We start from the raw sequence: 72089 nt of genomic DNA, 5'->3' as shown, positions 1-72089 counted from the left end.
ACGTACTCTCCAAACCCACCTTAACCAGTTCACCACTTGGTGTAACCAGTGGTTCCTCCGTCTCAACCCCTCCAAAACCCAGGCAATCATCGTAGGCCACACCATTTGCTCCTTTCGCCTCCATGATTTCTACCTCACCGTTTCTGGTCGTCCTATCCAGCTCACCGCCACCCTGAAATACCTTGGCCTCACCCTCGATCGACACCTCACCTGGACCCCTCATCTCCAGACCATCCTGCAGAAAGCCCATTCCCACCTCCGCCTTCTGAAACTCCTGTCTGGCCGGACATGGGGATTGCATCCTTCTACCATCCTCCACACCTACAAATCCCTCATCCATCCTATCCTCTGTTATGCCAGCGTTGCCTGGATCTCTGCCCCCACCTGCTTTTACAAGGCCCTCCAAATCCTTGAACGCCATGCGCTCCGCCTTGCCTTCCGTATCCGCCTTCCTTCCCCCACACGGCTCCTGTATGAACTGATCCCCTTCCCCCACCTCCTCCTGTTCCTCCAACATCTCTGCATCCTTTACATTGTTCACAGGCTTGATCCCCCCACCCTCTGGTTTCCTCCTTCCTCTCCACCCCCCGCCCGTTGCCGCGCCTCTATTGCTGTATCCCTCCCTCTCTCCACCTCCACACCCTCCATCTCCTTCATCAGGACAATTTCCAACGCCTCCCCCTCCCGGATGACGAACTTCGCCGTGACATCTACCCTTCCTTCCAACTGTGACCTGGCCTTGTTCCCCCACCCCTCCCCAGGGCCCCCTTTTTCCTCTTCCCTCCTTCTCCCAGAGCGGATTTTCCTCCATCCCCCCCTCCCCTGAGACCCTGCACCCCATACTTGCCTCTTTCCTTCCCACATCCCTCCCTACCTGGCCCTGTTCAGCGTGCCCCCTCTCATCTCCCCCATCTCTTCCCCTCCCTCCCTTCTTCAGGTCTCCCTCATCTCCTAGAGCCTGGCAGATCCTCTGTATTGATCATCATCAGTGTGCCACATCAGTGTTGTGCTTAGTGCTGTTTCTCCTGTGCGTCAGGAGGTGTGATTTTAGTTGTGTACTGCCTTGAGGTTCGCCGTCAGTGTTACGTTATGTGCTACGCCATCCGTCGATACCTTCATGCTCCAGTCATACTGTGCCTTGTGTTCTTTTAATCATCGCAGTGTGTGGCTTTTTGTGTGTGCTACTTTTAAACAGTTTTTTATCTCCATTTTACAGTCACCCCGTTTTTTGTCTATTGCCTTACATGATGTTCCCCCTTTTTTTATACCTATGTTCACCTTATTCTCTCCTTTGCTGTTTTTAAATATCTTCTATTGTTTTGTTCTATGTCTTTCGGCTGAAGAGCAGCGCATATGCTGCTGCCAGCCGGCCCCGATGGGGAATTGAAATACAGTAAAGAAGAAAAAAAACTCGCCAGGGTCAGTCTGGGTCTGTCTCTCGTCCGCATTTGTTAGGCATAAGAGTGGTGGTGGTGTGTTGGGGCTTATGGGCGCTCAACATCGAGGTCATCAGAGCCCTGACACACATTAAAAGGAACGAATGTGGACAGACCTAAGAAAACTAAAGCACACACTCAAAGAAAGCAGGAAAAGAAGGAAAATGCTACATAAAAAAGTAAAACCTAAGGAAAGGGGAAACATAGCAACAAGAATGTCACAGGAAATTGTTATTGGCTGGCCACTTACATAAAATATGGGCGAGCTTGTCACACAGTGAGCAAATTAAAATCCTCTCCCTAAAATCTTTGTAAAGACATTTGACAGGGCACAGAACTTTAAAACTTTAACCACATTCGTCCGAGTGTTGCCTAAAAGAGATGGCAGGTCCGCTGGCAAGTCAGCCGCGACCCGCTGGTCAGAAAATAAAACGCAATCCAATAAAACGTGGCGCACAGTGACCCGGACGCCGCAAGCACCACACATTGGAGGTTCCTCTTGCCGGAGCAGGAAGCCATGCGTCATAGGGCTGTGGCCTATTCGAAGCCGAGTGAGAACCTCATCCCGTCGATGGGGCTGAAGGGAAGTACACCACACACGCGTTGTGGGCTGGACTATACGGAGCTTATTGTCAGTCACTTCCAGCCACTCATCCTCCCACAGACGCATGACCTGTGAGCTCAACAGCGAGGTGAGTGCGTGCAAGGGGATAGCACACTGATATACTTGTGGGGCGAGACACGCCTCCTTGGCTGCGAGATCTGCCCTTTCATTCCCAGCAATGCCAACATGCCCCGGAACCCAGCAAAAAGCTACAACCTTCCCCAGTCGCTGTAGTCGGAGGAGGGCATCCTGGATGGTCTGGACGATTTTGTCTGCCGGATACAAACGTTGCAATGAGTAAAGGGCACTGAGTGAATCGGAACAGACAAGAAACTTAGGAGAGGAATAATGTCTCATGTGCTCCAGTGCCCGCAAGATCGCAAACAATTCTGCATCAAAGACAGTAAAAGTCTGAGGCAGTCGGACATTGAGGACACGATATGGAAAAACAACTGAGCAACCAACAGAATCCTCCTGTTTCGACCCATCCGTAAAAACAGCTACATAGTCGTGGTGCTCAGATAAAATGGCAGAAAATGCTGCATTAAAAACGGTGGCAGGAGTGCAATCTCTCTTGTACTGCAACAAATCTAAAATCACTCCAGGCCTCTTCTGTAACCACGGTGGCAGGCAGTTAAAACCCAGGATTTGGGGTTGTACAGACTCCACACCGAGGGACTCTAGTACACGTTGCACACGGATCCCAAACGGCAACGTAGACAGGTGACGGCGGGAAAAAAGGCGGTCCAGAGGTGGATGGGCAACAAGACGGTGAGCGGGCGAGCTGGGAGCTGCAAGAAACTTACAAGCCTGGCGCACCAGCAGGAGCTGCCGCCGGATGGTAAGTGGCGGTTCGCCGGACTCAGCGCAGAGGCTGGGTACGGGACTGGTCCGGTAAGCACCTGTGGCCAGTCGGATCCCAGCATGGTGAACAGCGTCAAGGATCCGCAAATAAGATGGCCTCGCTGACCCATATACTGTGCACCCATAGTTCAGCCGTGAACGCACAAAAGCTCCATAAAACTGAAGGAGACGCGCCCTGTCCGCGCCCCAAGACCTGTGGCTGAGGCACTTGAGGATGTTCAGTGCCTTCAGCGTTCTGGCTTTCAAGTCACGTAGGTGTGGCAGCCATGACAACCTGGAGTCAAAAATTAGGTCCAGAAACCGCACTGTGTCTCTAAAATGTAGGACAATATCCCCCATATGCAAGGCAGGCAAAGTAAAAGATGACGATAACGATTAAAATGAACACACTTATCGGTAGAAAACCGAAAACCCGTCTTTGCAGCCCACTCCTCTAACCGCCGCACTGTTAGCTGCAACTGACGGCTCACGGTTGCAACACTGGAGGAGGAACAGAAAACAGCAAAGTCGTCCACAAATAAGGAGCACTGTACTGGACTCCTCACTGTAGACGTTATACTGTTGATGGCTATGGCAAAGAGGGTAACGCTTAAAACACTGCCCTGGGGGACACCGTTCTCTTGCTCAAAGCGATCAGACAGTGTGTTACCAACGCGGGTCCGAAAACACCGCTGAGACAGGAAAGACCGAATGAAAATCGGCCATTGATGCATTTGTGCAAGAATACAGCGTCTCCAAGTAGTATCATATGCCTTACTGATATCAAAGTAGATACCGATACAGTGATGCTGACGGAGAAAAGCCTGCTGAATAGCCGCCTCTAGGAGGGTCAGGTTGTCGACCGTGGACCGAAATTTTCGGAGTCCACACTGAAAGCGGCTAAGGAGCTGTCTGGTCTCTAACAGCCAGACCAGACGCCGGTTAACCATCCGTTCCAGGGTCTTTCCGACACAGCTTGTCAAGGCGATACTACGATAACTACCGGGACATGTGCGGTCCTTTCCTGGTTTGAGGAGAGGGATGAGGATTGCCTCCCTCCACGAGTTGGGGAACACTCCTGTCTACCATATGAGATTAAAACATTCGAGGAGGATTTCGTTTGACGCCGCTGGCAGATGTCGAAGCATGGAGTACCGGATGCGGTCGTAACCTGGTGCAGTGTCAGAAGTCTCAGCAAGTGCCGATTCAAGTTCCCACATGGAGAAAGGGGAATTGTAGGCCTCAGAACTGTTCGACCGAAAGTCCAAGGTCGCTATTTCGACAGTCGCACGGTAGCGACGAAACGCTGGATCCTGATTTGCAGTGGCAGTACTTTGTGCAAAATGCTCTGCCAGCGTCTGAGCATGGCTCTGGGTGTCGTTTGGAGGCATCCCTGGTTCAGGACAGCAACTATTGGTAAACGGCTATGTTTACCGGAAATCCTCCGGATGTCTTCCCATACTCTTGTGGAACAAGTGGAACGGTTGATGTAGTCCAGGAACTCCTGCCATGACCTTTTCTTGTTCTTTTTAATGACACGGCGTGCCCTGGCTCTCGCGATTCGAAAGGCGGTAAGATTGACCGCTGTTGGGCGGCATTTAAATCGGCGAAGAGCCGCACGCCTGTCCCGGATGGCTGAACGACATTCTTCTGTCCACCAAGGCACAAGGCGCCGCTCAAGTGTGCCAGAAGACTGTGGTATGGACAGGTCAGCAGCATGATGGACCACAAGCGTGATGTGATCCACCCATTCCTGTACGTTATTGTGGCGGTCAAAGACAGCCAACCGAATGAACAGTGGCCAGCTAGCCCTGCCAATCATCCACGATGGTGGCCGCTGCTCCAGCAATACACCATCCAGGAGATGAATGCGGATAGGGAAGTGATCGCTGGAATGAAGGTCGTCAATGACCTCCCAGTGAACAGAGTCGGTGAGGGTTGGAGAGCAGAAAGATAGGTCAATGGCTGAGAATGACCCTGTAGCAGTAGAGAAATGAGTCGGAGTACCTGTGTTGAGGATGCACAACAGTTGAGATGTTAAGAGGCTCTCCAAAATTCGACCTCGAGCACAAAGAGAAGTGGAGCCCCACAGGACATGATGGGCATTGAAGTCTCCCAGGAGGATAAATGGGCGGGGGAGTTGGTCGATAAGATCTGTGAGAGCGTCTAAGGTCATTGCATCCAGAGGGGGTAAATAAAGGGAGCAAACGGTAAGCCTCCGAGGTGAATGAATTTCAACTGCAACTGCTTGCAGGTCAGTATCCAGGGGGAGAGCAGAGGAGTGGTGGTCATTATTGACAAACACAGCGACTCCGCCTTTGGCCCTTTCTCCAGTCAGGTCATCTTTGCGATATGACGTGTAGCCCCTTAGTACAGGAGCATCAGATGGTTTTAAATGCGTTTCCTGTAAACACAAGCACAGGGGGCGTTGCCGTGCTAGGAGGTTCAGTTCCTCCACATGCGCCCGGAATCCATTCATGTTCCACTGTATAATGAGAGACATCTATCAGGGTGGGAGTACCTTCATTCTCACTTTCTGTCGGGGAGGAGAGCCGACAACAGGTGGAGGCTCAATTTTGGGGCGAGATGATTGCCCTAGTCTGACATCAACCTCCATCACCTCAGAAGAGGAGTCGAGAGAGACGTCAGAGAGAGTGATAAGAGAACTCAGCGAGTGGTCGCCCGGTCGGGGCTTACTTCCTCCACCTGAGTCTGCGCGTTAGGCCGCCAGTCTGCTCGAGTTTGCTCAGGCAATGGTCATTGGCGGTTGATCGATCGGTTGGTCGGTCGCGCACTGAGACACGACTTGTCCGTCTTGAGCGTCGGCGCATGTGAAGTCGCCACGTGAGGCCCGTGGGCCGCGGCGTATAGCGAGGGGTAGTGGCTTCGCGGTCGACAGGAGAGCAACAGGAGTCAACCCACGACATCAGTCTGGCCGGTGCGAGCTGCGACGCTGTGAGAAGGCAGATCGGCGCGCCTTCCTGCGACCGTTGAAGCGGTTGGCAGCGGACGGTTCGGGAGAGCGATTTGGTGGGTGCTGCGCCAGGTCTTCTCGAGGAATCGCAGTTTATTACAAGTGATTGGTGATATGTTGTTTGATTAACTCTTGAATTCTACTAGTTTTCTTGGTGAGGTCACCAGCCGTTTTGCTTTGGGGTCGTCCCACCATTCTTTTCCGTTTGCCCATCCGCGGGAAGGTGGTTGTTTATAAATTGGGTGGTCTGTTTTTCCCTTGTGGAGTAGGGGCGGGTTAGAGCAACCTGCGGTTCGGGTTGTTCGGTAATCTCCCTATCAATCTACCGTACGCCAGTAGCTGCCTCTGTCATTTTTGTCGGATTTGGTGTGTTAACGAAGTTATTGCTTGTAGTGTAACGGCCTAATACATGAAATATGTTTTGATCTTTGGAAACTTTAATATTATTGCCTATGATCTTGAGAGGCGGTATCTGTGTACTGTAGAGCATCTTAACTATTGTTTGGCAAACCTTGTAGAATTTTATATAAGATTGCATTTCATGGGCTTTTATTTAAATGATCATTTTAGTATACAGGGTGTTACAAAAAGGTACGGCCAAATTTTCAGGAAACATTCCTCACACACAAATAAAGAAAAGATATTATGTGGACATGTGTCCGGAAACGCTTGATTTCCATGTTAGAGCTCATTTTAGTTTCGTCAGTATGTACTGTACTTCCTCGATTCACCGCCAGTTGGCCCAATTGAAAGAAGGTAATGTTGACTTCGGTGCTTATGTTGACATGCGACTCATTGCTCTACAATGCTAGCATCAAGCACATCAGTACGTAGCATCAAGAGGTTAGTGTTCATCACGAACGTGGTTTTGCAGTCAGTGCAATGTTTGCAAATGCGGAGTTGGCAGATGCCCATTTGATGTATGGATTAGCACGGGGCAACAGCCGTGGCGCGGTACGTTTGTAAGGAGACAGATTTCCAGAAAGAAGGTGTCCCGACAGGAAGACGTTCGAAGCAATTGATCGGCGTCTTAGGGAGCACGGAACATTCCAGCCTATGACTCACGACTGGGGAAGACCTAGAACGACGAGGACACCTGCAATGGACGAGGCCATTCTTCGTGCAGTTGACGATAACCCTAATGTCAGCGTCAGAGAAATTGCTGCTGTACAAGGTAACGTTGACCACGTCACTGTATGGAGAGTGCTACGGGTGAACCAGTTGTTTTCGTACCATGTACAGCGTGTGCAGGCACTATCAGCAGCTGAGTGACCTCCACGGGTACACTTCTGCGAATGGTTGATCCAACAATGTGTCAATCCTCATTTCAGTGCTAATGTTCTCTTTACAGATGAGGCTTCATTCCAACGTGATCAAATTGTAAATTTTCACTATCAGCATGTGTGGGCTGACGAGAATCCGCACGCATTTGTGCAATCACGTCATGAACACAGATTTTCTGGGGACGTTTGGGCAGGCATTGTTGGTGATATCTTGATTGGGCCCCATGTTCTTCCACCTACGCTCAATGGAGCACGTTATCATGATTTCATACGGGATACTCTACCTGTGCTGCTAGAATATGTGCCTTTGCAAGTACGACACAACATGTGGTTCATGCACGATGGAGCTCCTGCACATTTCAGTCGAAGTGTTCGTACGCTTCTCAACAACAGATTCGGTGACCGATGGATTGGCAGAGGCGGACCAATTCCATGGCCTCCACGCTCTCCTGACCTCAACCCTCTTGACTTTTATTTATGGGGGCTTTTGAAATCTCTTGTCTATGCAACCCCAGTACCAAATATAGAGACTCTTCGTGCTCGTATTGTGGACGGCTGTGATACAATACGCCATTATCCAGGGCTGCGTCAGCGCATCAGAGATTCCATGGGACGGAGGGTGGATGCATGTATCCTCGCTAACGGAGGACATTTTGAACATTTCCTGTAACAAAGTGTTTGAAGTCACGCTGGTACGTTCTGTTGCTGTGTGTTTCCATTCCATGATTAATGTGATTTGAAGAGAAGTAATAAAATGAGCCGTAACATGGAAAGTAAGCGTTTCTGGATACATGTCCACATAACATATTTTCTTTCTTTGTGTGTGAGGAATGTTTCCTGAAAGTTTGGCCGTACCTTTTTGTAACAGCCTGTATAAAGTAGCCACCCTTTCACCGTAAGACTTTTCTTAGAAGTTAAAATCAAGTTGCACCTTCGCTGGCAATGTTAATATTTCAATTGTTAATGTTTTGCACCATTTCCATCCCTCCTATACGGAGGTACATAGTTTGTGTGCTTGTGTAAATTGTTAAAACTCTTAGTTTAAAGTTTTCTGGTGTGTTGCAGATTTGCACCAGTGTAGTCTTTCAGACGTTGTTGTGAGCGGTCGTAACTAAGGCCGTGTCAAAAGGGAGTGGCTAGGTTCTCTGTCCGAGAGCTCATACAGCCAAAACTTGTTTCTTTCTGCCTCTGAATAAATTGTAACTTTGATATTTAGAGGCTGCTTTCTGATTATAATTTTGAATCTGTTTCTTTAAAAAATGCTTTAGGCACTATTAAAGTGAATAAAATTCCCATTTGTTAAAAGGAATTTGGTTATGATTTCATCAGTTACTCCCTGGCAACTACTTCCATGATTATGTAGTGAGATTAAATGTGTTAATGTTCTTGATGAGTCGCCAGTAAATTAAATAAATTCTTTAGAATATTCTTTCAAAATAAATCACGGTTTAGAAGACTAGCGCTAAGATGGAAAAAATACGTAGTAATGAATCGAAATCTAGAGCGGGATGACTGGAACGGTAGAGGCCTGTAGCGGTTGTGAACAGCTCTTAGGGGGAAACACCGAAGAAGAAGAAGAAAAAGAAGAAGAAAAGAAGTTAGTGGACAAAGTAGGCAAACCTGTGATACAGAGGAACAGAAGGAATGCTGCTCTTGCTTCCTGTACTACACGCAGCTATCATCGTGTGAGATACAGGGGCGAGCGCGTCGCAGCTGCGTGGTAACCTTGGCGTCGGGAGGCAACGCCTGCTATCGGGGCCGCCTCATTAAGGCAATCAGAAGAGGAAGTGCTAATCGGCCGTGACGCAAACGAAAACACTGGCCGCCGGCGACGATCCCGCCGGGCGACGCACGCGCCTAACGGGTCTCGTCGTTAGAGCCGATGACACGCGTGGGCGGTGGCCAGCGGGGGCGGGCGGCGCATCGCCTCGCCAGCGGCCACTGTGCCCATACCGGATGGCGTCATTCCAAGCACAGTGAGGGAACCTGGCAGGCCACTTGCAGCCTCTCCTCGTAGCACACATTGATTCAGGTTACATAGCTATTGCTGCAGCTGTTGAACCGGTTGTCTTGTCTAAAACAAGCTGAAGTCTAAACATCCACCTCGTTTACATTAGGCCTCCAACAGTGGATTTCGTTAACCTATTTTCGAATACCAATTCTGGATGGTCGTGTAAACACTCCAGTCTCGTTTCTGGAAATCCGGTTGTAGGTTCCGGATTTCCTCTTCCAAAGCTGATTTCCTCTCTCATAAACTCAACACCCGTTTTAGAAAGTGTTTAATTTGCCAGTTTACGTCTTGTAAGGTAACAGGGGATAATATGGAGTTCTTTCAAGTAATTCGTAATTTAAATTTAAAGCACAGCAGTAGAGATAATATGCTGGACAAAATAGACCGGAAAATACTTGTTTTGTGTTTTGATTGGCGTTGTAATTCCGTTGCATAGTGTTTGGTTTTCTTTTAATTGCAACGAATTATAAACGTGTGGTGATAAATGTGTAAAATTATATAATGTATTTAGAATTAAGTATTTAAATATTACAAAATATTGTAAATGAATTGTGGCCATGTTTAGGGTGAAACGTCCCCTTAGAAAAATTATACATGACTGTGTGTAAACCGACACACACTATTTTAAGCGCAACGGAATCTGACTTTCAATAACCCCTACAAAAGAATGGCCCTGACTAATATTAACCTATACCTTTCACGAATCACATACCTCACAAAAATCTTCGTTACTCAAGCTACTGCAATACAGCGAGCGCTACTACTGCCAGCTAAATAAAGGAATCTAACTACTGAAGGCACTAACTACTGATAGGCATAGTGATCAAATGAAAGATTTTGATAGAGAACAAACAATGTATTTACCTTACTAGTGTGAAATTTTATTTGTATCAAACTGTAACTGAAGCGGAAACTTCTGTTGTAAATTTCGATAAGAAAGCTAAGTGACCTCGACGTAATGCGTCGTTGACGCCCAGCTGTGCGTCGCCTGGAGAAAAAGCCATTAGGTGGAAAAAAAAGTGGCAATTAACCTCGATATTGACAGTTCTTTGTAGAAAGCATCGCAAATACGACACGCTCAAACTTGAAAACATGATTACACTGTAGAGTACTTAATTTATGATATTTACTGAAATGAAATTATGAGAAACATTTCACGTCTATTGTCTTGCTAGTTGAAAGATTGTTTACTGCATTATGAAATGCTATATGGCTAGTGAATGGCGTTTCACGTCTTGATTTGCCTGTTTTGTTTAATATCTAGTTTCTAGCTGCACTACAGCATTGGTTAAAATAAAATTTTATAGATGTACTAATATAAATATTTTATGCCTACAGATCCAGTAAATAATAACTTTATGATGTACTTAAAAAAAACGAGGGAGCACAAAAAGACATTTTCCACTTCACAGGAATTGCATACATAATTTTTGTCAATGACTTGGCAACTTGTCTGCTAGAGTAAGTTATAGTGATGCATCACTCTAGTGTTAAGATCTGACATAGTTATTAGACATTTCCTATCTTTACTGTGATATTTTTTCTGCTTGAGCTTTGTCATGTTTAGATATAAGTTACTGCATTTGCTGCTGCTGTTTGCCAGGCATAGTGCTACTAAACTTCACTTTGTATCACTCCGTTAAGCCAGTTTTACTACTGATTTATTTTTCTTGTTGCTGCACATTGGCTCATATTAGTTGAAATGTTGCATTTGCTCTGCTAATTTAGATTTACTGCTCCTTGCTTTGCCAATTTGCATTTTTTTGTCATTGCTGTTTGTGTTAATTTGTTATGTGCTGCTGCATTGCCTCGTCCCTTAGGTTAGCATCTGAGCTCAGTGGATTTAAGCTAGCTTAAGACGGGGTAGGCTATATGAGAGAACGAGTTGTGATGAACTGGAAGAAATGCATTGCGAAACTATAAGAAAATGGTGTGGCCAAAAAAAAAGTATTTTGAAAGAGTATATGAACAAAAAAGTAGATTTAGGGACAACAGGTTTAGGTAGAATTTTCTTGGAAATAAATGATGAGGTAAGATAATGGAAAATAAATAATGAGGTAAGACATATGTGAACATATAAATAGAGAAAGCATGCTTGGATTGGATTTTTTTGGTGGAAACAAATGTTGAAATGAAACGATAGATCTGTGGAATGAAGTTTTGGGTTGGACTGCAGTGCCAAATGTTACACTGAAAACAAACCCAGCCCTTTCCTCTTGTGTTATTCTGCTATGTGTTTGTGTACCCTTGCGTATTTGTGTTTTTCCTGTCTTTATGTGTTTAGCCGATGAGAGTTATGTTGTAGAATTTTTCTAATACCATGTTATTTACTTTGTAAAGATGTTTAGACATTATTTATCTGTTCTGTTTTGCTGCTCGTGTGTGAAGTTGATGTTTCAAAAGTTATTCTGATCTTTTATGTATGTACTTATGTCATAATTCCTGTAACACTGATGTGTATGTTATTTCGATTCTTTTGTAAAACCCATATTACTACAAATGTTATCTATATTGTTATGTTCTTTAATGATGTATTTTGTACCTTTGTTATTGTATTCTTATGTTATAAAATTGTAATTGACACCAGTTCATCAAATTATTAACTTGTAAATTACATTTCACTGCACACGTTTTTGTTGGTCATAGTATATGGACAATATAATATGTGAGTAGTAGAGACTGATAGTGTTTGGACATGTGTTAATAATTCAGCAAGGAACTGATTGACAGCATTGCTGATTCTAAGGACAATTCCAAAAACTTTGTGAGTGCACAAGTGGTGGTTTATGGACTTGCTATATTATCCGCAAGACTCTTCGATGGTGATTGTGCAACTGCACAGTCGCAACAGATGGCTGCTGGCCGTCTCTGCAAGGACTGAAGTGGGTTTGCACCTTTGATGACGTACCAATACCATTACTTCTACAAGGAATGCAGCGGGTCTGCATCTCTGGTGGCCCACCACTACCATAATTTCTACCAGGACTACAGTGGGTCTGCTATGTGACGACCTACCTACCAATATTCTTCAAAACTTCGACTGACTCTGCAGTGGGTTTGCTCTGTTATAGCCCATTACCTGTCTGCATGTCAAGAGTCAGCAATGTCTTTCCATTGGAAGGACAGCAATACTTCTTCAAGATTGCATGAAAATCCACTACTCCCGTTTGCATTTTCTTTTACTGCTCAGACTTTGTGCATAAAATTGTAATTAATACTGTGATCAGTGATCAGGACTGTCTTTTTGGACTGTGCGAAAATCTTTGCTTTTGACCAACATTGTATCAATAAGGGTGTGCATTTGATTTCTTTGTTATTGTAATTGTGAAAAAATTTTAACAAATGTGTATGGGCCAGTGCCCAAAACAATTTGTAAAAATTTTTGTGGGGAGTATGGGGGCTATGTATGCTGTTTAGGTTTTTATATTGGTAACGCCATGTAACGCTCCGTATGAAAGTCACTGACTGTGCTGTGTGCAGTCTGTGGCTAGTTTGCATTGTTGTCTGCCATTGAAGTTTTGGGCATTTGGCTGTTAACAGCGCACAGCGTTGCGCAGTTGGAAGTGAGCCGCCAGCAGTGGTGGATGAGGGGAGTGAGATGGCGGAGCTTTGAGAGCGGTTGATCTGGACAGAGACAGTAAATTTGTAGTATTGGATATCATGGACTTATATAGATATTATGACTTTTGAACACTATTAAGGTAAATACATTGTTTGTTCTCTATCAAAATCTTTCATCTGCTAACTATGCCTATCAGTAGTTAGTGCCTTCAGTAGTTTGAATCTTTTATTTAGCTGGCAGTAGGGGCGCTAGCTGTATTGTAGTAGCTTGAGTAACGAAGATTTTTGTGAGGTAAGTGATTTGCGAAAGGTATAGGTTAATGTTAGTCAGGGCCATTCTTTTGTAGAGATTATTGAAAGTCAGATTCCGTTGCGTTAAAAATATTGTGTGTCAGTTTAAACACAGTCGTGTATAATTTTTCTAAGGGGACTTTTCAAGGGATTATTTTGACTAATGTGGTGTCATGTGACCCGACTTACGACTGTGGGTATGAGCGGGTTTTTGGTTGTTGTCCGTTGTGGTGGCAATTTGGGAGCGGCAAAGTGCCACGAGTGCAAGTATGAACGCCAGTGTATGCGAAGGAAGAACATGAAAGGGTGTGGGTGTGAGACAAACAGTGTACAAATCGCACCGCTTATTATTTGTACAGATCGAATTTATTTGTGAACTAAAAAATGCATGGCCACAAAGTTAAAGTGTTTCCTTTTAATAAATAAGTTTCAGTCTGAACGTGTATAGTTCATTTCACTGCTGTTCAAAAGCTAGCCAATATCTGACTTAATAATAGGGGCGCAAATGCAACCGTTTACTACCAACTCCCTTTGCAGATGAGCCACGTGAAAAATAGGTAGTGAACGAGCCCGAGTCAAGTCGCAGTCTTGTCTTTAAAAATTTTTGGCTAGACTGAACGGAGTGACTTTTTGTTCAGAGAAGAGAAGTAATATTAGAATGAGCATGAAGGTGCCTACGTCCGATACTTAACTGAGGGAGAAACAGCCACTATGCTGGCCAAATGAGATATTGGACTGCTGTTCCAGTAGCATCTGTTCACAGAACTGTGAAGAAACTCAAACGGAAAACTTGAAAGTTGGATGTCTATCATTCTGCTGTGTGCATGCACAAACTCTGAGTCTGAGGTAATATTATCGCGAGCAGTAGCGACTGAGCAGTTGCGACGAGAGTCGGAAGAGGTCGGACGCAAGGTGCGGTGGAGAGAAACCGCGCAACATGAGAGGTCGCAGACTGCCGTGATCGTGCTAGTACTGCCGGAGGAGACTTTGGTATTAATTTAGGATTTTTTTTGGTAATTTGCCTTTTTTCTGTACGTAGTTGTTGGTTCCTTGGGCAGTGGAGGGATTTTGTCAGATTTATGCACGGATACACTCAGAGTAATGAAGGAAGCTTTTGAAATAAAAATTACCGCAAATACCCTGAATAGACACGGTGGCTTGCAGCTCAGCGCTGCGTGGGATCCAGCGATCGCGCTGTTGAAGAGGGCACATCGGACGCCGACTCAAAACATGCCCATATACGGCAATTTCACGGCACCAGTGCCGTCACAGCCGGCAGCTAGCGTATATAAAGGCGCAGCAACAGCCCACTGGCACTCATACCACTTGACAATGGCCAAGGAGTGCTTGGCCCAAAGCTCGTGTAGTTTTAAGCAATTGACGCGGTTGGAAACCCGACAACATTTTATTCAATGTTATCACCGCGAGACTCTGCATTTATACACTTATATTCGTATCTTTATTGCGGCCAGAAACGAATTTATTGAGTATAGACACTGTGGAATAGTTAAAAGTCTGCACAAAGTTTGTCAGCACTTATATCGTCAATTTTCTCAATATAGAAAATTAAAATTTTTTATTGGTTTCTTCCATTTTTCTTTACATCGTTTAAGATTAGTTGACCAAACCCTCCTTCGATTTGTATGTATAAAAGTATAGCAGTAATTGTTGAAATTAGTCCATGCATTGCACTCTGCATCGATCGCAATAATGCTTTTTTAAATATTTTAGTATGTTGCTGATCATGCAGCTGCAGCTGCAAGACGAGTTAAGTTGTCTGTTGCGTGCAGGAGCATTGCAGAACAGTTGTTAGAAGTCAGATGGTTGAGAATTGATTTCTTTACTACTTGTGTGATAAATAATTATTTTTTTGTCCAAGTTTCTGTTTTTATTTGCTCTCATTCAGAATTCTTTTACTGCCAGAGATGCAACGTCACATATTTCCGTAAATCTTTCAAAACTAAAAATTAATTTATCCAAAAAAGAGTTTCAACCTTACCAATTCGAACGACCAGGAAGGTCGATTCTATGATGAAATATCACCTCGCAATACTGTCGTAGACGCAATGACGATTTGTGCTCTTGCACTGCCTTTTCATTAGTTGTTAGTTCTACGAGGGCTACCCACCAAGTACGTTACGTTTTCGTTTGTGTCCGTTAGGGGCGGGGCTAGCGCGGCCATCTTGGTGTCATGGCATTCCGCCGCTCAGTCGGCATCCTGCCGTGCTAGTGAGAGGTTCGTGCTGTACTCCGTTGAGTTACTGTGACAGTTTGAAATGTCAGTGTTAAATGAAAATGCCGTGAAGTGTGAAGTGCATGCTGTAATAAGGTTTCTGACTGCAAAAAACTGTACACCGATAGAAATCTATCGGCAGCTTTGTGAAGTGTAGGGGGACAACATAATCACTGAAGGTGGAGTGCGTCAATGGGTCATAAAATTTCAAAATGGCCGAACTAACGTTCACGACGAAGAGCGAAGTGGAAGACCCAGCATAGTGACTGCCGAACTTGTCGAAAAAGCCGATGCCGCGGTCCGTGAAAACCGTAATTTCACAATAACGGAACTCTCTATGAGTTTTCCTTAAATTTCACGAAGTTTGTTCCACGAAATCATTACCGAAAATCTTGGTTACTACAAGTTTTGTGCAAGATGGATACCAAAAATCTTGACAGAGATTCACAAAAATCAGCGAATGGCTGCAGCGTTAACGTTTTTGGACGCTTACGAGAAAGATGGCGACTCATTACTCGATCGCATCGTTACTGGTGACGAAACATGGGTTAATCATGTGAACTTCGAGACAAAATTGCAGTCAATGCAGTGGGGGCACACAAATTCCCCCCAAAAACCCAAGAAATGCATGCAGATAATGTCGGCAAGGAAGATGATGGCGACCGACTTTTGGGACAGAAAAGATGTGATTTTTGTGGATTTTCTGGAAAGATGCACTACAATAAACTCTCAAAGGTATTGCCAAACTCTGCACAACCTCAGAAGAGCAATACAAAACAAGCGCAGGGGAAAGTTGGGCTCAAAGATCTTGCTGATTCACGACAATGCCCGGGCCCACACGGCAAATGCCACTCGTGAAGTTCTCGAATCTTTTAAGTGGGAGTTGTTTCCTCATCCGCCGTACAGTCCCGACCTGGCACCGAGTGACTTCCACTTATTCCCAGCAATGAGGAAGTGGTTGGTTATGCAGCGTTTTGATGACGACGCACAGCTTCAAGAAGAGGTAACCACGTGGTTGAAGGCGCCGAATTTTACGACGAAGGAATTTCCAAGCTCGTCCATCGCTACGATAAGTGCCTTAATTTAAATGACAACTATGTAGAAAAGTAGTATTTAAGTGTGGCTTTCATCTCTAAATAATTAAAAAATTTCCAATACTTTATTTATTTTTAATTCCAAAACTTAATGTACTTTGTGGATAGCCCTCGTACAATAAAAGCACTAATTTTGTTTCCACACACTTTACATAAGTTGTGGTTTGGTGTAAAAATATAGCTTCAGTAATTGCTATAGCATTTATTGCATTCCATATTGCCGTTTTATCATAATGGAGAACGTGTTGATGTTAGTCATGAAGGTGTTTCAAAACTCCAACGTCCATTTTTCTGCGAGTTCACATATCCAAATACACGTAGCCATGCTGTATCTGTGCCATCAACAGTAGCTGAACTGGTAAGTCCAGCCATCTGTTACTTTGATAACGATCAGTTTTGTCATCAGATGCGAATGGCATGTGTTAAAATGGCAAAGCAGTTTTCTCGGACATCATTCCACACCTCGAAATCAATGGGGATAAGCTGCCTATGTTACACTACTTCTGAAATTTTATTTTTTGTAGCCTACACAGAAAGGTAAGTTTCAGAATTCTGTCTGATTTAAAGAATAGAAATGCTTAGAGAAATAAATACACTACACCCGAGTTTCTAAAGATCTGTAAGTGGTACATGTTAAGAACCAGGTTTCCTGATTTGTGCCAGTGAATTTACAAATTGTATCACCATTATAAACTATTTCACAGAGATTAAAGATATGTGCTAGTCTGAATTTAAGGAAATGTTCTGTATTTCAGTTCTTGCTATTTGTAGACATACAATGTTACTGTTTCCCTCCTCCGCTCACCCTGCTCCTACCCCTACGCACTTTGAATAAACCAAAATTCTGTATTTCATTCAGCTGATCATTTCTTAATTCTATCTTTCCCAGACAATTCGCTACACCATACTTCCCTTATACGAATAGGTTTATGTGTTGGTTCCCCACTGATTAAGAACACTTCCTTTTCACCAATAGAGCTGCAGTTTTAGACATCTAGATTTCTTCTCGTTTGCTTTGTTAGTATTTTTTCTTGGATTTCCATCTTTTCCCTCAGATTCGACGATATTTCTTGGATGGACAACCTTATCTTACTTTCTGCCTACCATTGGTTCTCCTCCATTGAAATTATGGGGCAATCAGTTTCTTTCAGCAATGTCAAACGTAATACATCTGATATTAGCTCTTCAAATCTGTTCTCCCAACTCATTTTCAACTTTGTTGGAAAAAACTTGACTGCAGCCAAAAATATTCGTATTACCTCTCGCATTTTTTGTTTTCAGTATGCCTCTTATACTAGCTTAGGCACATTTTATATGAGTGCACATTAATTTAATCTATGGTCTCCATTTAGATATACTGTTACAGCTAAATGCAATTCATTTGTGCTCTTTTTTGCGTAACGCCTTTCGTTGCCCCACTGTAATACAAAATAATTATTTAATGAATAACTAATGAAAAAGAACACATTAGAGTGTTTTCCACATCATTTCTAAGCATTATGTTGTACCAATAATACTAAACACAATTTTCAAATGGGACAATAATGACTAAAGCTAGATACCCTAGACATCTTACTGAATTTATAAAATGCTTATACTTATGCACAAAAATAATAATACAAGTTGGTAATAATAAAATCTGAAGAATTCAATGCCAACAATGCTTTAGCCCATCACCAACCTTATTTAATGTACAGTCGACTAAAAACTGCAGACAGATATTAAATCCGAGTATCCTGATTAATGGAAATAAGTATGTTAATATCCTTATATGCGTAGATGATGCTACCATTTTGAAAGGAAGAGAATATGATTTAAAAAATCAGTATAGAAATTACATCCACTACAGAAAAGAGAATATAGCCTCAAGAACAAACAAATCTGAAAGCATGTAATCATGGGAAATACCGCAGACACTCAAAATTAATAATAAATAATACATCACATGAGCAAGTCTCCTACTTTAATGTTTTATGCTGTGATGTAGTCTATGACATGGACAAGGACTTACAAAGGAAGATTAACAGATATCAATCAATTTGCAGAATGATAAACTAAACATTCCAGAACAAAATACAGAAGGAGACATAGCTAAAATTTTGATTAAACCATGGCTACAATTGTACTACTGTATGGAAGCGAGTCACGGATCCTTCAAAGACGCGACAAAAGCAAACTACTAGCAAGAGAAATACGAAAGTGAGAAATGTTACTAGGAAAGACCGTGCGAGATATGAAGATATCAGCAATGAACTACATGTTTATAGTATTAATAAAAATACTGAACAAAATAAAACGTTATCGAGACATCATTTATCAAGCATGGGTGCAGAAAGAGAATCCCATTCCTGGCCATGTTGTACCGGCGTAGAGGAAGATGGGGTCTAGGAAGGCCAGAATAAGATAGCAGTGAAAAGTGAAGACGGAAAAGACACAAGTGCCTATGCCTTGAAGTGCAGAAGAAGAAGGCACATTGTTTAACTCTCTCAATACAGGCAAGTTTCTTAAACTGTGGGTACAATATGGGAAACTTATAGCGGTACATTACAGGCGACGTCGCAACTTTCACTTTGATCAGTTTCCTACAAACGAACCACATCGAATACAGATTCATAACTGCCTGAAAACTAACGTTATTTTAATCTTCGATGATCCATTATGGAAAGTGGGACAACGGCTGACATGTACTTCTTGATACAATAATTTATCAACAGCCGTATGTATTGTAGAAATTTATTTTATGAACCTCTTATATGCAACCACTTTCGGCATTACATTGATGCCATCTTCGCTATACACAGAAGGAGCCATATAACTGGATCCGTGAATAAAATCGCTATGCAACATCTCTTGGTGGCCAGGCGACACTAACACGTTAATTTAGATTTGTTCACCGATAAATAAAATATTATCTGCCACTTGATTTTTTAACAGAAACTCTATTTTCGATGTACACAAAAAATTGGATAAAGCAGTTACTACGCTGCCTTCAGACTATCTGTTCCTCAACATACAGAACTCATTGGTGTCAATGTGACTTCACTAAATGACCTATCGCATGTCACGCAGTAAAAGAGTTACGAATTTTATAACAGTGGTACAAATTAGGAGCCGCTACAGTAGGGGTAACTCTCCCATATATTTTGCTCAAACAGATATGACACTTTCCACAGCCCTATGAACGGGCCAGAGCACATTCCGCCAGCGGAGATTGCTTCTCCTACATTGTTTACCACGCACCATTCGATACAGATATTACTATTATTACATTCAGAACTCAAACAGTCATAAGTTTCACGAAGGAGAGTTATGAAACAACTTTTAGTTGAGAAAACAGGCTGTGAACAGTTACCTCTATTCTTTTTGGCAAAACGATTCTGCACAAGGACAATATATTACTAAGGAAGTAAATTATTTGTAGCTCTGTGTGAAGTGGCGTAGGAGCGTGCAACATCTGAGAGATACGTGCTTCAGGTTTTTGTGAGTTACGTACACACACACAGAGACTTTTCTTTTTATTCTGTCCCTCTACATGTCACGGGACGAGGGACACGTGCGCCGGGACTGGACGTCGCCTCGCATCTGCGCCGTGACCCAGCAGCCGGGAATTATTTCAGAACTGCAGTAATTAATCACAATACATCACTGCCGTTATGCGCTCTGGTTTTTCTGCGCTTGTTTGATAACATTTGTCAGCGACCGCAATAAATCGCTCCGCGCTTGTCATACGAACGAGCTTTTTCTATATTTTCTGGTATTTACGAGTACAGCTCAGGAGAGCAACACAGCAGAGGCCAGAGACACACCGCTTTTGCTACGTGCCCGCTAATCGAGTAGTATGCGGAAACTGCCATGATACTCTGGTTGGCACACTGCTTTCAAGACCACATTTTGCCTTCGTACAATAAACTTTAAAGCAGAACTAATTACCCTTTCTTAAAGTATGAGGTAGTCTCCAAGAGTTCAAGAAATACACTCCGAGAAAAAAAAGTTTCACCACGGAGGAATTACCCAAATGAGAAGGAAATCGGTAGATGTGATCCACATGTACAGATGAAAGATTAAAATTTCAGAAAAAAATGGATGATTTATTCAACTGAAAGAGCTTCACAAAATGGGCAAGTGAGTAATGTGTTGGTCCACCTCTGCTCCTATGAAAGCTGTTGTTAGGCTTGGCATTGATTGATGTATTTGTTGGATGTCCTCCTGAGGGACATCGTGCAAAATTCTGTCCGATTGGTGCGTTAGATCGTCAAAATGCCTAACTAGTTGGAGGGCCCTGCCCATAATGGTAAGAATGTTCTCAGTTGGGGAGAGATCCGGCTATCTTTTTGGCCAAGGTACTGTTTGACTAGCACCAAAAAAAAAACAAAAAAAAAGCAGTAGAGAATCTCACCGTCTACTTGTGAGGAAGGGGGGGGGGGGAGCATTATCTTGCTGAAACTTAAGGTAAAAAAAAATGTCGTGTGACTAGGGCCTCCCGTCGCGTAGACCGTTCGCCGGGTGCAAGCCTTTCCATTTGACGTCACTTCGGCGTCATGCGCGTCCATTGGGATGAAATGATGATGATTAGTACAACACGACATCCAGTCCCTGAGCGGAGAAAATCTCCGACCCAGCCGTGAATCGAACCCAGGCCCTTAGGATTGACTTCCGGTTGCGCTGAACACTCAGCTACCGGGGGCGGGTGAAGTACAAGGTGAACTGTCACGAAAGGCAAGAAAATAGAGCTTAGAATATCATCGAAGTGCTGTGCTGTGCTTTAAGGGGACCGCGGATGAAAACCAAAGAGTTCCTGCCATGAAAAGAAATGGTACCTCGGATCATTACTACTGGCTATCGGGTTGTGTCACGGGTAACAGTCAGATTTGTATCCCACTGTTGTCGGTTAATCTCCAGACGCATCTTCGCTGTCATTGTAGCTCAGTTCGAAGCGGGACTCATCACTGGGGACAGCTGCACAGCAGCCAGTGAGATATGAGATTCCAGGGTGGAGAAATGTCTGGAGACAGTGGGATGCCAACCGACCCGACAACCAGGAGTAATGGTGTGAGTTGCTATTTCTTTTCGTAGCACGAACCCTTTGGTTGTCAGCCGCAGTACCCTTACAGAACAGCGGCACGTCGTCGATATTCTACTCCCTGTTCTGTTGCCCTTCACGGCAAGCCATCCTGGGCTTACATTTCAGCAAGATAATGCCTGCCCGCACACGGTGAGGGCTTCTACTGCTTTTCTTCGTGCTTATCAAACCTTACCTTCGCCAGGAAGGTTGCTGTATTTCTCCCCAGCTGAGAACGTTTGGAGCATTACGGTAAGGGCCCTCCAGCCAGCTCGGGATTTTGATGATCTAACGTGCCGATTGGGCAGAATTTGGCATGGTTTCCTCTAGAGTATATGCAATAACTCTACAATCAGTGCCAAGCCGAATAATCGCTTGCATAAAGGCCAGTGGTGCACTACACATTACTGACTTGCTCAATTTGTGAAGCACGTTCGTTTGAATAAGTCATGCAATTTTTTTAAAAAAATGTAATAATTTGTTTATCTGTACGTACATGTATACCATGACCGTTTTCTGTGCCGTTCAGATTATTTCTTCGTGGTACGTTAGCCCTTTTTTCAGAGTGTATATTATTTATAATTATTACTTCCTTACCTCATTTTAGTCCTCACCGTCACTTTCAAAGCAGTCCTTATGGCAGTGAATACGCCGATCCCCACGTTTCTGACACTTTTGAAATGCATCCAGGGATTTATTCCTTGTTAAGGTGTTTATTACTCTTCTGTTCGGCTTCAATCTACTCTACTGTATCAAATCATCCCTTGCCACTTGATTTAATGTTGGGGAAGACGTAGCCATTTGTTGGATGCATCGGATGCGGAAGAACTGTCGTCTTGAAACTTCCTGGTAGATAATAACAGTACACCAGACAGGGATTCAAACCTGGGACTTTTGCTTTTCACGGGCGAGTGCTCACACACTATTTTATCCAAGCACGACTCACGATCCGCCATCATAGAGTTATTTGCGCCAGTACTTCTCTCCTGCATTCCAAACTTTACAGTTCTCCAGCGAGACTAGCACTCCTGGCAGAAATGATACTGCTGATAAATGGATAGCCATAACCTGGGAGACTGTTTCCAAATGGATTTTCAACATATATCTGAGTTTGCTCTGATCTGAACCTTCCTGGCAGATGGAACGGTGAGCCGAACTCGGAATCGATGCTGGGACAATTGCCTGCTGAAGGCAAAAGTCACAAGTTCGAGTGCACACGGTTTGCCGCGATGGTTCGTCAGTACACACTCAGCTGCAGAGTGAATATGTTACCTACATTTTAGTCAAAATTTCATGAATAATATAAGCAGTACACTTTAAAGCACTCTCATGTTGGACTACCTAGTACTTCGTAGGCTATGTCTGTGGAAGCTTTCTCGTAAATCCTGTTTGCAACTTGGCCAGCAGGACGAACTTTCTACCAGAAACTGCGGCTCTACAACCAGGACTGAACGTTACTCTTGATTTGTCGAAAGTCTTTTGGCCGGGAAGAAGAAGGACACTTCCATTGTTACAAAAAGCTGCTTAGTTTCAGGATCAGCAGTGACAACCTTTGAAATAAAGTATGGATAGTTTTGAAGCTACTGTTTGCGTTCCCTGCAACTTGCATGCGATGCTGCTTGTTATCAGTCGAGTCTCAAATGTCGTCGCAGTCTTTTCAATGTCCTGTTCTCGACACACACACTCACATGTACCATATAGTCTTCCCAAGGTGTTGGGGGGGGGGGGGGGGGGATCTTGGCTGATCCCTCCACGATCTTACAGACACAAACCTCTCACTTTCTTGATTGTTTTCTTACGTGATGTTAGTTGACGATCGGCCGGAACAGTCGTCCATATTTGCAGTGCCTATACCAGTCATTAGTGTCTGACCTAAGTCGTTGTCTAGAAAATCTGCATTCAACATCGTGTGCGTTTCTGTAACGATTTCCCAAGTTTAGAATAAAACGTTATACAGACACGCTTTGCTTTCCGATCAGCTATCGCAAAACAGCAGTGCAAAGGTTCACTGTAATAAAAAAATATTCTCCAGCAATTAACCAGACTTATCAATTGAAGACATAAAGTTTGAAAATGAGTCCGTGATCATATTTATGGCACTTCACTTTACAGGTCCGTCTTGATGACATAAATTTTTTTTACATTTCACTATGACCGGTTTCGGCTACTGCCATCTTCATATCATAAAATATTCTGATTTAGTATCAATGTCAAACTAAACCTGTAGGTACATAGTAAGTGCTTACTGTGTACCTACATGTCTAGTTTGACGGTGATACTACATCAGAATATTTTATGATCTGAAGATGGCAATACCTGAAACCGGTCATAGTGAAACGTATATATGTATATATATACACTATCAGACCACTATACTACCCAGACCACTCAGCTCGCTGTCACTTAGGTGCACTGATTCAAGAAGGACGTATGGGGAGACACCTAGCTCTATTTTAGTGTACTCGAAACCATTTCCGGACAAAATACAAATTTTGGAAGCTTTCGGATATACATCTTGTAATTTACTAAACAGTAGTATACGACACAATGCAGGAAGTATTTCACAAAAAACTCAATACTAAATGTACATACGGCTTTATAAGATTGTGTGAATTATGTGAGAGGCTCTCAAATTTGGTCCTCATTCTAGAATATATTTATAGTATCAGCTTAAATGTAACAATAAAATGAACGTCCAATTGCTGGAATATATAAGAGAATCGTTGAATAGTAAATGATGAGGTATTTAAATGGCATTTCTACGGGCCATTGCTCCTGTAGCATTTGGCCACAATGACAAGGTAGACAGGTTTACGTAGGAGATCGGTGATCCTGGTGTGTCTCTCATCCTCTGATTCCAAGACATTGATAACGAAATTGATTAAAGACGAACTGGCAGAGGACTGGCGCCTTACAGTCTGTCATAAAGGTCAATACTCCGCTGGGATCCAACTAGCAATTTCAGGCGGGCAGCAAGTTAACCTCTAAACCGGTACGAAATCGTACCAACAATGCTTCAACACCTTCCCGCCTGCATCGGACAGGCTTCAAAGAAAACAACTGCAGCTACGAGAAGAAAGGAAGATATGTAAACCACATGTTTCCTTGCAGTTTACTTGAAGCACTGTAGAATCACTTACTGCAAAATCCTTTGAGTAGCGCCCGTTCCAATAATTGCTCTGATTTCGCTGCGTCGTGAAGATATTCAAATATACAAAGCGCTTTTTGGTTTTATACGAGATCGTATCGGCTGTTCATGATATTTGGTATAGTATCAGAAGAGTATCGGAGAAAACCGAAGTCTTTGAGATGTGATGGTATAGAAGAGTATTGAAATTGAGGAGTATACGAAATGACAAGGTTGTCCGCACATTCGCAAAAGAAGGGTAACATGTGGAAACACTACTAAGTAGAAGGGACGGGTTAATAGGACATGTATTAACATATCAAAGAAAAGTTTCCATAGTACTAGACGAAGCTGTAGAGTGTATAAATCTCTGTAAGGACAGAGACTGGAATACATCCAACGATTAACTGAGGACATAGAGGCGCAGGGTACACGCTCAACTGTAAGATGAAGAGTTGCGCGCTTGTGTGCGGAGAAGGGTGAAGGAGGAGCGCTTTAAATTAAAAGTAAGAAAATAGCGATACAGGTACATAATCAAATTACAAATTTATGTTTAAATTTGTCGACCAGATGGCAGCACTCGGTGCCATTTCATGCGAATATTTCACACCATCTTTAAATTTGTGAAGTATGCAGTTATCCACCATACGATATTGTGTGTTCCTCGCACCGCAGAGACATATAGTACATGCACAGTAATCTCACTTCTTTAAGATGTTGGCATATCTTCCCTGCCCCATTCGGATGCGGTTGAGTCTCGATCATTCACAACGCGGGAGATCAAACCTTGCAACATTCTTCGTTGGGTTTTGAATTAGATGGAAGTAACATGTTGAATGTTCATCCCGCATTCTTTCCGTTTCTTGGAGACATCGAAGCGTCTAGGACTTAAGATCGACGCAAGAAAATGATTTCTCGAGTGTAACCGGTGAATTCTGGAAAACGCTATTAAGTAGTGAGATCTTATGAGACTACGTCTTCTTAAGAATTTGCACCTTAGCAGATTTTCTTCTGAGATCCTGAGGAGCGATGTTGGACGTCACTGGTAACTACTGTATGGGAATTAATCTGACAGTACCATTCCATTAATGGTTGCCTTCGCCTCGTATCTACATAATTTATATGTGCGCTGGTTCCCCATGTGGCGAATACAATTTAACATTCTGTAGCTGCGTTGTCTGCCGGTGGTGAATCTTCCTTCTTCGACAGGTTCATGAACTGTGTCCTAAAAGTAGTAGCTCTTGGACTACAGCTAGGTGTGTAAAGAAGTAGTTACAGAAAACTTCGATGCCATCAAAGAGCACATGTAATTTTGAGTGTGCCTCTTAATTACGCATATAGAGAGACCTTTGTTTTACTTTGTTTGGCTAGAGTCTCCCTTTGAAAAAACACTCGTTCAGTGTGGTATGGTCACTTTAGTGTGTACTCTCACACTGTATCTTTGTCTTGGCATATTTATTCAAGGTTATCTGAGTACTGTATTTTATTGGTGTTGGTAGCTGGGATGTCGTGGACATAAAGTTAAACAGAATGGGAACTGATCATTGAGGTAATGAGTGTTCAGGATGCTCCAACGCTGTTGCAAACAAGGAAAACTGAAACGCAAAGTGTGTTGTTGAGTAAAATTGCGAGATTCCGACGTGGAATTACATAAACAATCTTGAACATTATGCCATGTCTACAACCGCAGTTTGAGGAACATGTGATATCCAGATTCCATCTAAGTTGTGAGCATTTGATCGCAGCAACTTCGAGAACTTCCCACAACCCACCCTGTTCCACAGGGAGTACTTTATCAGTGGAGTCTCAGGTGCGATTCAGGGTTAGCCCCTTCAGTAATTTATGTGTCAAACTACATCATACACCCGCCTTGTGGCCGAACGGTTCTAGGCGCTTCAGACCTGGGCTGCTACTGTTGCAGGTTTGACTCCTGCCTCGGGCCTGGATGTGTATGATGTCCTTATTTTATTTAGGTTTAAGTTCAAATGGTTCAAATGGCTCTGAGCACTATGGGACTTAACATCTGAGGTCATTAGGCCCCTAGAACTTAGAACTACTTAAACCTAACTAACCTAAGGACATCACACACATCCATGCCCGAGGCAGAATTCAAACCTGCGACCGAAGCGGTCACGCGGTTCCAGACTGAAGCGCCTAGAACCGTTCGGCCACTCCGTCGTTTACTCAAATTCAACTACAGAAACAGTGCTTTCTTTGATGCATCGTGCTTTCATTTGACAGAAATCGTTTTGTAAGTATTTGACACATACCAGTTTTGCATGAAGCCCATTCTTACATCTATGTTGTAACAATGTTTTTGAAGTTTATAGATGAAACTTTGTAAGCCACTGAAGAGGGGCGACGCAGCTGAAACCGATCTGGTGGAAAAACAAAGTCATCATTAATTATTGACCAGTTGATACTGCTACTACTGCATTAACTAATCTAGAAACAGTAGCACTGAGCATATTATGGTAAAAGAACTACAGATATCTATAGCAATGGTAATACATGACAGCCAGGCTTAAGGTAGGTTGTAAAATTTAACTTATTGTCAAATGCAAATCGAAAAGAATCTTTTTCTGCTATTACAGCGACACAAGAAGTGATAATTTAGATTATTAGCGTCGACCCTTTAACAACAGAACAGCAGGGAAGACACGAGGTTCTCGCTGTGATCAACCGATAAATCAGCGATTACGGATCGGGCAGCGTGGAGCGTAGTAGCTGCAAGGCTAGGAGCTAATAACGCACTGAAAATAGTGATTCATGTTAGGCAGTGGCGTGACGGCTGGGACAAATGGAAGGAGCGGTAATTCTCGGCGTTTCAGGCTGAACGCTTGCCTTCCGGGTAACGCCCCAGCAGCAGCAGAACAATACCACGTTATACATTAGCGCCGTATCTCTCATCTAGCGGCTGTCTTTCACGCCGCGATCAGCGCTGCGCATGCACGGACATTCATCAACGTAATTAAGCACGCAGATTAGGATCTGCGCCACATTTTTCTGCGTTTCCGCCTATTCGCTTCCGTGACCGTGCAGCATTAGAATATTGGGTACGAAGCAAGGAAGAACGTAATATCTGCCTATTTCAAAAAGCTGAGATATTCCTTCAGAGCCACACTAAATGCGGTGGGCGCCCGTTCTTTTTTGCGGCGGAACTCTGCCTTATCTTCCAGAAGTCTGTTAACATTTACTGCTCGTTAATTACAGCTGTCAGCTACTAGGAGAACAGTATCCGCATGTGTTTTATTATTGACCGAGTAGAAAGAAATCTTATCGAATAACGGTAAGATGGTCATTTTTCGAAGTAATATCTGTCGTTGTAGATGATAAGAGAGCCAGCAGCTGCAACATGGCAGACTTTTTCAAGCATCAAGCCTACTTTGTCACTGATAAAACGCCTGCTTCCTTTTTTTGTGTGACATCTATAATTTATAAGCACTGCACAAAACCAAGTGGGAATGTACTCTCAGGACGCCTTGCTGGAGAAAAGGAATCGATAACATATTAAAGTTAATGTACACAGGTCATACCAAAATTTAAAAACGAAATTACCGAAATGGAATCCTCGGGCAGGAAGAAGAAGAAACGGGCACAGTAGAGTGGACGTTGAAACTAACAATTACAGAGTAATCGTATATACTCGCAAGACGAAGTGCACATTGACAAGGAGTGAATAATCTATCTAACCAGCACGTGGGGCCGGGCGAGACTAAATAGAATCACCTCATCAAAAGAATTCTGCAGTTACATTTGGACAAATGGGCAGTGTAGGTAATGCTATCCATCGACCTTCCATTAGGAAGTTATTTAGTTTTGTTATCTATCTGATGGTTTTCAAGAGATGAGAGAAGTTACGCTGATGAAAAAGCATCGAATGAGGGCTGCGTGAAACAATTATTCATTCCTCATTAACCGAACCGGTTGTGAGCATCAGTAGTTTGCTGAAAAAAAAAGATAAGAAAAGTAAAAGCGAAATAAAGGCATTTGCATTGTCTACACAATAACATAGATGAAGATACTAGGAGAGGATAGTCCAGCATCTGAAGATGTATGAGACCAATCCTCTGACTCCAGATCAAAACAACAACATATTAATAATTATTATATCGTGTGTACTACGCCCATGCCCTTTACTGTAAACTGAAATTGGTTAAAAATTCTCTTGTTTTAACTGGTAATGGTAATTTACGCAAGGACAACGAACATAACCATAGTTCTTACCGAGATCTCACAAGACATCCTCATATGGGATTTTGAAGATAACATCACAACTTTACAGTCGAAGGACCTGAAGAAAAAGAATTTCATTAATATCACGGAGAGTCAAGGACGTACCATCAGCACAACACGTGGACACTCATGTGTCCATCAAAGGATCAGTTATTGAACAGGGCGATGACAGCGCGATGATGTACTCGTAGAATCTGTTAATGGAGAACTGTGATCAGTAGTATAATAATACTAGTAAAAGCAAGATGGAAGATAGTACAAAATTGTGGATTAATACGTGTAAGTAACTAAAGAATGCTTACCCCGGAAGAGCTCGTATAACGAATCAGGTAAAAAGACGACAAAACAGGAGCGCCTTTTTCTCTCAGAACCTGCTGACAAGTGGTCAGAAATCACAACAGCAACTGCGCGAACATAGCGTACTAGAACGTCTCCTAGACAAAGAAGATGAAGGCGACGACATCAGAAAACATCTAGGAGCAACAATCACAGCTACAGCCGAAGACTCAATGTGGCCGAAAGTCTAGCAGAAGACTATCCAACGATGGATGCTTGGGGAGATGATTTTATGAGACTGCTTATTCGATAACCCGACGTACATGCTAAAATTTCACAAGAAAAACATTCACTTAAACAACTTCATATCCCGCTTATGGATGTTGGTGGTTTTGTCCTATTATTGAAATTTCTCTATTACGCCTTTCTCAAGCGTAAATTATTTATATCACGTTACAACTCAAATATAAGGCTTGGCACCAGATATTTATAATAGGCAAGAGCATAACACCGAAAAATAGCAACAGAATAAAAACTTCTATAGCCGGAAAGAATACATACACGCTTTAGATCCATGTTACAAGAAGAAATAATTCTGTTTCATGATGACCATGAATCTCTCCACGAAGTTGTTTGGCAGTGCTAAAATAATACAGATCGACATTTATTGGAATATTCACGTAAAACACCAGATTAAACACCCTTTAAAGTTTCCGCAGCTAAAGCAATGTGTGGCTGGAAAACTAATGTTGAGGTTATGTTCGCAATAAATGAGATTTTTTTTCGGGCCTTCCAGAACTGTCTTATAGGGACCGGATCCGGCAACTCGAAAAGGTTTGAGTTTAGTGTTTCCACCTGAAACCAGTCTATGTCGAATTATAGGTCGATTTTTTATCTAGAAGAAAGAAATTGTTTTACTGCGTTTGCAACTCAACCACTATTCGAGCACTGGAAGACCTAAATCAAAAAGAGACACTTCCACAGTATTATTAACTTACGTTTACCGTGACAAAACTGTTCCACTTATAACAGCAGACTTCAAGCGTTTGGTGAGCATCTTCTAACATCATGTACCTAAGGGACACTTCCTGACAATGATGGTAGAAAATGAGATTTTTGCACACCTATATCAGGAGCCTGGGAACACATGACATAGGCCTCTTACAATCATCCACCCGACCGTAGCACACGTGTGATCAACGGCCCTGCTCGCCAAGAAGAGACAGCGACCATCGCATCGGTTCACAGGTCGACGTGCAGACTGGCTTGCGTAAAGACTGCGAAACTACCCGCTTTACTAGCCAGCGATCCATGCCAGCAGGGATGAAAACGAGGGTGAGTCACATCCGGGCTGTATCTTGAGTGACCAGCCACTTCCCATCGAAAACGCTGCGGGAGCGTCGTCATTTGCCCCTGCCGTGTACGGCCGTGAATTGTCATGAAGAAGGTTACAGTTATATTATATATGGGCTGCGTGGTATCAGGGGAAATCTCTCACAGGCACTCTTACTTGGCGGAAGACACTACTTATCTAGGCACCTTTGCGTGCTCACTGTGCGCTCAGAACTGTAAAGAGCGACGAGACTCGATCGACAGGCGCACTAGAGACATTGCTGAACACTTCTGTGCAAAGCTTCGCTGTGGTTTCCTTTTCACGCCCGATCGGACCTTACTTTCTGAATAGCCCTTGTACTTTCGGAGTAACAGCTATTACTTCATACTTCCAAAGTTTCACACTTCGAATATCTTCAGATACTTATTCAGTTTTTGCTACTTTGTTTCCACTGTTTTATCCTTTACTGTTCTACGTACCCATTCAGGTATCCTAACAGAAGGCTTTCTACATTATTGACTTTTTGCAGTTTTTGTGTACGATGTTCTCTTGTTGAACACATAGCATCCCTGCCCTATCCCTCCCTCCTCCTCACCCTCTCCCTTGCCTCAGAGAGGGCAGGGAATTACACACAAAGATATTTAAAACACTCTTCTTCTTTAGGCAATGCTTTGACGAATTGTTTCATCAGCCCTATGTGATGAGAAGTGGTGGAAGTAAAACCTTGTTAGGATTCACTAAACTCTCCTTCTCAACATTCTTAACTCCAGGAAACAAGATTTTTCTTACTGGCCATTTCGTTTTAACATAGTGTTGTTTACATTCACAGCTATACCATTCATAGAAGAAGCAGAAGAGCTTTGTGTAGCCACTCCGTTGGCCTAGTGGCATAGATATCACTTTCACATCCCCACAAACTGTTCACTTACGATAAGAGTACTTAAGCTTATTAAGGACTAATTCAGGTTTTTCATAACGTTCTTTCAAATGAACTGAATGTCCTATTGACACAGATGCATATTGGCTGCCATTGTGCAGAAGAACAACTTTCAGGCTTCTTTTGGAGGAACCAATGAAAAGTCTCCATTCATGGGGTTCGTATTTGATAGACAATGCCTCCATTAACCCAGGAACATTAGTACAAATGACGAGGCCCAAAGTCTTTTTCTCTACTCCTCTACGAAGAAAAGGATGTTCCTCTTTCTTTCAAACACGACCGTAAAACATCGGGTGAATCCTTTGGAAGGTCCAAGCCTCTAACCAAACCATATAGTTCCGACTGTGTGAAGAGTTCTGGCTCATTGTTGGGGGACTCATAACTGCCATCATTGTTATCGTCATCACTGCCTTGAGAGAACTGATTAACATCATCTAAAATGTTTTCAAGTGTAGCTGGAGGACAAGATACAGATAAATGAAGCCCATAAGGAACAGGGTACATAGCTGAAGGAATGTTCGGATACAAAATCTCCTCTTCATTTTTCAAATTAAAACCTTGCACATAGCAAGAACAAAAATAACAGTCTTCACTTTGATTTTTCGGTTCTCTCCAAATCATAGGTATTGCAAAACGAAATGATTTATTCTTATCTTGAAACCACTGTCTCAGTTCTTGTGCACACACAGACAGAACACACTTAATGAGGAGCCCATGATTTGTGTTGATCGCCCAGTTTCATATCAAATTAGGCAACGATACCTTTTTAACAAAATCAGAAATGTTTCTCTGTTGCTTTTTAACAATATAAGTCCTACAAATATAGCAGAAACAAACAGGAGAGTTCTCGTAACCCCTAGAAGCCGCTATAAACACAAAACTAAATTTCACTTCAACGGAAAAACAATGGAAGTGTGCTCAGCAGAGTGGTTACATCCACACTAACAGTAGCTTGACATTGCAGTAGAGATCAGACATTGGGTGGGTGGGGAAAAAGGAAGAGTGGAAGGGGTAATGACACAGACAGCATCTGGCAGTAAATCTAGTATGAACCGGATTCTATGTTTTACGATACACTCTTTTAACAAGAGAAGGCTGTCTCTTGATGGCAACCTAAATATATACTGATTACATTTGCAAGTTAATTTATTAGGCCAAAATGCTATATTTTACCATAAAGTTATTATTTAGATTTTACCGAAAGGTTATAGTTTTATTATGTTAAAAACACCTTAAAAGTAAAAATTCAATGTCTGATTTGCGCGTTAACGAATAGGGATGGAGTTTTTTCACTATTTTTTCTGTATTCAGCGCAACAAATACCATAAGAGTAACTTTAAAAATTTTAAATAGTTTTTTATCGCTGGGCGAGTTCATTCGCGTGTTCAGAAGAAGATATCGACTGTGTTTGTCCCTTTTCTGCCAGTCGGCGACGATAGAATAGGGCTTCATGCCCTGCAATCTTTCTTAAAGGGTTTTACCGAAGCCATTCGGTAGAAAAATGTCATTTTTGCGTTACTTATAGCTTTATACGTCAGCTCCATAATGATGTGCCCATTATTTAGTTAACGGTCGTTGTTAGTGTGATATTTGCATGAAAGTAAGACATTGTGCAAAATTTGAAAAAGCTTGCAATGAGAAATGGGTGTCGCCCTGATTTTGGGTTTGGTGCGTATTTCACACTATGTTGCAGCTTATGAAATTTAACTAACATATTGAATTTTTCTTTTGAGTTGAGTGTAGGTCTCTATTGGTCACCAATCTCGAGAAAACTAAGCTTGTGTAGCACATTAATTTGCGATCGTGCACCAGCGATAAAGTCAGAGTGAAATGTCCATAACATTTCTAATAATATTTCATTAATAGTTTCAGATACCATAATGAGTATTTGGTAAATGAAAGCACACAAAGAACACAGTATTTTGTCATATGGTTATTATGCATATCTTCGTAATACCTAATACAGACCTTTTTGATGCAAGAATGTAATATTTGAGGGACATCGATAGCTGGTGAAACGAGAAATGTTGTGGGTTTTGGAACAACGAAAGTGAAGATATTACACTTTTATTTTTGTACTGAGGATATGCTTTTTCATATAATTCTCTCGCAATTGCGACGGCACAACATATTAGTGGGATGACACTGTGTAAACTCCACTGTGTTTTGTCAAAAGAAGCAGATTTTAACTTGGAAACAAGAGAAATGTGTAAACTTTACTCAAAATTCGCCACTCATAACTCTTCTCTGAAAATTACAAATGGTTACAAGCCAGCCAAAAATAAATTACTGCTTTGCATTTTCAGTGGAATTCTTTCTAGATACTGACCAAAGCAGAGGTGACAGATCTTTTTGAGTGGTAACCGTGCAAGTATGAGTGAGGAGGGGCTCCATTTAACACTTACTAAAAATGTGAGCATAGGCCTAATTTCAAAATGATAAGCGTCTCGCCAGCACTCCTACCACTAACGCTCTCCTCAAACGTGCCCTGCTGATTGCGCATCTACCAGTCGCGTTATTCTGCGTGGACTCTATCTTTGGAACTGGAGGAGCAGCCAGTCTCTGGAGAACTAATGACGAAGAACTCGGTAAGGAAGGAACAGATGGCAGTGTGAGCAATACGGACAAGCAGCAAGTTCACAAGGCCTGCCGTGAGGCAGCCAGGTTTGGAGTATAGACCTGAGCTAATAGCTAAAGCGAGTTTGTTATTAACACACAGGCACCGGTTCCTGGATTGAGAAGACGGTGACCCTATCTTGGCTCCAGTAAAGACTTTTCTCGCTGCACACAACTGAATACTACCCATGCTGTTTGCTCTTGAACAGTTGTGTTCAAGAAATATGTTGCGCGATAGTGCTCGACGCAAACATCGATTGTGCATTCAGTCATCTGTTCTCTGGCTTTAATTCGCCTTTCAGCTGTGCTAGCAGTTGAAGGGTTCAGTGTTTAGCTCTCTACTATTGTCTCATGTTGTGAGGAAGCTTCAGTGTTGACAGCCACACTGATCTTGTCGTTGTCCATGGTCTCCTCAACGCCAAGCATTTCATCGAACAGATACTGTTGGACCATGTGGTTGATGCTATTTACGATGGTGGCCTTGAATTCCTTCTAATGCCAGGGCCTATGTGCCCTGCGTCAGCGGGCATGTCTTGTAAAGTCTGGAAATTCAAGTAACTGACTGGACATTCGTGAGTCCCGACCTAAACCTATCGCACATGTCAGACATACTTGACAGACGTGTTCGTGGCATCCTGTTCTACCACAGATCCTCTCACTGAATAATGGGAATGCATACTACAGGGAACTTACATGCAGCATGCCACGTAAGTGACAGGCGCTAAAACAGCTCAAGGAGGACATCCATATCATTGAAGATTTCAGAATCTAACAAAAGCACGTAGGACGACTGGATCAATACTTTTTCCCCTTTGTTTTCGACATCTTTCGGACATCATTTACCCTGTAATAGAAATATACTAAGAAGTATTTAATGAATGTCTGTGCTCCACAGTCTACCGCTTTATGGGTATCGCGGACAAACGAACAGACCGAGCTAGGTTTCACACGATCGTTATTTTCGGAACCCAAATTGATTCCTACATTCTACGTTGTAGTGTCATAGGACCTCAGAGGAAATGTTAGGGGTTTTACGGGAAACGAAGGCGCATGAGGGGCAGCACTGATCGTCCAACTTTCCTTAGAAGATAGAGTGGAGAAAAGCAAATATGTTACAGCATTTATAGATTTAGGGAAAGCCTTTGAAAATGTTAGCTAGAAATCATTTTGAATTCTGAAATCATAAGGGACAAAACACAGGGAGTAAACGGTTATATAGTGGCTTTACAGAAAACAAGATGCAGTTTTATAAGAGTCGAAGAACTTGAAGGGGTAGAAGTAGTTGACAAGCCAAGTGAAGAAAGGTTTTAGCCAGTCCACAATGTTATTCAGTATGTAAAGTTATAGAGCAATAAAAGAAACCAAGCACAATTTCAGAAGAGAATTTAAACTGAGGGCGAAGTAATAAAAATTTTGCCGTTTGCCGATGACAGCGTAATAGAGACGGCTCAGGACTTGGGAGAGCAGTTTAACAGAATTGACAGCGTCTTGAAAAGAGATTATATGAACATCGACAAAGTGAAACAAGGTAGTGGAGCGTAGCATAATTAAGGCACGCGATGCTGAAGGAATTAAATTATAAAATGAGACACTGAAAGTCATAAAAGGGTATGTAAGGGCTATTAGGAAAGTAAGGAACAATCTCTTGCAAAACAGAGAGCACAGTGAAAACCTGGTGACGCTTTGTAAAGATGGGTTGGGCAGAGTCTACTATGACCGTAGACAGCGTCGCGTCACTCTTCTCAGTTCAGAGCGCACACTGAGCGCCTAGAAGACAGCGTTTGCCACCGGGTACGGGTGCCTGCCGAGAGATTTAGTCTGATTTCATGTAGTCCCTCATAATATAGCTCTCATGCAATTCCTTCTTCTTGACAGTTCTCCGCCGCACAGAGCAGGGACAATGAGGACGCTCCAGCGTTTTCGATGAGAAATGTTTGCCACCAAACGACTTGGTTACCTCTGATTTTCATCTCCTCAAATGAACCATTGGCTATAAAGATACATTTTGACACTGACAACGAGCTGCAGTCCAGCGCTGAAAATTGTAGGAAAGCACAGAACGTTGCCTCGAATGACGAGGGCATTGGAAATTTGGAACAACGCTACGACAAATGGCTAAGTAGGCTGGCTGGCTCTGAGCACTATGGGACTCAACTGCTGAAGTCATTAGTCCCCTAGAACTTAGAACTAGTTAAACCTAACTAACCTAAGGACATCACAAACATCCATGCCCGAGGCAGGATTCGAACCTGCGACCGTAGCGGTCTTGCGGTTCCAGACTGCAGCGCCTTTAACCGCACGGCCACTTCGGCCGGCGGCTACGTAGGGGCGGCGACCACGTAGAGAAGTATATGCTTATATGGGTAAGCCAGCCGCTGTGCTCGAGCGGTGCTAGGCGCTTCAGTCCGGAACCGCGCTGCTGCTACGGTCTCAGGTTCGAATCCTGCCTCGGGCATGGATGTGTGTGATGTCCTTAGGTTAGGTAGGTTTAAGTAGTTCTAAGTCTAGGGGACTGATGACCTCAGATGTTAAATCCCATAGTGCTTACAGCTATTTGTACCATCTTGCAACATTTTAAAAAGCCGGCACGGTAGCTCAGCGTGTTCGGTCAGACAGATGGTTGGTCTCTGTAATAAAAAATACTGAGTGGAAGGATAAACAAAACGAACTTGAACGGATGTCATGTGAAGTCCGCAACGACCAAACACTACGATTAACAACGAACAAACACAAAAAAAGATGGATAGAGCGTTTGCCATGTAAGCAGGTGATCCAGCGTTCGAGTCCCGGTCGGGGCACTCATTTCCATTTGTCCTCATTGATATATATCAACGCCCGTTAGCAGGTGAAGGTATTAATATAAATCTAATTTCGAAGTAGCTGGAAGGTGTAGCTCACTGTAGCAAATAAAGCATTTTTGATTTTCGCTGTGGTGTGCATATCCGAATCGCCCTTGTAAATTTAAGTGTTAGGAAGTCTTTCGTGAAAGCATTTATCTGGAAAATTTTTGAAAATTTGTGGTAAGGACTATGGGACCAAACTGCTGAGGTCATCGGTCACTAAGCTTACGCACTACTTAATCTAACTTAAACTAACTTATGCTAAGGACAACACACACACTCGAAGGCTGACTCGAACCTCCGACGGGGGGAGCCGCGCGAACCGTGACAAGACGACCGAGACCGCACGGCTATTTATCTGGAGTGTAGCCTTATACGGAAATGTAACGGGGACGATAATTAGTAAACGTGCGGACACGAAGAGAACAGAAGTTTCTGACATGAGACGCTACAGAAAAATATTGAAGATTAGATAGCTAGGGTGAGGAACTAATGAAGAGATTCAGAGTTAAATAGGGGAGAAAAGAGCGTTATTGGTCAACCTGATTAGAAGAAGGGATCAGTTGATAGACATATTCTGAAGCATCAAGGAATCACCACTTTCTGCATCTACATCTACATCAATATCGCTATTCCGCAAGCCACCGTACGGTGCGTGGCGGAGTGTGCACTATACCACTAATAATCATTTCCATTCCTGTGCCGCTCGTAAATAGAGAGAGGGAATAACGACTGTCTATGTGGCATACGTGTTGTCCAAACCCACCGGTAAGAAATCTAGCAGTCCGCCTCTGAACTGCTGCGATGTCTCTCTTCAATTCGACCTTGTATGGATCCCAAACACTCGAGCAGTACAGATGAACCACTCCTTCCTAAAATTCTCCCAATAAACCGAAGTCGACCATTTGCCTTCCCTACCACAGTTCTCACATGTCCGTTCCATCTCATATCGCTTTGCAACGCTAGGCCCACACATTTAAAAGACTTGACTGTGTCAAGCAGGACAATAGTAACACTGTTTCCCAACGTTCTTCCTACCCATCCGCATTAACTTACATTTTTCCACATTTAGGGGTAGCTGCTATTCATCACACGAACTGGAATATTTGTGTAAGTCGTCTTGTTCCTTCCTACGGTCACTAAGAATCGACCCCTTACAGTACACCACGGTATCATCAACAAACAACCGCAGACTCCATCCGCCAAATCATTCATGTATATAGAAAACGACAGCGCTCCTATCATATTTTCCTGGGGCACTCCTGACGACAGCCGGCCGGGGTGACCGAGCGGTTCTAGGCGCTACAGTCTGGAACCGCACGACCGCTACGGTAGCAGGTTCGAATCCTGCCTCGGGCATGGATGTGTGTGATGTCCTTAGGTTAGTTAGGTTGAAGTAGTTCCAAGTTCTAGGCGACTGTTGACCTTAGAAGTTAAATCCCACAGTGCTCAGAGCCATTTTAACCAACTCCTGACGATATCCTTTTCTCCGATGAACACCTGCCGTTGAGGACAACATACTGGGCTCTATTACTTAAGAAGTCTTCAAGCCACTGACATAGCTGTAAACCTTTTTCCATATGCTATATGCTAGTACCTTAGTTAACAGCCTGCAATGATGCACCGTGTCAAATGTTTTCTGGAAATTTAGAAATATGGAAACTGTCTGTTGCCCTTCATCCCATAGTTCACAGTATATCTGTGAGAAAGGGCCAAGCTGAGTTTCACACGAGCGATGCCTTCTAAAACCATGCTGATTCTTGGACACACGCTTCTCAGTCTCAAGAGAGTTTATTATATTCGAAATGAGAACATTTGATGATGCCACTATGGCTGCAGTACTTTAGGACTTTGTTTTTATGAAACAGATCTGATGATGGTCATTAAGGACCGAAACCAGTGATCTGTTAACAAAAGTTTGTGACCATAGACGTAAATTAAAGGAAACTTATTATATACAAGGGTCACTGTTTTTCGCTACGATGTCGCAGCTTGTGAATATGTTCTAGGATACTGCATCAAACAGAAGTTAGGGATATCGGTCTGTAATTTCGGGGGCCTGTTCCTTTACCCTTCTTATATAATGGAGTCACCTGCGCCTTTTTCCAGTCGTAAATGATAATAAAATATGGATGGTAACAACAGTGGAGGGAAAGCGTATCAGGTGGCTGTACGCTGCGGTAGTTATGCAGAGACTTGTACAAGGCGAGCTGTACCGAACCGGACTGCTGTCTGAAGATCACAACAACAATAACAACAAACCAACCACGTTTTCCATTCCCGATTCGTCTCCAAACGAAATCACTGTGCGACCACGCTGCTGTCGAACGCACAAAAGTGAATTAATATTCCCGGGGACGAACGCGTCCAGTAGTGACGGCCGGATTAGCCGGTGGGTGAAGCAGGCGTAATGAGCCGGACACGACACGAGCAGCCCCGGGCCACTAATTGTGGGGCTTGTGCGGCCTGGACACCACCCGCGCCCGCGCATTGATATGGAGATGGCGGGCCGCGCCACCTGCTGGGCGGTGCGTGAGCGCGCAATGCATCAGCCCTGAAGATTCCTACGGCGTGGGAAACGAACCGCCGCCGGTCACGGCGGCACGTCCGCAGCATGCACAGTCAGAGCGCTGACCTCGGGCCCAGTTGCCGTCAAGGTCCTCCGCGGCTGGGTGGCCGACACTCGGGAGTGCGAGCTTGCATCACAACCGGACACGCACACAGAAGGCCGCAGCCAGCGTCCATGTGGGGATCTGATCTGGTCGTTGAGACACTCCTGTCCGGCTGCGAAATCTATTTTACGTGACAACTTGCAGAGTAGATGTTCAGTAATACAACATATACGGTAACTGGAGCTGTTGAGTAACGCACACAAGGCGTAGCCAGATGAGAGAGACCTTATAGTAAAACTAAAATTAGCAGCAGTTACAAATAGGCCACCAAAAGCTGTAGAACACACGTCTACAGCCTTCAGTATGAACGTACTGCTGAGCAACACAGCAGTACCTGTCTGGACGTTTATACGGAAGACTTAGAGAACTCATTGAAAGCTCACCATACTTCCCGAATAATACGGCTTAAACATACACAAAGCCTAGACGAATTTAGTGAAGAGTGATAAAAAGGAGAATAATGATTTGCTAAACAGTGGAAACCACACATTAGTGGAATAATTGAAAGAATTCTCCTGTTTAAAGAGTAAGATTACACAACATAGCTAGTGCATGGAGAAGAAATTAAAACTTTGAGGTTCGTCGATGACATTGTAATACTTTCAGAGACAGCAAAGGACCTGGAAGAGCAGCTGAACGGAATGGACAGTGTCTTGAAAGAAGGACATAAGATGAACACCAACAAAAGCAAAATGAGGATAATGGAATGTAGTCGAATTAAACTGGGTGATGCTGAGGGTATTAGACTAGGAAATGAGACGCTTAAAGTAGTAAAGGAGTTTTGCTATATTGGGAGCAAAATAACTAATAGTGGTCGAAGTAGGGAGGATATAAAATGTAGACTGGCGATGGCAAGGAAAGTGTTTCTGTAGAAGAGAAATTTGTTAACATCGAGTATAGATTTAAGTGTCAGGAAGTCTTTTCTGAAAGTATTTGTATGGAGTGTAGCCATGTATGGATGTGAAACATGGACGATAAATAGTTTAGACAAGAAGAGAATAGAAGTTTTCGAAATGTGGTGCTACAGAGGTATGCTGAAGATTAGATGGGTAGATCACATAACTAATGAGGAGGTACTGAATAGGATTGGGGAGAAGAGGAGTTTCTGGCACAACTTGACTAGAAGAAGGGATCGGTTGGTAGGACATGTTCTGAGGTATCAAGGGATCACCAATTTAGTACTGGAGAGCAGCGCAGAGGGTAAAAATCGTAGAGGGAGACCAAGAGATGAATACACTAAACAGATTCAGAAGGATGTAGGTTGCAGTAGGTACTGGGAGATGAAGAAGCTTGCACAGGATAGAGTAGCATGGAGAGCTGCATCAAATCAGTCTCTGGACTGAAGACCACAACAACAACAGCTAGTGCATAAGGGTGTAAATATGACTTCAATGATGTTTAATGCATTCAATCTAAATACACATTTACATCTCCCATGTAATGGGACTACACACAGGGTCCCATCAGATACCGGAAGCCAGGTCAAGTACTTCACTCTGGTAGGTCAAAAGAAGTGCATCTGGAAATTTACTTCTTGTAGCCAGAGAAACAATAGTCCAAATAGCTTACAGAAACCTGCAATACAAAAACAGAAGCAGCTCTAGTGGACTACAGTGCAACAGAATTTTTGCTAGAGCGGTGCGGACACTCTATGGGATGTAAAGTCGGTGCATGCAACACTTCCTGCAAAGATAACGAGTTCTGACGCCACGTTCAACTTACAAGATAGTTTTTCTCAATTGCGACTGCTGCTTTCCGTGGGTTTCCACGCTGGTATAGATGAAAGATCATCTGTTTCGGGCACCACATAATACTAAAATTTCAATAGAGTATAGTCCATTGAGAGGGTGCTCTTGAAAATGTTGTGCATGTTTTTGTTAATTCAGTGGCACCACCGACCATAGGACGCCACACCACTCCTAGGTACAAGAACGTACGATCACGCGTCTCCCATTATAATGGTGCTAAGCTTTTTCTGCCTTCTCTGACAGGAGATTTTCGACATACGTAGTCCTGCAGCTTTATTAAGTTTTCTAACCTTTTTTTGTGTGCTCACGAGACAAAAATTAGTCACAAAATTAGTCGACGTTACTGCATGATCTGCAAGTGAATTGTGGAATATGTAAAGTGTCCACATAGGTGGAAAAGAGAAATGTCACTCTACGTGGCTACTGTAGCGCATTGTACGAGGTGGCTGTCATGGAATGAAAGAAGACGTACAGAAGGTCATTCAGTGAAGAAATTGGCGGCTTCTTTCCTCACGATCTGATTCCAAAATAGTACTGCCGAGGAACTGCACCTCAAGGACAATCTGGTCAGTGCTGCACGCACAGATTCCTGTTTAGCCTCCACACAGACTTGACCGATTAGCGGCGGCGTGCAAATTGTGTCCTTCCGAGAACATTGCGCAATGTTGCTGCAACGTGGGAAAGGCTTTGTGATTTACCGGGTATATTTTCAGTCTCGAAAAGTGGTTCATTTGGTTCAGGTGACAGGCAATGTGACAATGAACCCAGACTTTCTCAGCCTCATTGAGGTGAACAAAATATGTTTTTTCAAGGGCTTGTATAAGAAAGCTCCCATTCGGCTTGTCCCGGTATGCATACTCCCCGTACTCAATACAGCGAAATCACGCACGCATCAGATGATTCAAAACAAGTAGAGAAGAAAAATTGTAAAATTAACACACACATCATGATTATACAGTTGTGGACCATAACTAATGCACAGGATTGCCATCACGTTATAGGTAGAACTATTTTAAGGATTTGATTTCTGTACAGTGTAAGAACAAATGCTAATATTTTTCCTGTGCTGATTGTTCTGAGAAATACTCTGAAGGGCCAAAGAAACTGGTTGGTACACCTGCCTAATATCGTGTAAGGCTCCCACGAGCACGCAGAAGTGCTGCAACACGACGTGGCATGGACTACTACTATCTCAAGTAGCGCTAAAGGGAACTGACAACATGAATCATGTAGGGCTTTCCATAAATCCGTAAGAGTACAAGGACGTGGAGATCTCTTCTGAACAGCACGTTGCAAGGCATCCAGGATATGCTCAATAATGCTCAATTTCTGGGACGACTGGAGGCCAGCGGTAGTATTTAGATTCAGGAGAGAGTCTCTGGAGCCACTCTGTAGCAAATCTTGATGTGTGATGTGTCGCATTGTCCTGCTGGAATTGCCCAAGTACGTCGGAATGCACAATGGACATGAATGGATCCAGGTGATCAGATAGGATGCTTACGTTCGCGTCACCTGTCAGAGTCGTATCTAGACGTATAAAGGTCCCGCATCACTCCAACTGCACATGCCCCATACCATTAGAGAGCCTCCACCAGCTTGAACAGCCCCCTGCTATCATGCAGGGTCCATGGATTCAAGAGCTTGTCTCCATACGTTCATTTACTCGATACAATTTCAAACGAGTCTCGTTCGACCAGACAACATGTTTCTACACATCAATAGTCCAATGTCGCTGTTGACGGGCCCAAAGTAGGCGTAAAAATTTGTGTCGTGCAGTCATCAAGGGTACACGAATGATTATATATCTCTGTATTTGAATACACATGCCCATATCAGTTTCTTTGGCGCTTCAGTGTACATTGCCTAAAAAACTAAAAATAAATGCAAATAAAGAAAAAAAGAAAGCACCTTTAAGAGAAAGAGGATACAAAATGAAACTTAATGGTTTGAGATGCTATATTCAGTGATTAACAGTCGAAGAACTTGCATCGTAACAATAATTATCGGTATGATGTTGCACCGCTCTGGCCTGGACGCATGCACTGATTCGGCTGGGAAAGGTTTTATGAAACCGTTATATCTTCTTCTGCGACAAAGTGACCCACAATACTGCAATTGATCGTAGATATCCGGGATGCCAACACTGGAACGGAGTTTGCGTCCAAACTGGTCCCACACATGTTCTATCGTGGACGTATGTGAGGATCTTACTGGCGTCGTTAGTATCTCACAGTTCATAAAGACATGTTCCATGCGTGAAGGAACACTGTCCTGTTGAAAAATTACACCACAGTACTGTCGCAAGGGGGGTAACACATGAGGAGACAGGATGTTTGGGACATACTGTTGTGCTGCAAGAGTACGATCGATCACTAACAACCGTGACTTGTAGTCATACCCATATGGCTCCCATACAGTGACGCAAGGATTAATATCTGTCGTTGTTTCAACAGTTAAAAGAAACCTAATAACTGACTATCATTGTCAGTTTTGTTTGTTTACAAAAAGGGTAGTTGAAAGTAATTAATACTGAAGCCTCAATAAGTTATCAGTGTTGTTCAATAATATGGAGAGGCAATATCATTCTTGCTAATTTACTGAAGACAAAGTAAAGTAATTGAAAATTAAAGTAATTGTGGCAATTTCATTAAAAAAATAAATTAACTTCCATATGTCCATGGCAACAATGCTATTGTGTATTGTCTTGGTTCGTATTTCGGCGTTATTAATCTGTTGGAAGACAACAGTTGCTTGTATGATCGAGGAAATTTTCATAATAATTACTGTCTGTGCGAAATACGTGGCTTGACTAGTCCAGAAATCTAGAGCACATAAGCAAACATTATTCTGAGGTTAGGTAAATTACTGTCGTAACAAGAGAGCTACTTCCAGTCAGTTATTTACCGTTCAGTAACGAGTTTCAAAACCCTTTTCCAAGTTAACTTGTCTATTACCGGTATAAGACAATTGCTTTCTTTGGCCATTGTTATTTCGTAACATGTTGTGTTGCCAGAAATGTGTGTCAGTCTTCTGTTGCCACAAATACAGTCAGTCGGTTACATATTCACTGCTGTTCGCATTATTGATCAGATATTGGACAGACGCTGCCCATTTGGGTGGCGCTCGCATGAACTAATTTCGGGTATTATTTCAATTAAATTTATTGTGGACTCTTTGAGTTATGTGGTACATCTTTTCGTTTTATATTATCTGTAAGTGCTGGTACTGATGCCAAATCCAAACAAGTGTGAAGTTCAGGAGAAGAATAGGTTGTCCATTAGAACAACTGGTTGTACATGTCTCTTCACTACCTGGTTAAAAATTTTCCAGAGAAGGTAGCCTTGCCCAAAACCAAATTTATTAGACAAACGCATTCACGGTCATATCATCGCTTTAACCAATTGGTAAGGTGGGAGATTACAATATGTTACACTATGACGTTCCGAGGCATAGTCATGTCAGTCCTACCGTTGTCTGATTTAATTAACTGCAGTTCAATTTGAAGTGAAAACACTTCATCTCCTAACACTAGTACTGCAGCAGAATGATTCACTGTGCCACCTTGTATCCAACTTCTAACATACTTTGGGAAATGTATGACATGCGGCTGTCTATATTGTCATTATTAACAGTACCGGATTCAGTTAATAACCATCATCACCATAGGAGACTTCATGTTCACGTATCATGTAAATGATTTTGACAAGATGAAATCGGTTGCTAGCTTTAGTGATCCAGACAGCCATACGGTAGGTGTAACAACGGAGGGATATCTGTGGAGAGACCGCAGTTGAAGAGGGGCAGCACACTTTTCAGTAATTTAAAGGGCAAAAATCTGGATGATTGATTGATCTGTCCTTGTAACATCAGCCAACATGACCTGGCTGTGATGGCACTTTAAACGACTGGAAGCATTTAGAAACTACAGCCTTGACTTACTTTCCTTGAAGGCATGCAGCTCTGCTGTATTGGTAAATGATGACAGCATCCTCTTAGGTAAAGTATTCCGGAGGTAAAACAATCCTCCATTTGGATCTTTGGGTACAGTACAACTCACAACAAAACTGGCATTCTGAGGGTCTGAGTGTGGAATGTTAGTTCCCTTAATTAGGTAAATAGGTTACGGAATCTGAAAATAGAAATAGGCACGCTGAAAAGGGAAATAGGTATTCAGAAAAGGGAAATAGGTATGCTGAAGTTTTACATAGCGGGATTTAGAAAAGTGTGTTGGCAGGAAGAACGGGACTTCTGGTTGGTCTGGCACGAGTTATCGTCACAAAATTAGATAGCAGTAATGCAAGAGTAGTCCTAATAATGCATAAGAAAGCAGAAACACGAATAAGCTACTATCAACAGCATAGTGAATGCATTATCTTCATAATGAAAACGCTCCCTCAATTCCTTCATGACATTCAGCTACCATATCGTCTTGGTGTATGGAGGAAATAGCATCTGCTGTCCCAGCCACACGATGTCCACGTGTCAGCCAGCCACTCTACTTGTTGACACTCTCGGTCTCCACGGCCCTGTCTCGTGTCTGCTTGCCAGGATCCGTCTCGTTTCCCCGGTGCATACAAACTGCCAACCCTTCCACTGCAGCATCTTCAGCCACTCCGATAAAGATAAGTACGGCCGACGCTTCATACCAGGCCAGCGCCAAACGCAAGGCTTGTCGGCCGCTGCCCAGAGCGCCCCCTTGGCTGGCTCAAGAACATTGGCCGCTTCCCCTCTGTACTGTCGACACTAAGTCCAGCCGCTATCATCCACCCACAGCCAGCATCTAGTTGTTTGTCCACGCTCCACTGCTCGGCAGCTAGCTAACTGTCAGGGCCAGTGACCCCCTGGAGGTGGTACCGCACGCAAGGTCATGTTCGCGACTGCTGTCCATTGGATCCAGAGCTGGCTTCAGGATGTTGCTGCTTTCATATACCACCTGACTGTCAACTGATACATATTGCTCCCATGACAAAGCTTGGCTAATTTCTTAAGATCTGCGGTGACCATGTTCGTCATTATTATGAACAGAAGGGAGGAGAGGGTAGATCTCTCATATATGTCATAGAAACAGGAAAGTCGTCTGTCACCCGAGCAGCAGAGTGCGTGACCGAGCTACCGGACTAATTGCATCACTTCTTCAGGTAGTTCACGACAAACCATGTGTAATCGTGCAGTACTCTGTCGAAAACATTTTCCAGGAAAGCGAGGACAGACTTCTCACAGTGTTTCTCAACAACCAACTGAACTGCATGCATAGATTCAGTGGTCATACGGCTTTAAACAAAGCTACATCGATTGGTGGTAATACTGGCAACTGGAGACTTCTTCAAGGTACCGCCGCCTGCAGTCTACTTCCTTGTTTCGGTCAACAATAGGGTTACCAGTGTTTCAAAGTCTATGATGTGTTCTTAGATCTTCATTGTATCTGACAGGAGGCATACGAGTTGGAACGTTCATCCAGACTGCTCTTCTGTTTTCTAATAGGAACTGTACTGCTCAATGTCGAATCAAATGCTACCTAGTTCCCTGCAGTGAGCTTGTTGAAGAAACCTGCCAGCCGTTTAGCTTCGTTCCAGTGCCTAGATCTCCACAGTTCTACTGGCAGATTATATGGCATAGTCACCTTCCCAGATTTCATCTTCCCTTTGGCTTTTAGAACTTCAGGTTTGGTGATCGACATGGAAAGCTCTTGAACAAGTGCCATTTGTTTTACTGGGGAATGTGGGAACTTCTTACTGGAGACTTCTTCAAGGTACCGCCGCCCGCAATCTACTTCCTTGTTTCTGTCAACAATAGGGTTACCTTCGTCGCCACTGAATTTGTCAAGGCCTGCCAGACAACTATATTACCCCTATGTTACGTGAAGCTATTACGATAGTCAGTTGGTGTTTCAAGCCTTCCACAGATCTCATTGCAATCTCACTGTAATCTCACTGCTGCAACCGCCGTCTTCGCATCATCTCCAGCATCACGGTAGTTTTGAAAAGCTTCAGCGTGGGGAACTTGAGATAGTACTCGTTTTTCGCTGTCACTTTGTTATTAACATTTGCTGTTCACAGCCACTTTTGACTATCGATTTTGTGGAGTCCAGATTTTGACATGCCTATTTGTTCACCAGTAATGTCTTGAACAGTTTCTTTTTATACACTCCATGTCAATAATAGGTGGCAGAATGATATTTAAGATGACATCTTTAGCTCTTTCTTTGAACCGCCACCATTTTAAGTTTCGTTTTTCCTTCTTTCGAGTCGTTATTTAGTTTTTACCGACACTATCAGTTAAGGAGCCACTGTTTCGGAATGAATGGCCTTTTCATGACCATTGAGATTATCATGGATGATTATAGTATCCTCCTGTGGCACTCTCTGGGTCTTTTCTTCAAGCATAACACAATAATGTCGTGTTAACTCCTGAGGACAACCAGAGCGCTGAGCGTAGCATGAGAAAACGTGGATCTTCTGGGCATCTCCGCATTTGCCGTTGTGAGCAAAGTCGAATATACATACATTTTTAGAATTTTATCTTGCCACAGTTTTAAAGAGAACTTTGCCTCTCTTGAAGTCATAGTAACATTCGACACTTCTTCTTCTTCGTCTTCATGGTCATCTTTATTTGTTCATATTGCTTGGACAAACAAACCGCAGACTTCCACATGACCGTCGAAATGTACGAAATTATCAAAGTAACACTTATTTCTAAGTGGGGAAGTGAGGAAGGTATCGTGGAAACCAGAGTCCACTTTTCAAAATCTCTACAGTTGATTCTGTAGCCCCTTGATGAACCCGCATTTCTTAAACAGATCGATATTTCTAGGACATTCCTCCATGCAGCCTTGGTTATCACAGCTGAAACTTCTGTCTTGGATGCTATCCAACATCATCGTCATAACCTCAGTTTACCGAATCTACCAAAACATTTGATTTCTCAGCGGACTGTATAACTAGTTTGATCAACCGATAAATTCGAGTTATTGAGATTTGAACTAGAACGAATCGACCGTACCTGCTTTCTTCAGTAGCAAAGCAAACAATCTTTTCTGCTGCTGGTATGCGCCGCATATCGTTTGTTACTGACGTTATCAAAACATCTCAGTTTTTGAATGGTTGATGGGAGTGCTGAATTCAGTAAACTGTACGGCGAAATCAATACATGTATTGTCAGAATCGTTTTCTTTCTATTTTAATAGAGGTCTCGTGATTTTTTTTACGTTAAATGGCAGGTGGATCCGGAGGATAACAAAGCGACATGCCGCTTAAAACGAAGACGGAACTGGTAAGGTAGTTAAAGAAATATTGAGGTCGAAATCAAAAATATTTAAAGTGTATATGAACAAAAAATCGACACAGCTGATGATAAAGCAGAGATCAAATTGAGGCACTGTTTGCAAACAGTACGTTCGATCCAGACAGGAAACGTATGAGGACTCTAAACACGAAGATATAGAGATACCGTCCCTTGTTTACTTCAGGCAAGGTGGATTCGGAATTCTGTTATACCTGGACCGTTACAGCTGAAGAGCTTGTAAGGCAAATGGACATTTTGCGTATCCAGTCTGGTTGGAACGTTTCAGCAAAGGGTAGAACAGTCTTAAAAATATCTTCGGATAAACTAACCAAGTTTTACTAAGTGTGACTACTACTTAGTTGCAGTCTACTGTTGAATAACATGACGTGAAAGATGACGAAATTGACTTATTTTATCCTGTCCATGCAGTACAGCTGTGTCATTTAAGAGACAATTTTTTCGGGGGGAGGGGGGGGGAGGGGGAGCGGATGGGGGGAATCTCATAGTAAGGAAGAACCATAATGTAAGAATTTGTCTCGGATGAGGCTAGAAAATTTTTCTTACTTTTCTGTGTGATAGAGCTGAAACCCACTGTGTTATAAAAAATGTAAGAACATTACCAGTCGAATATGCTTCACTGTCCGGATACTCAATATGAATAAACAATAAGAGATTTATTTCAAAAATATAATACACTGCATATAGACATCGCTTGCTGGTATAAGAGTGATATGGGGCAGGAAATCGAATTACTGTACTGTAATTAATTGGATGAATTGCGTTTTTAACGTGCATTGGCTCTGAGCACTATGGGACTTAACATCTTAGGTCATCAGTCCCCTAGAACTTAGAACTACTTAAACCTAACAACCTAAGGACATCACACACATCCATGTCCGAGGCAGGATTCGAACCTGCGAGCGTAGCAGTCCCGCGGTTCCGGACTTTAGCGCCTAGAACCACACGGCCACCACGGCCGGCTAACGTGCATTGCTTAACACGAAATTGTGTTAACACGGAAGAACATTTCGGTTCTCTCAGCTCCATGTTAAACTCTTTTTGCTGCGTGTTAACACTTCGACGTACATTTTTTGGCATATGGACGATAACTTGCAGTGAGAACGTTACTTTTTTGTCCGGCATTGATTCCTTATTGGCAATGTTTCTGAAGCATAGTTTTCAGGTTGAACCAGCGCAGAAGTTTCTTTTACAAGTGCATTTCTTTCTAGCAGCAGGCAGGTCAGCCGACGATTCTACGGATGAGATACGAGTATGTGGAATATTAAACGCTTCCGGTGGCGAGGGCAGCGGTCCGTGATGCTGAGTTTCCGGGCCTGCTACGCCGGGGCGGGCGGGGTCGGGGTTCTTCATAAAGGAGTGCTCGACCCAGAAAGACGGTTTCCTTGGCTTTCGCCTCTCATTGCGTCTGTCTGACCCCAATGCTCAGCGGCCATAAAAAGTGGCGACCGCGCTGATTGTCTGCGGACACGGTCTTCTGGGGCGCAGGGGCCCCGCAGCCGTATTTCAGAACGGCTCTATTTTCTCCGACGCGAAGGAAGAGAATACTCGTCGACGTGTGTCAGTCCACATATCACTGCTCTTGACGCCGAAAGACCACGCGGCGGATGCCACGGTGAAAGTCCAGTTACGACGTCTTCTCTCCGGAAATTGCAGCTTACTCAGCTGCACTCGCAATAAGGGAGTTCATATCTTAATGTTTTTAGGAGTCAGCTTCAAGGCGGTTATCGGTTTATTTCTTCCGCTCGACAGCAAACAGAAGTGTACGAGTACGAAGATCTTTCTAAAATAACAGCATAAATAAGTACGCTACCAACGATTAAAATTACAACGCCGAGAAAGATAGGAAATAACGAAATTATACTTGTTATGGGCGTACCATACAATAGGAAGAGTACACGATTAAATTTATTACAGATTTGAGGTGGAGATAGTGCGAAATTTAGTACATGACATGGGGTGTAGCTGAACTTGAATAACGGATATTTATACAACATATAATGTTGTCTTAGTTTTATGACGGAGTTCATAGTACTCCAACACAGTGCCATCTTCCTACTATTTTCTAGAATTTAAAGGACCGTATCCCATTATTTTCTTGGTAATGATCATTAATTGAACTGTAATATATACAGGGTTGGTCACGTAGCACACATTTTATTTCCTGATGATTTTAAGGGGTGTAGGACGTCAAACGGCCAGACTTGAAGCAGGGAGGCACCACAGGACATTTTAATTTCCACTGTCTATACTTTTACAGATAGATTCATAAAACTGTGTCAGCATGACCAGGAAGGATTCAGGATTCACACTCATAGCAATGGATGTTCAGAAACATTCAAAATAATTTTTTTACATGTAAAATTTGATCGTTTTCTCACTTACTGTTGGCTGCATTTGTTGCTATAGGTGCACTTTACTTCATAACTAAGAATTTTGCATAGTAGACAAACCATATCTACAGTTGCGTGAAACTCTAGAATTTTCCAAATCTATTAAAAACGGTAGTAAAAATCGAGAAAATTAACGATAAGATGAGAGTTTTTTCTAAGCATGAAGTTTAAAACGTAATAGCTCATTCATTTTTTCATAAATTAAATAAATTCTAGAAGTTCATTCACCTGTGCAAAATTAGCCGAAGAGTCTCTCTTACTTGTGAAGAAAAGTGTTTCTACAGCAACAATTGCAGTCAATAGTACTTGAAAAAATGATGAAATTTCACATGAAAAAAATTTGTTTTGTTATGTTTTTGAATTACCACTGCTTTGACTATGAATCCTGAATCCTTCCTGGTCATGAGAAAGTTTTATGACTTTATTTGTAAAAGTATAGACAGAGGAAATTAAAATGTCCTGTGGTACCTCTCCTGCTCCAAGTCGGTCGTTTGACTTCCTCCCCCCCCCCCCCCCCCCCTTAATCGAACCGTATACTTCCCATAACTGCATTCAATAGCTCTTCGAAAGGAAGTTGCAATGGTAATACGTCTGTTAGCATTAACATTGAAGCTTCTCACAAAACAGTCCGTGGTTTCCCATAAAACTGGAAAGCAATTCGGCCAGAGTCGGCTATTGCGCCAAGAAGAGCCCCTATGCCAGGATTCGGAATTACATGCAACCTAAAGCAACGAAGAAAAACTCATTTGCAGTACTAGATAGATACAGGGTTAGCTAAGATTTTTATATACGGAACTAAGCTTCTGGAGGTGTGGCTTAGGAAAACTATTTCAAATTTGTGTACGTTTCCAGATTTTTGTGGAAACAACTATAGTTTCGTCAGGCAGTTTTCTATTACCATTTCGACAGCATTTGTTTGGCACTCGCCGTAAAAAAGCAGCATGTCTAACTTCTCGTAATTGGTGCACACGTCTGCACGCAAGACATGGTCAAGCAGAAATGACCGGTCGATAGACAATATAGGTCCTGCTAGTTCCGTAGTTGAGACGAGTAAACTGTCGAAAAGCATAGATTGGCATGAGCTTGTTTACAACGCAGTAGCTGATTTCGGCCGACTTGGTTTTCAATTTCAGAACGTTTCTCCGATTCTTTAGAGAAGAGTTTCAACCTCAAAAGTAACAAGCATAAAATTATTGTATCCGTCTTTTCAAGCGCTTTCGGGTGCTGTTTATAAGAAGTTATCATTGTATCAACAAGTTTTTGCTTTTCGATCGATACAAGAGTTAAGTTTTTTATCATATACCAAAGTGCGTGTCCCTTACTGTACTATCACTTTCCGAAAATGTCGTTTCGATATCTGCAACCATTTAAGAAATAAAAGGGGTGTTCCGTCTCCCGTGACTCACTCTGTATGGGTGACAGACAGTGTTGTTAAGTACTACAGCAGAATCGCTAACAAAGTCAGCGAATGCAAACACTTTGTTCGGAGTATCACACTAACATCGCTGAAGCACAAGCAGTTGCAGATGTGAAAAGGGTTGCAAGTGAACATTGATCGAACGTGGACGCAAACTGGTTGTGCCACCGCGGGTAATGATGTGAATTGTTGGTGTGGTATCCACAGTGTAACAAGGTATTGTAAATGTTCAATGCGCGAGCATGTATTTGGGTCGTAGTACATGATTTAATAAAGAAGAGTTGGAAAACAGAACAATTTGTTTATTAGTGAGAAACCTGTTGCTGGTTACTATTGCCACGGAATGCATTATGCCACACCATCTGCAACTCATCACAAAGTAAGAGTATGCCATTTAGCAGTGTAGTTTTGTAAAAGACTTGCTAGTTTCGTAGATTCATAAATTTCGAGATTTATAATAACCTCTTGAAAACTGTAATTAGCGTTCAGTGTTAATGTTTGCCACAAGTCATCAACAATCAGTAAGATCCTTTTCTATCATCGTTATTTCCGAGTGAAAAGTAATTAAAATATATTATTTTACTTCAAAGAAATTAAATGCGCTTTAATTAAATTTAACTGATTCAAGAAACTAGATGCAGTGATAAATAACGGGAATTAAGTTTTCACTGTGTAAGTAGGCTGTTTAGGTTTTTTATTGGTAACGCCACCTCTGTATGAAAATCACTGGTGATTTAACAGTGTTAGTATAGATGAATCTAGCGCGATAATTCATCTGTTTTGAATGGGTAGCTTCAGATTATGCATGACATTTGTATTTGAGCTACCACGTATACATTTAATGTTACCAACTAAACACATCCCATTGTCAGTAATTGCTACATAACACTATTTTCAACCAAGGGAATACAAATATATAACTTTTGCTCAAGCGTGAGCCGGCGACCGTAAATAATCATTCAGTAATTTTCAATCAATCCGTATTACATGCTTAATAAAATTTAGCTAGCTACGATAAATGAACCTAAACTGAAAAATTATTCCCGTTATTGTACAGTATACTGAGTTGTTCGATGACGATCAATGGTGATCAAACTGGCATTCTTTCTGTTAAAGCTTATTCTTTGGAATCGACGAACTTTAGGTTACGTGGGCCATTAATGTACCTAAGGGTGCAGGTGGGTTGTAAGTTTACCAATCGTAGTTGATGACGGGTAGAGTTGATTGCCGTAAGCTTAGTGACAACAGTGCATCCCAATTTAAGTTATGCAATATAGCACTGAAGATGGTCACTCAGTGACAGAAAATCGATTTTGCAATAGTAAAAAATATACGACCAATGCTGTCTCTTTTTTCAAGTATACCTGTTATCTGGTCGTAGTGCACAAGACAACATGGAGTCGCCAATCAATAAGATCAGTCTTAACAGCTGTACCCACTACATCTTACCCATGGAAGGTTCTCAACCAGAATGCTAACTACAATGAGTATTTTTGCAATTATACAACGTCCCTCAAAATGGGGTAACAACTTATTTGAAACCTTCTTCTCAGTCTTCCGCTGCGCACTGAAATTCTTAATGAGATTAAAGCAATTATAGCCCTCCGTCACAAAATTTAAGTCTTTTGATTAGCTTTCAACACTTCTATGAGTGCCTTCATCAGAAATTAAATATTCAAATTGGCCTATAACATAAGCACAAATTTATGGGAAAATATTTTTTATGTAAAAGTGTAAGTACTGACGAACGGTACAAGAACGAAACAGTACTTACATGTCACGTATAAGATAAATATCAAGAGAGAAAGTCTTTAGTCACAAAATTTATAAAGAATACCTGGAAGGCGAGCCACTATGGGCTGCTCATACCTATAAAGCCACAGGAGAAGTACATCCCCGATATTAAGTTTAGTGAGGCACCTAACTTGGTTGTAGGGTCAGGGGTCATCTGCCCTGGGAGGAGGTCGTTCACTGACCAAAGGTTCGACAAGGGAGAATTGACAGAATAAACAAATATTAAAACTTCCATGGTCATCTTATGGGCCTTGTGAGTTGCAGGGTTTGACACCCTGTTTTATCTGAAATCTCAGTGAAAGAATGCCGAGCGATTGTCACCATTTGAGATATATTACTCTAAAAGCAAAATCTCATAAATGCCCTGAAAAGCAAGTGCATTGTCAATTGCTCTAAATTTACGTGGGCCAAATACGGACAACATTTTAGTAAGATGGATAATCGGTAGCCTGGCTGTTATTCCTCCACTAGAAATCATCCATAAAAACACATATCCTTCTGCATAAGAAGCATTAGCCCTGCATAATCACTAAAAGCCTTGTCCACTGGTCTCTAGAGCATGTGAAATGAAGAAAGCCCTTGCGTGTGTTGGAATTCGGCTTGGCAAACTTACAAGCACAAGCATCTAACAGATACAATATCCTCCTCACGTCTTTGTTCCGGGATGGGCAAGTGAGATATTCCTTAATTTTCTAGTGATCTTCTTTGCTGAGCGCAGACTCATGAAAATATTTACATACTGTTAGCACTGACTCTCGCAGAAGGCAGATTTTCACATTGCTAACCCTAAGAGTAAGATAGGAGTGCAAGCCCTTGCGTAGGTGGTAACCAGGCATTGCCTCCCCAGCGACAAGTCTCTGTTTTATCACCTGAAGCTAGGATCTTGTGCTCATCTTTTTTTCTTATTTTTATTTCCCAGTAAGTAGGGTATCTCAGTTAATGCCATGGACAACCAAGTCCTGCCCTCGGTATCTTCAGGATTACCAAGACCACTAACATGGTCTTGAAACATGCGTACATCGGCTCTTGCACTGGTTTCTTCTGCCGCATTGTGCTTCAGTGAGGTGTAATAGTTGGGTTACCAGCCTCATCAATGTGCTGCTAAACAACACAAAGTGCATGATTACTGATACAGTCAGACCAAATCCTTTCTACTGGCTTACCCTGCTAAGCAATACGAAGAAATACGCTTCATTCGAGAGCCTCACCACTACTGTACGCTAAACAGCTAGCTACAAGTAACACTAAATTAAGAGATTTCTGGATTAACGACTGTCAACACATCGGAAATTACCAATAATGGGATTGGTTTGTGAAATATAACTGCGATACTGAGGTTGCCGAACTTGACAGGAAACTGTGGGTCAAATTAAACAAAATCCGCACTGGGTCTGGTCAGTTCTCTAACTCACTCTGTAAATGGGATATTGTGGAATCTCTGAGTTGTGACAGTGGTGCAGTAGGACAATCTGTCAGACATATAAGAGAGGAGAGCATCCTACGATGCTATAAGTGTATGTGGAATGATTTTACGAATGACAATGCCACAGCAGTGGACTGGATTAGAATCCTATATATTAATATTTAGTCGTTTTACTTTTGTTTAATGCAATGACATTCATTACATATCATAAACGTACTGCATTTGTGTGCGATACGAATGATGAGGATGATGATGATGAAAGGAAAACTCTCCATGCTCTAGATAGGAGTCGAATTATTCTAGTGCAAAGAGACCACCAACACCTCTAATTCATAGACCAGATATTTTACTTTGGCAGGAGATAAACACCTGTAGGCATACGCAATAGGACACCTATCACCATCTTGTTCCTGCAGCAAAATTGTCAGGCCATCTGGATTAATGACATTGGTCTGTACTTTGAATGGCCAATCAAAATCCAGGTTAACCAGACAGGGGTCATTTAACTCGGATTTCATTGTAGCAAATGCCACATGCTAACTTTCCGTCCAGTCAGATGCCTCCATCTTACGTAACTGGTTCAAAGGTGCAATCAGCTGGGCAAATTTAGCTACAAATATCCTGAAAAATTTCACCATCCCTATGACGTGGGCGATCACATTCTTGTTTTTACGCTTTTGCAACTTCCGGATCACCTTAGTTCACTTCGGTCTATTTTAACCCAGCTGGCTGTACTAAATGCCCCAGGAAGGAGATTTCCTCACGGACCAGATGAACCTTAGACAGCTTTACTATGAGACCAGTGATACACAAACAGGCCAGTACATGGCGGACATGCTTGATGTGTTCAGTAAATGTTCCTCTCTGTATCACACTGTCGTCCAGACAATTATAAATTTAAATATCAAATCCTCCAAAACGAAAACCAAGAGCTTTGAAGATACAATCACCGTCGTAGACAAATCGAAGAGAACCCTATTAAACTCACACAAGTTCCAATATGTGTAAAAAAGCGGTAAGAGTCTCCAAATCCTCAGCCAAGGGAATTTGGTAGTAAGGCTGGTTGTGGTGTAGAATGGTTAAATGTCGCACCCCGGCGAAGCAAGTGAAACAATTGTGGAGATGAGACAATGGAACAGATTCCAAAATGACCTTTTGCTTTAGAGCCCTATAATTCATAAATGTCCTATAATGCATGCGATTAGCCTTGGGAACCCCAACATCGGCGTTGCATAAGGGGAGGGTGATGGCCTTGTCGCTCCATCATGTAACATATGGCCAGTCATCTGCCACAGACTTTTCATTTTTGGTGGTTCAAATGGCTCTGAGCACTATGGGACTTAACATCTGAGGTCATCAGTCCCCTAGAACTTAGAACTACTTAAACCTAACTAACCTAAGGACATCACACACATCCATGCCCGAGGCATGATTCGAACCTGCGACCGTAGCAGTCGCGCGGTTCCGGACTGCGCGCCTAGAACCGCTAGACCACCGCGGCCGGCTTTTTTTTTTTTTTTTGTGGTCGTAGCACATAAGGAGCTTTGCACACTGACCTGATCTGGTAGCTGTATCCAATACTTTATTTTTTAGATTACCCTCAGCTTATGTCGAAACTTCCTAAGCACCTGGAGCAACAGCTGCATCCCACCTGGTCGGAAATGACAAAATTCAAATTTGGTAGCCTCACTGGACACCACTACGTTCACACTACTTACTAAACTTATCGGGGCTGAATTTCAAATAAAATTGACTACCAGCATAACCGAAAACCAATTCAGTGCCGTGAATAAAGTCTCAATCCAACAACAGTCCTGTTCTTAGTCTCTTAGCCACGAATAACCTCACTAGCCATGGCAAGCTCTCAGCTCTACAATAGGCACGTACCCGGCCCACTAATGGTAATAACTGGCCAATTTCTGTGCGAAAATCCTGAATTATGGGTTGTAATGAAGAAAAGCTGCTTATGTCACGATTCCACAAATACCAGGTATGACCGTGAATAGAGACGCTGCTCCAAGAATCCAATAAGAACCAATTAACTTACTGGTTGAGCCACAGACAGACAAAAGGAAAGTCTACGTCTTGTGATCTCCTTCACTTTCTAGAAGCTCTCGACAGGACTTCGGACTGACGCTGCCCGTTTCCCACTGGTGTCAGCTACCCGCCGATTTCTTCCGCCCTTAACGACAGTCACGTGCAAAATGTCCAAGCTAGAAGTCTGATTAGGTTTTCGCATTCCTTGCATTGCGCGCTCTACTGTACCTGATGGATCTCTACGATCATATCTTTCATCAGCAACTCGATGCTTTCTGTGCTGGCGACTACCTTATTCAAATCAGCAGAAGGCACAGGTTTCTAATGAAATAATATTCGCAAACTGTCATCTGGTTGCATCAACTGTAATATGTTGTTTACAACATCGTCATCTATGACCTGAACGTTCAGAGCCACACAGGCAATTCAAATTTGTTGTGTACAAGGCGGGGAGCGTACAAAAATTTAACAGGACATAGAGGATGATCCACTGAACAATTTGAGGTAGGGAACCTGGGGTCGGAGAAACCAGCTTAAGGAGACATAAGGAATAAAATCACGTTACTGATACGTTTTTATTCACAATAGTTAACTTCAAATGCCATCACTGACATAATGAAAGTACCATTTGTACTGTATCTTACAAAATGTGCTGAAACTGACGGCCATGATTCCTCAATGCAAGCATGACATCGGCGAACAAGATTTTGACGCATCCTGACAAATATCCCTGGCGTGTTTGGAATCACATCACAGGCAGCTACAATTCGGGCAACTAATTCCCTCTCCGTATCCACAGGGGTCTCATACATATATGACTTTAGTTATATCCATAGGAAACAATCAAGGGGATCCCGGTCAGATGACCATGTAACAGGACCTCCCTTTCTGATGTAGTGGCAGTAAAATATTGTAACGATGCTGCTCCATCGCATTGTACTGTAGATCTCTGAATATCACCGAGTAATAAATGGGTCCCTCACTGATCCATAGCACCTTCTGTCATGGGACATTATAAATACGATACAAGATGATGTTTGGTTTGTGGGCGCTCAACTGCGCGGTTACCAACGCCCGTACAAATTCCCAACCTTTGCTCAGTCCAATCTAGCCACTTTCATGAATGATAAAATTATGAGGACAGCACAAACACCCAGTCATCTCGAGGCAAGTGAAAACCCCTGACCCCGCCGGGAATCGAACCCGTTACTCCGTGCTCGGGAAGCAAGAAAGCGATCGCGAGACCACGAGCTGCGGACACGATACAAGAGAGCCACCTTACGGGCAAGTAAAGTAAACAGAACCTGCATCATGAAGTCCTGGTAATCAGACTCGACTTCCTTGTTTCCTTGCAGGAAGTAAATAAACAGCACAGTAGGGTGTAAACGTGTACGCATCTTAGCTATAAATAAGCTGGAAAACAGTAGTGCTAGATAAACCGGTAGACAAGTTTACTTCCCTGTCTCCTTACGCTGGCTTCTCCGACCCCAGGTTCCCTGTCTTAAATTTTTCAGTGGAGTATTCTCTACGTCCTCCTACATTTTTGCACCCTCTTATTAAAGCACCCTGTATATTGTACCAATATCTCATTATGTATTGAGTAGTTAAGTTATTCCAAGCTGTATTCGATAGTCTCTCCTGCACAGTCCTTTCTCGTGATTCTTCCAGAGCGCCACGGTCATACATTATTTCTAGCATCCTCAGTGATGTCCATTAAGAAGTGTGAATACCGCGTAAGTCTTGCTGTAAATATTTTTCGCGCCAGATTTATTTTGCCTGGAAACAACGTTCCAGTGTCAACCTCAAGAAAGAACACTTGTTCTCATCATAAAGAAAGGCAAAGGTAAAGGCCTAATGGAAGCAAAGTCCTATAAGCCAATATGTCTTTTAGACGTTTTGGGTAAAATATTTGAGAGGATATTGGCTGACAGACTGGCGGCACACAGGGTGTAGTGCGGGATGAGTGACAGGCAGTTTGGCTTTCGGTCGGGACGATCGGCGCCTGAGGAAATTTCCCTGGCGGCCGAAATCTGTAGCTCAGTCCCTTATAAGTACATGGTGGGCATCATGATGGACATCATTGCCGCCTTTGTAAACCTGTGGTGGCCTTCGCTCTTCTCCTGCTTGCGGACCTTGGGGCCACTGGTGTCCACAGGGCTCTGTCCTCGGGCCACTCTTTTGGTATGTAAATACGGAGCCCTTGTTGGGAAATCTACAACTTAGTGATGATGTGTTAGACGTGATAGCCGGTCGCGGTGACCGAGCGGTTCTAGGCGCTACAGTCTGGAACCGCGCGACCGCTACGGTCGCAGGTTCGAATCCTGCCTCGGGCATGGATGTGTGTGATGTCCTTAGGTTAGTTAGGCTTAAGCAGTTCTAAGTTCTAGGGGACTGATGACCTCAGAAGTTAAGTCCCATAGTACTCAGAGCCATTTGAACCATTTTTAGACGTGATAGCCTACACGGTCGACCTCCACCTGCTGGCTGGTGGCCGTAGCGGCGAAGACTGAGAACTTCAAGTGGAACGAGCCATGACCTCACTTGCTGCATGACGCAACACATGGAAAGGGAAGAGTTCACCAAGAGGTAGTTTTATTATTCACTGTGAGGACAGAGGGAACACCTTCGGCGCAGCAGTGATCGATATCTTGAGGTAATTACTGGTGAAAAATGAAATTATAGAGCCCACATAGACGCTGTAGCACAGCGATCATTAGAAGTTTTAAACAACCTAATCAACATCGGGCATAAAAGATTCCATTTGCCACCCGACCTAATCAAACTTTATGATAATAGCATACTGACATCTGTAGTAAGATACGGAGCGGGAGTCTGGGTGCACAAGCTCATGACGGTGACGCCTGCCATGGTTGTGAGAAGGATGCAGCGGAATATGGTGGTACGCTCTGTTTGGCGTACAGAACAACTCCTAGAGGGGAGGAGGGCTTTGTTGGTGTTGATGGGGCTGTGTCCTTTAGACTGGCAGCCTGGTACTGGGTAACTAAAGGCAAAATTAAAAAGACCATGGAAATTATGGGGATACAGGCGGGAGACAAGTTCGTAATCAGGAGAAAAGGGGGTGGGCGTTATGTCAAGAGTCATTGTAAAAAGAGGAAACAGATCGGAGGGTCTTCCAGTTGCTACCTGACGTTAGAGGAAGATTACAGATGAGATACTTCCTTACAGGGCATGGACCATATCCGACATATTTGTGTCGTTTTGGGAAGCGGGCTACACCCGCGTGTGACTGTGGCGTTGAAGAAGGCACTCCTGATCGTGTGATCTACGAGTGCCCAATATACAACGATGTGGCAACATAACTAAGACGACAGCTACCCAATACTGACACCTTCTCTCTACTAAGATACAATGATACCTTGCAGATAACTAACGCATTGGCAAACGAGGTATCACAAAAGAATCTGAGGGAATTCATGAGAGACCACAATGGTCGGTGACTGAGAAGAATTGACTAGAGACTGAGATGCACCTGTACAGTACCACAGGGCGCGGAATGGACATCGCCGTTACGGTCGAGATGCGCCGCGCTCCTGGATTAGGGGGCAGGCGTGTCACCAACCCCAAATTGACAATAACACTTAGTAGTTATTAGGCTCTAGTAATTTTTAGAATAGGATGTACATATTAATTATCAACTGTTAACATGTTAGGAGCTGCAGCGAGGCCAAGTAATTGATCGAGCTCAGTGCCAGGGGCACGCCCACTGGGATTGGCTCGCTGGGCAGACCAGTCACCGTCAGTTTATAAGATCTGCAGAGGTTACAACTTTTATGAATACCTGTAGAGTACAATAGTTGCAAACACTAACCTTGTCCATAGTACTATCCTTTAAAGAAAGTATGTAGCTGCAGTTGTTAATGTAGTAACTTAAGACCCACTAATTAGCTTAGGTAGCTGGTTATGATGTATGATTGTTGTATTTGGAATAAAGAATTCTGTACTTTTTCCTTTTTTTTTAAAAAAAAAGGAAGAAAGGACACATTTGTGAAGAACAATTCGTCGATTAACAGTTCGTCTAGTCGCTGAACCTGCCCGTGAGAATAGAGGAACACCTTCGGTGCCACAATGCATGATATCTTGGGGTAAGTACTAATAGTGGATGATGACTGAAATTGGAATCTGATGTCAGTGTTGCTCTTTAATAGCGGCGCCTGTGGCGCATGCAGTTCTTTTAAAAGCTACAAGAGCCGTATCCAAGTCTGTGGAGCGGCGCGGGCAGCCTGGGGCAGAGGAGTCCTATTCGCGTCGCGCTATTTTTCAGCGGCCGTGCTTTATCCGCCCCAGTGACCCGCGGTCGCCCCGGCTCCGTGCATCACGGCGCGGCCTCCGGGAATAGAGACGCCACGCCACGCCACGCGGCACCGCCACGCTAAAAGCGGGCTGTGCGCGGGAGAAGCGGCCCGGCGCTCGCAGTGTGACGCACCGTCAACCACAAGTGTGTGCATCGCACTCCGAAACAACTACGCCAGGCAAGGCAAACTCTTCAAGTCAAACGACGAACAGATTCTCATCTGCCCCTTCGTTGTTGTGGTCTTCAGTCCGTAGACCGGTCTGGCGCAGGTCTCTAGGCGAGTCTATCCCGTGCAAGCTTCTTTCTCTCTGAATAGCTACTGCAGTTTACATCTATTTGAACCTCTTAATTTCGTTCATCATATTACACTTAAGCGCCAAAGAAACAGATATAGGAGTACGTATTAAAGTACAGAGATACGTAAACAGGTAGAACACGGCGCTGCGGTTGGCAACTCTTATATAAGACAAAAAGTGTCTGGCCACTTGTTAGATCGGATACTGCTGCAACAACGGCAGGTTATCTAATGGTTCAAATGGCTGTGAGCACTGTGGGACTTAACATCTAAGGTCATAAGACACCCCTAGAACTTAGAACTACTTAAAACTAACTAACCTAAGGATATCACACACATCAATGCCCGAGGCAGGATTCGAATCTGCGACCGTAGTGGTTGCGCGGTTTCGGACTGAAGCGCCTAGAACTGCTCGGCCACACCGGCCGGCGGAAGGTTATCAAGATTTAAGAGAGTTTGAACGAGGTGTTGTAATTGGCGCATGAGTGATGGGACACAGCATCTCCGAGGCAGCGATGAACTGGGGATTTTCCCATATGACCATATAACGAGTGTACCGTAACTATCATAAATCCGGTAAAACATCAAATCTCCGACATCGATGAGGCTGAAAAAAAGAGACTGCAAGAACGGGACCAATGACAACTGAAGAGAATACTTCAGCGTGATAGAAGTGCAACCCTTCCTCAATTAGCAGCAGATTTCAAAGCTGAGCCATCAACAAGTGTCAGCGTGCGAGCCATTCAACGAATGGGCTTTCGGAGCCGAAGACCCACTCGTGTGCCCTTGATGAATGCGCGACGCAAAACTTTACGCGTCGCCCGGGTCCGTCAACAGCCGCATTGGACTGTTGGTGACTGGAAACATGTTGCCTGGTCGGACGAGTCTCGTTTCAAATTGTATCGAACGGTTGGACGTCACAGGTATGGAGACAACCTAATGAATCCATGGACTTTGCATGTCAGCAGGGGACTGTTCAGGCTGGTGGAGGATTTGTAACGGTGCGCGGCGTGTGCAGTTGGAGTGATGTGGAGCCCGTGACACGTTTAGATACGACTCTGACTGGCGACACGTACGAAAGCATCCTGTCTGATCACATGCATCCATTCACGTCCATTGCACATTTCGACGGACTTGGGAAATTCCAGCAGGACAATGCGACACTCCAAACGCCCAGAATCGCTACAGAGTGGCTCCAGGAACACTTTTATGAGTTTAAACACTTCCGTTGACCACCAAACTCCCAAGACCTGAACATTATTGTGCATATTTGGGATGCCTTGCAACGTGCTGTTCAGAAGAGATCTCATACTGTTACAGATCTATGGGCAACCCTCCAAGATTCATGGTGTCAATTGCCTATAGCACTGTTCAGACTTCAGACGTCGAGTCCATGCCACGTCGTGTTGCGATACTTCTGCGTGTTCACGGGGGGCCCTACACAGGCAGGTGTACCAGTTTCTTTGGCTCTTCAGCTTAGATGATTCAGGAAAGACCGCAACTGCGTCTTTTGATTCGAAACATGCAAACTGCATCATTAACTTTCTTTTTATGTTTAGCGCAACTCGTTTTGAAAATTTATTCTCATTTCAAAGTGCACTTGCCCGTTTGTTTGCCTGAATATCTTTGATGAAGTTTGCGTGCGTGATCTTCTGTTTCTCTTGCGTCTTTTTGAAATTAGGAGGTGTTGTGGCTCCCACTTTATACAGAATATCACACGGATGCAAGTCATCACTTACATTGTGTGTTTACGAAACATTCTACAAAGGATGCACAAGTGTACTTGAAAATGAGAATAAATTCTCGAAACGCGTTGTGTTAAGCATCAAAAAATAACTAACTGGTGCAGTTTTCATTATTTAAATCATCTGAACCTCCTTACTATAGTTTTGCCTCTGTTAATCTCTACAGTCCGCGCCCTCCCCCCCCCCCCCCCCCCCCCACACACACACACACTTAGTCATTATTAAGCTGACAATAACACAAAATGCGTCCTATCAACCGATCCCTTCGACTGGTCGAGTGGTGCCACAAATTTCTTTTCTCCACAGTTAGATTCAGTATGTCCTGAAAGCTACTCGATTCAGTCATCTAACGAGTTTCGTAAACGATCAGATTTGTTTGTCAAATTTACTCTTATCTAGCCACGAATTTTTCAAACAAGCCAGTACACGTATCAATAAAGTTCGTCAATTTAATTTCCCTTTTAAAGCAGTCGCTGTTTGTGTACTCTGTATTCTTCCATTAATTAGGAATGGCTACAAATGCAAATAAGGCATTTCTAACATTGGCTCTGGCACTGTGTTTAAACACGAAGAAGAGCGAAACTAGACGCTGTTGGGAGGAATGGTTTGTAATAAGAGAGAAATATACCCATCAAAACTTGCTAAAGGAAATCCCACAATAACCTGATTAAGAACTGCTTTGCTCTATCATAGACAAGTTATGACCCACGTAATTATTTAGCGAAGCAGTTCTTCTTGTTTCACTTTTGCCTTTGTCCCTCAGTTTTCGCAGGGTCGGCAAAGTTAAAATCGGATTTGGCTTAGTTAATTGTAAGGGGTGGCCGGATTCCCTTCCTGTTGCCACCCCGTACCACCCTGGGACAGAATCAGTGTACCCCAACTGCCTGCGTCTAGTGTAGATCATGAAATAGTGCGAACGTGTTTCAAATGTCTGCGAGTCCTGTAACTGAGGTGGGACGTGGGGACCAGCTCGGTATTCACCTAGTGGGATGTGGAAAACCGCCTAAAAACCACATCCAGGTTGGTCGGCACACCGGCGCTCGTCGTTAATCCGCTGGGCGGATTCGAACTGGGGCCAGCGCGCATACCCGAGTCCAGGAAGCAGCACATTAGCGCTCTCGGCTAACCTGAAGGGTTGTTTAGCGAAGCAATCTGACTACAAAAATATGGCAGTTACTGGAGCAGTTCTCACTTATTGAAATACCGCAACGGTTAATCTCAAGGTATAGCGACAGGAATTTTAACGTAAGTGAACATGAAAAATCGTCTCTAATATTCTAGCAATGGTGAAAGCGTTTTAGCAACTCGACTTATAGCCAGTCACTGTGTAGCGGGGATGTGAATCCAAATTTCCTGTTGTAACAATGAATATGAAACACTAAACATATATTCTTCGCCATGCGGGGTAGCCGCGCTGTCCGAGGCGTCTTGTCGCGGTCCGCGCGGCTCGCCCCGTCGGAGGTTCGCATCCACCCTCGGGCATGGGTGTGTGTGTTGTCCATAGCGTAAGTTAGTTTAAGTTAGATAGAGTAGTGTGTGAGCTTGGGCACCGATGACCTAAGCAGTTTGGTTCCATAAGATCTTATCACAAATTTTACAATATATACTTCTGTAGAATCAAATCCGGCGCCTCTGGAAGTTGCACCAATGTCATATTTAACTTACTTACTGAAAAGTGCTTGCATAGAACAGAATACGTAATGTCCGGAGTAGGGGATGCTATCTCTGATACGGAAGTACCGCGTAATAATTGCAGAATGAATCAATCGGTTCAGCCAAAGATCACGAATTCCATTGTGCGTTCGTAAAATGGCTGCAAGGCATCGTCCAATTAACGCAGTTAAATAGCAAATAAATGGACACAGAAATTGGAAAACGAGAGAATAGTTAGAGACCACTTCATACAATTGACTTGAGACATAAAACGAACAGAATAATAGATAGCCTCTGAGTTCACAAACGACAGGGTATTATAATATGCGAATAAGGTTCTATATACAACACAATCGATTTAATACGCTAGGCTGATGGGAAAAGTGGCTGAACTGACTGTTGTATTTGACACACCGACGAAAGACGGATTTTGTACCAAGCCTCGTCGCTGCTGACTCCACAAAGATAAAAATTTTGTAATGGCGCGCGGAACGTGAATCAGCGCTGCTTGTGGGAATTTCTCAGCATGAATTAATGAAAATTTAACTATGTAATGCAAAAGCCTCACGAATGATTAGCGAACTAATTTTGTAGACACACAGTGCGTACGGATAACCCAAATATAGGCCATGTCACCAAGCAGTAACCTAATAAAAAGCCGCGTGCAACACCAATCGCATCCTTGCCATGCTGCAGTCCACGTCAAAATAGTGGTTTCAAAAGGTATGTTTCAGCATGCTATGTGTGCGGACAACGCTCTCATTTGTCTGGACACCGGGAAGTGCGTAACCATACCTTCCGCAATCCTCACAGAAAAAGCCACGCAAAGACAGCTACTAGGCACAGAATCGTCTTGCAATAATGGTCCGGTAATTTGTAGAATAATTAAAATACAGAATACGTAAAACTGAACACTGAAAGTGCAGATGTGGCAGCCAACTTTCGAAATGAGACCTATAAATTCTGCAAAATAACGCCTTCTTTGTAAGAAAGCAAAATAAGCTTGTAAATAGTCTTTGATTTATTTCAGTTTATTGTAGATCCTTTAATGATATGATATCTATGAAGGAACACTAACGTGTTAGTTCTTTTGTAAGACTGTTGTTTTTCTTTTCTGGCATGTTCTGCCACCTTCAGGGATCTCCCGCTGTCACTCTACGAAATGAAAACTGCTTCAGATTGCCGAACGACTCTTCCCTCTGCAGCGAAGTGTTCGTTGATATCGCAGATTAAGACAGCGTGCCGGACCGGGATTCGAACTCAGGAGCTCTGCCTTTCGCGGGCAAGTGCTCAACCAATTGTGCTGTTCGAGCATGTTTCAGCACTCTTCCTCATAGGTTTACTTGCGCCATTACCTCACCTCCTACCTTCTAAGATTCACAGAAATTCTTGCCTTGCTGCAAAGTACTCCTGGAAGAAGGGATCGGAGGCATGGCATAGCCACAGCCCGTGGAATTGTTCCCAGAATGAATTTTTACTTTACAGCCATGTTTCCGCAGTATCCTGTATCGAACCTTTCGCCAGTAGCGTGCGAGCAAGCGCGTGCGCCTGTGTGTATTTCCCATTTACGAGGTGTAGTCATAAATCTTCAAATAATCACCTCGAAAAAATACAGTTTCGTAATTATATTTATATTTTGTTTGTATGTCTACAGTCCTCGTACACGCAGCAACCTCAAAGCCATAGTACTGTAGTACGCCGTTAGACGGGCCAAAACCAAAGTGACGGAGTCCCCACTTTGTCAATGGGTTGCGCCATTTTGCTTTTGGCTTTTCTAGTGGCGTACTGCGGTGCAATACCGGTGGGATTGCCTCAAGGGAAACGCCCGGTACGAATTGTATTGATCTCGCAACACTTTTTAGGGTAACAATGTTCATGAGAAGGATTTGCAGAACAAAATATACATACCCTGCAGTACTTGAACGTTGCTAAGGTACTTTCCATTCATATTTCTACGCTTGTAATCATAGCACACTGTTCAGACGTATTTTTCAGCGGTAATTGTGGACTGCTGGAGATGCGGAGGTGATGGCGTCGGACGGGGGCTGACCACGCGATTGACGTAATTCACTGCAGGAGGCTGCAGACGGACGGACCTGTACCCGTACCTGGTAATTTCAGGAGAACTCTATCTGTCCTATACTCGAGGTCGTAATAATAATTGACGGTGCATGGTCCAGAAGCCAACACGAAACAATTTGCGGTCGCGTCGACTGCTGTAACGCCGTGGGAATCTTCCGCGCTGGCGCACTCCACTCATACTGTGGCACTGGGAGATGCGAATGAAGCTGCGGCGGATGGCAGGCATACTCGAGACGACCCCGAACATCACAAAGTTCGCAGCGATGGATTTTATTTTCCGGCAATTTTTTTTATGACATCTCTCTGCCTAGTTTGCTATTGTCCTCCATCTTTCCCTATCTTGTATTACTCTTTTAACGTCAACGTATCTTTCACTCCCAACTTACTCTACAATTTACTTTACATATTCTACTATATGTCAACTTCTTTCTCAACTGCTGGTCACTTCAGCGTCAAGTGACTATTCCCAATGTCCTGACAGATGTCTCACTAAGTTCTTCTTGTCACACGGGTCTTCCAGAAACTTTCATCCTCACCCATTCTTTTTAGTAGTTCTTCATTTCGAAGTTTACCTATCCAATTAATTTTTAACTTTCTTCAAGCGTACCACGTTTAGAATACTTCCAGTTTCTTCTTTTCCGTATTTCTGATATCTCATATTTTACTTCCATACAATACTGAATTCCAGACATACAGTTTCAGTCACTTTTTCCCCAATTCCATATTAATATCTGTTGTCAACAGAGCTCTTCTACTGTAGAAAGCTTTTTATCCCCTGTGATTATCTACTAACATGTTCCTCCTCTTTCTTTCTGTTATCTTGTACAATCTTTCTATCTAGATAGGAGACTTCTTTCACTTCCTCCACTATCGTATTGTTGCTAATTTTGGTGTGAAGCAAGGCCTTATTCTCTGTTCTTGTCTTCATCACCCTCGTCTTCCCTCTATCAATCCTCAAACAATTTTCTTTGCTAAATATGCTGACAATTCCTCCACAACATCTTCTAAGTCTGCCTTATATCCGAACACCAGGGTTACGTCTCTTGCAAACCTTAGCATCGACATCTGTCCCTCCTGAACGTTTAGGTCGTTTCCGGACGTTTGTTTCACTTCTTTTATTGCTCCTTCAAAGTAGAATTTGAACAACAGTGCTGATGACCCTCAGCCCCCGCACCATTTCTTAATAGTAACCTGGTTTTTTGGCCTTTCTACTTTTACTACTCCTTTTCAGTTCTTTTAGGTGTTCCACATTATCCATCTTTCTCTGCACTTAACAATACTCTTCTAAGGGTGGCAGACACCTTATTCCACCTCACATTATCGACGGTTTTCTATAACCCCACGAAAACCAGAAAGGTGGCGGACCATTACCCTACGGAAAGCTCACAATTAGTGTGTTGTCTCATTTTCGACTTGTGGCAGTATCACTTTGATTTTAAAGGCGGTGTAGTGCACAGAGGAGTCTGGTGGTGGGCTGTATCCACAGTGGATATTAACAGTTGACGGTGGCGCTGATACAAAAATTAAAAGTAAATATGAATGGAGCAATGGGAAAATTTGTTGTCTTTTGGGCAGCTCAAGCAAAATACAACGTGGGGCGCTTACAAACAGAGGGTGAACCAGGAACTCAAAGCCAAAATTTCAGAGGTGGTAGTAGGGCAAAACAAGAAAAAAAATCTAGTAAACATCGCCTCGAAAATGCATACCTTTTGGGCTATGAGCAATTGCTCGTCTTCGGTGCTGTAAAACACATATCGTCTAGGTGTCAGCTCTTACAGTACGCCTTTTAGAGCCCACGTCTACGGGACACTTTATTCTTAGGATGGTCCGTACCACCTCCTCACAAAACATGGAAAGCAAAGAGCTTGAAGTAGAAGACTTTTCACAGTATCGAAGATGAGGAAGTGCTCACAGCTCATAAGAAACTCATTTTAGAGCCATGTCTACTAGACATCTTTTTCTTGTTTTGCTTCATAATACCACCTGTGAATGTTTATCGGTGGACTAATGGTTCATGCTGTATATTAACAACGAATTTGGTACAGAATGATATTTTAAAAACTGGGAGATTGTAGAGAATGAAATTTTTAACGTTTTGATATAAGGAACCTACAGCTGTAAATGTGAAATGAAGTTTCAGCACTATGCACTTTCTACGCGTTCAGTAGGCTAAATGAAACACCAAAATACTGTAGTTTGGAAAACTTTTATTGACACCACAATAGAGCACAATCAGTTAGAGTAAACCTCATGTGTGGGTTCACAGATATAGAATAAATATTCAATGTGGAGGCCATCAACTTCTTTACATAATATGCAACTACGAACAATGTTATGTCTGGTTCTCTGAAAGATTCCACTTTCCCCTCTGACGGTATCAAACGCTGTATAGATGCTCTCAGTGAGCTCAGGTACTGCTCATGATGGTGCTGATTACACAAAGGACTTTACACACTGCAGAGGAAAATGTCAAGGGGCGTGAGGTCAGCAGAGTGCTCAGGCCAAGGGACTGGGATGCCCTTCCAGTTACTCTCTGCCTGACGTTGCCTGTGAGGTACGTATGACGATCGAAAGTGCGCTAAAGCACCATCGTTCTGAAAGCACCAACCAGTGCACAGTTGCAAAGGAACGTCCTCCAGAAGTTCGGGCAAGGAATTTTCCAGAAATATCTATAAAACCTCAACACTAAATAGCCATTTAACACTTAATCATTCTTAATTTTGCAATTGTTATAATTTTTATTATAACGACTAAAAATCAAGAATGATGAAGTATTTCCAAAAGCCGCATATCTGTATGAAGGTGTATTATTCGCAACTACCGGTTTCATGCCAGTAGAGACGCATCTGCAGGTTTACCTACCAAGAACACAAATCATTGTGTGAAATTTTGTGGAATGTTAGAAATACTGAACCATAGATAGTGTTGGAATTGAAAACAAACAAATAACAAGTACTGACAAAGGTCATATTTTCATAACGTAGATGGACAATTACGGAGTCTCAGCATTCGGGAAGTTATACTCGTTAAGTGTCAAAAATGGCTCTGAGCACTATGGGACTTAACATCTATGGTCATCAGTCCCCTAGAACTTAAAACTACTTAAACCTAACCAACTTAAGAACATCACACAACACCCACTCATCACGAGGCAGAGAAAATCCCTGATCCCGCCGGGAATCGAACCCAGGAATCCGGGCGTGGGAAGCGAGAACAATACCACACGACCACGAGCTGCGGACAACTCGTGAAGTGTCAAATCGCATTGGTGCATTGTTGTAAAAAATTTAGTACACCCAAAAGATGTTTGTGAAAAGTGTACAAAGCGTGAAGTGTGCAAATCAGGACTTCTGAGTGAGCCACATATAGAAAAACGCTGGAATGAAACAAATTATGAATGGGATGCTAATGTGAACGGTGTAATATGCCTAAATTTTAACTAACGTCGAGGTAATGTGCCTGTATTCTTGGCAGATAAACTTGAAGACGCGTCTACACTGACGTGAGTCCGGTAGCACCTTAATACAGCTATGTGGTTTTTGGAAACGTCTCATCGTTCTTAACGTTTTTAATCCATATAATTTTTACGCTAATTTAAATAGTTATTGAGCGTATTGCGGTTGCCCTCCCCAGAAAGTTATAGTGTCCAGAAAGTTCAATTACCATACACCATTAAAACGATCTGGTAAGATGTGTGGTCCAATAAGACGATCTCCAAGAATTACAGGGCAATTGTTGACTGTGCATCTCAGTTGGGATCTTGTCGCACAGGCAGTGCATGGATTTTCCATAGCCCTTGATGCCTGCAAAATCTTTATTTCACGTTTCCGGCTGTCGGTTCCTCATATCAAAACGTTCAAAATTTCATCTCCAAAAATTTTAAAGCGTCGTTCTGCGATATCTCGTATATCAGGATACAGTTTTCACTAGGTTATAAAGGACAATGCAGCTATAAACTTAATGGAACTCAGCACATGTTTCTGTAGCACAGGAAAAAGCCCTCGGAGAGGCTTCAGCCACAATATTCGTCTGGAACCATTTAGTAAGGTGATAACGACGCCGGACTTCTCTCTCACGAAAAAAGCGTACAGGGTAAACCATAATTCCATCGACAGGAACATTTTCAGTATATTTTGGTATCAAGGCCCGTTGGTCTCCGTTAGCTTGTTATGGAAGTATATTTTGCATGGAATTTTACACTAATTATCTTGTTTTCTGTCATAATATCTTCCAGACAGTGAAAACCCTTGCAGTATGGACTCACCTAAACGTACAACGCACAACACAGAACGCTGACACATCTCTCAGATGCATACGTACTTTAGTGTGGCTGGCGTCGCTTCTCGGGAAGAGGTCAGCTTAACATCGCTGGTGCCAGTCGCCCGTTTTATTCGGTGAAGCCCTACACGACGTGCTTGTGGGCCAGCTTTTCATCAGTAAACGAGCGAGGTGGTGCAGTGGTCAG

The sequence above is a fragment of the Schistocerca piceifrons genome, chromosome 5 (assembly GCF_021461385.2).
Source record: "Schistocerca piceifrons isolate TAMUIC-IGC-003096 chromosome 5, iqSchPice1.1, whole genome shotgun sequence".
NCBI lineage: Eukaryota > Metazoa > Arthropoda > Insecta > Orthoptera > Acrididae > Schistocerca > Schistocerca piceifrons.
Note: the sequence above shows the minus strand (reverse complement) of the source record.